Below are 72,089 nucleotides of genomic sequence, written 5' to 3' on the forward strand. Positions count from 1 at the left end.
ATCTCCCTTTGCCATCTGGCTTTAGATAAAGAAAGGGAAAGCGAGGACCGTTGAAAGGGGGTTCCAAGCCAGTTAAGAGAGCAGATAATGGTTATCCTTTGAAGTCTCCCGTGAAGCAGAACACATTTAGGCCTACGTGCGGCCAGCCTAATCTCTCGAATGTTTGACTATGCTATAACTGAATTTGCAGCGAGTTGAAAGTGGTGTGATTAATATCTCACCTCAATTTTTATGGTCATCTTAACTACAAATAAACACAGAGTCACACTGTTGATATTAACTTTGAGGTCTTTCTTGAATGGTTGTAAATGCGCAATTCCCAAGTGCCCTGAACTAAACTGGAACTGCAAATATTTATGATCAGAAATTGTCATTTTTAATTACTCAAAGCATAGGGTGGTGAAATGTATAATAATGTGCATGTAAGCCTAAAATACATGAGTTAATTACAAAAATCTTCTCTGTCTCTCTCTACATATATATCAATATCTATATCTGTAGATAAAATTAAACCAAACTGCTTTTTTTTCCCCAATTGATCGGACCAGACCAATAGTATTATAAAACATTCTGGCCAAGAAATAGTCAGTCACGGCATTTTTGTTAGTAACGCCAAATGTTCTTGCCCAAGGGAGGGAAGAATGCTTTCCAGACATAAATCTTTCTACAGTGTAGTGAAGCTGAAATTGTTCCTTTTGTGTCATGATTGTACTAAATGCAAGAAGGAGTCTGATTTCATCCATCTTGACAAAATAAAGGTGCTACTTCTACTTCTTTTATATTTTTTAAAGTAATATATTTCAGTTGGTCGAAGCTATCTCAATGGATGTGGAAAAGTCATACAGAGACACCATGATTTCTAATGGTCACACCTGCTATGGAAAAACATGTGGACCTTCAAGCTCTTAGAACAGGAGGAACAAGGGCTCCTTTGATATGTCACAGACATTTACTGCTTCTCTGTGGCTTCTAAAAGAGAGAAAGGGTAAGGATTAGGGTAGGTTTGTAAACTATATATTGTAGAAATCCATTTGGAGTCTCCTATCTAAACTTGTTATAACTAACGCAACATTTTTCGAGGGATCAGATTTTTGTAGCATTAAAACGTATACATCAAGAATTATTCTGACCACCTCTGACTTCTCAGTTCATTTCCAATGTCTCTGTTTTGGTGTAAGGAAAGACAGCAGATGGTGTTCACTTTTAGTGTGTGAAAATTTCTGCCACCAAACCAGTCAAAAAGCACCTTCTGTTGATTCCATCAAAAGGTCATTAACCAAATTTTATTCTTACCTGAGCCAGGATTTGCTTATCTTTGCTTATGATTCTGGCCAAACTGAAATGTGGATTGTGCTGCCCAGGCTCATTAGAGGTCGAAGGTAAATTCCAATTCTTGCCCACTGGCTGTTGATTGAATAATTCGGCGTGAATCACTGAGTTAAGACACTGGGGGACGGAGAGGAAAGAAGGGCATAGGTGGAAAAATAGAAGAGGAAATGATAATGAAACTTCCTTTCAACTTTGTCATCAACACCTGGTTCAAAAGAAATATTGTAGAAGTGATGTGAACACTCTTTTGTAGTAAAGGGTGGTGACAGGGTTTGTCAGGACTGCCCAGGGCCAGGTGAGACCAGATGCCTTGGGATGGCTTTCTGCCTTCTTCTCCCCTGACCAAGTCCTCTCATCTCTCAACTCAGCAGGACCTCAGACTAGTGTGCTCGTAGAGTATTTGGATCACTTTTAGTTTTTCAGTTCTCATCGCTTGCAAGCAGTTAAATATGAGAAGGCCTGTCAACCCTACAAAACTGTAAGCTCGTTGAGTAGGAAACACATTTTGTTCAATGTTGTGTTTCCTACAGTGCAAAGCATAGCACTCTGCACATGCTAAATGCCAAAAAAAAGGAGAAAAGAAAAAAAAAAAGAAATTTCCTCATTCAGTGAGAATGGGGAAAACAGAGATTCAAGTTGAGAAAAATGTTCCAAAAAATCTTAAGAATGAAAATAATAAATGAAAACATCTTTTTATCAAGATCTCCAAAGTTAGAACAAGGAGCAGGTACCAAAACTACAGCACCTCTGTCTGTGTTTCTTTTACCCCAGGTATGTATTTTCTTTGCAATATTAAACATTTCTTCCCTCTGCATGAATGGCTTTTTTTTTAGTTTTTTATTCTGATATAATTTTAAGCTTAATTAAAAGTTGTAAATATGGTCCAAAGAACTCCTGTATACCCTTTACCAATAATGTCATTTATTGCTTACATTTTGTTACATTGGCTTTATGATTTACCATCCTCCCCTTCTATCTCTCAGGGGGACCATCTGAGAGTGAGGTACAGACATGTCATGGTGACTCCTGAATATATCAGTGTATGTCTGCTAAGAACAGGGAAATTCTCTTACGTGTGTGCATCTCTGTAACAATGTGAGTATCAAAACTAGGAAATACAACACTGACATAATAATATTATTTGATCCACGGTCCAGATACAGATTGTATCAATTGACCTGATAATGTCCTTTATGGGACTACTTTTTTCTATCCTGGATTCGACTCGGAGTAAAGAATTCCATTTAGCTGTCATGTATCTTTAGTCTCCTTTTTCTGGAACTGTTCCTCAGTCTGTCTGTTTTTCATGACCTTGCCATTTTTGAAGAGTTCAGGATAGTTATTTGGTAAAATATCCTTCCAAGTCCGTTTATCTGACGTTTCCTCACGAATAGATTTAGGTTCTAAATATTTGGTAGTAATACTACAGAAGTGATGTTGTATCCTTCTCAGTGCATCATATAAGCAGGCATGTGGTGTCTGTTGTCCCATTATTGGTGAGGTTAAATTGAATTACTTGTTTATGGTTATGGCTGCCAGGTTTCTCCTCACATGTAGCTTTTTAGGAGTCTTAATTAGATAAAGTAAATTTTAAAGATAGAGCTGAGAGAATCAATAATTGTGAAGGACAGCTTGGAGGTAAGTAAGTCATTTCATCCTTTTAGATGCTCTAAAATTAACACTGGTTTTAAACCAGACCATAAGAAAACCATGTACCTGGACCAAAATAGGCTGGCTATGTTTAGAATTACTTTACCTGACTGCATTCAGTCTTGTGTCATTGGGCTCTGCTACATAATAAAGAATTTGTCTAGTCTTTGTCCTGGTTCCTGACACAGAGCTTCTAAAACCCTTGGAATTTCCCAAAACTTGGGAGTATCTTTGTTATTCACCACTCCCTTGGATCACACCCAAGTTTATGCTAATGAGATGGCTCAGGATGAGGGGCGGTCACCAGAGAGACAAACCATGTGATTAGAGGGCTGAAGCTTTGAGGCAACCTGAACTCCAGTGGGAGAAGGGAAGCTAGAGATTGAGCTATCAACCCTGCCTCTTTAATGAAACCTCAAAAAAAACTGTAGACACTGAGGCTCAGTGAATCTTACTAGTTGGTGAACACATCAATGTGCTGAGAGGGTGACACACCCAAATTCCATGGAAGCTCCACATTCAAGACCCTCTCAGATCCTGCCCTATGCGGTTCTTTGTTTGCCTGGTCCTGGTTTGTATCCTTTATGATAAAACTGTAATTGTAAGTACAGTGCTTTTCTGAGTTCTGTGAATTGTTCTAGTGAATTATCAAACCTGAAGGTGGTCGTGGAAACCCCTGGATTTGTACCTAGTTGGACGAAAGTGCAAGTGGCCTGGGGATAACATTTGTGGTCGGCATCTGAAGTGAGAGAAGTCTTGTGTACTGTCCCTTTAACTTGTGAGTCTGTGCCAACTCCAGGGAGTTAGTGCCAGAATTGAATTGCAATATAGCAGTTGGTGTCAGAATAGGCTCTTTAGAGGGATGTTACGTATAGTTTATGATATTTGAACTTGATGATGAAGTTTCAATTATGAATTTTCACATATATGTATATAAAGTGAATTATGTACATATATGAGAATATGGATTACAAATATAATCCATCAATGAGACTTTAAATGGAAAAAATAAAGTTGTTATATAATAGTTTCATTTCTCTTTAATTCTTAGCGCATATACTGATCCAAAGTTATGTTAAAAAATTCTGATCTTTCATGTTTACTCTTTAATGAATTATCACACATTTACTTATACAAAACTTACAGTTAGTCTTGTCATTTTATTTGAGGAAAATGATGAGTGATTGGTAGGAATTGTTCTAAGAAGTTTGATGTGAAAGTTTATTCAATCACGGCTTCCTTTGGCCAGACTATATCCATGCATGCAAGATAATAATCTCTGTCCTACCAAATGGGAAAGCTTCTCAGTGGAGGAATGAAGTAGGTCCTTCACATATTTTTTTTCTTTTAGGTCAACATGTGAATATTTTAAAAAGTTGTTCAAAGACTTCTGGGGATTGAAAGAATTCAAGAGGTCTGAAGTTCGTTGCCGTATCTTTGGTAAGAATTATACTCAAACCATCTCAGGAAGATGTCAGTTTACAGATAAAATAAAAAGTGTAGTGAAATCTGGAATTATCCACTATCCCTCTCTTTCTCAGCTTTTGTTGCTGACCAAGTAAACCAGAACCAGACTCCTTCTTCAGACTTCTCTCTGGAACACGAGGCAGTGAGGGCAGTCAAGGGCAGCCCTGGGAAAGGAGACTGAGTCTCCTTTGCGGCTAGCTTTGACCAGTCACTATTTAGGGAGGGAGTCTTCTCTTGAACACATCCTTTCTGCAGGGAGGTATTTGCCAAGACCATCTTGGGGGGCTCTGGAGCTAAGGCCGTGTGGACCAGTATCTGATGGTGTAATCTGAGTTTAGACTCTTCTCATGGGCATTTTGGGCCTTGCTTGCTGACCTGGATATTTTTGGTGGACTGGTGGAGTAATGAACTGAACATTCTTGACCTGCTATGTGTAAACACTTATTGGTGGTCTGGAATAGGGAGAGATTTTCTAGCTATTTTGGGGAGGGAAAGGAAGGAGAAAGTGTTGAATACCTACTCTGTGCCCAGAACAGTCACCTCTAATTTGTAACCCAAGCTTGTGAAGTGGGTTTCTTCAATGCCTTTGTTTGTTCATTTACTGCCCACACACCCAGTGGGTACCTGTGGTGCGCTGGGCACAGTGCAGAGTGCTGGAACTTGGTGGCCCTGCCTTCCCGGATCTCATAGTCTCGTGTGTTTCATCATTTACGTGACTTTAATCAAATTGTAGTTAATTTGGAGCTTTAGAATATTTTTGCAATAAAATTAATGTATAGGAAGATAAAGTATGTAGGATGGTAAGGTGGGAAGAAATGCAAATGATCTGCCTTCTCCACATTTCCACATGAAGGAAGAGAATGTGAAATAAAGAACAAAAAATAACTTCTCTGATTTTTTAACTGCCCATATTGGGTCTTGCAGTTGCCTCTGTTACCTGATAACACTTGGCATCTGAGACTTTCCCTTAATCATCCTCCAATGAACTTGATTTCAAGATCAGCCTGCCTGTTTCACAGGACTGATCTCCTTCCAGGCTTCAGATGGAAAATGTCAGCCCTCTTGTCAACAACTCTAACATTTAAATTCTTGGGATACCAGAGATGCTCTGAGAGAATAGACAGGACTTGACTGTGTGTACACATTACTCTCCCAAACGCCGTTGGGAAGAGGCAAGGAGAGGTCTCTTCCACCATTTTTTAATAGCAAAATAGGCCAATAAAAAGATAACACAAATCAGGAATCATTTCTTTGCTTAAGAGTTTAGTGGGCATGTATGAAACAGAAAGAAGTAAGATTTATAATATTTACAGAAAAATTCAATTGATTGCTTTTCAATCCAAAAGCTTGAGAAGGAAATTCCTGTAGTCACAGGCAGCAGGCATTCTGGTCTTTGGAGACGCTGGGCTTCTTTATTGAAAGAACACCCAATTTACTAATAAGACAGAGGCCATATTTGCCTAAGTGGGGGTGTTTTGGGATGTTCTAAATGTGACACTCTCCAGAAAGGCATCTCTGTAGCAGTCTGTCCTTCAGCCCAGCTGACATGGCAGCCAGAGTGGAAGCCTGACTTTCATGTTAAATGATCCTCCCGCATCATTATGTTTGAACGTGTGAACTTGTCGTCTGATTTCGCACGCCTGAGTGCTCCTGAGCTGACTCATAAGACATTTTCGAGGTTGTTTGCTATGTCCTGAAGAATCGTCCCCAGTCCGGCCAGCACGCAGGAATGAATGCTTTGATCTGATTAGCGGGATTTACTCTCATTTGCGGAGTGCTAAAATTAAGCTTGGCGACAGCCTGCCGGGGCAGAGGGATTTGTCCTGCTCACCCAGGGGCTGCCCAGAGACACACAGATAGGCAGGAAACCGGTGAAGCAGAATTTAAGAAAAGACGCCATTTCAGACCTGACATGAAAGATGTCCAGGATGAGCTTGTGAGGGGACTGAAGGGGAGGGGGGTGATCTTAGCGTGCAATATTATGAGAAGGCTGGGAGGGGACAGAGCTGTTTTCTCAGGAGACTGAGACCTGAAGAGACTGCTGAAAAGACACTGTATTTGTCACAGCAAGAAGAATCAGCATATTGGCATTTGGACGCTAGTGAAAGGGATGAAAATGAGATTCTGTGAAGACACAGCAGAGTCAATAAGCAGGAGCTTGGCTGTGGCAAGAAGGATGAAACAACCAAATTGAGACAATTTGCAGGAAAAGTGAAATTGCCACTAATTGCCTCAAAGTGAGTATGTGCCTCTGTGGGGAAAGTGGGGTGCTTAGCAGAAAGGGTGAGCTCAGTCTTCATCAGGTTAACTTCAAGCAGCTGGGGAAGCCTCCCGCTGAGAATGCCGAGGAGACAGTTGGATAGATTACTGCCCAGAGAGGGCAATGGCTTTCCGGTTGGTATGGCTATTGGATCCAGCACCTGGGCTCGCTTTCTCTTTTATAACTTAACATGGCTCAATGTGACCTTCCTACTCTGTACTGCTATTGCATGTGATCAAGACTGAGCCACGGGTGAGAAAGTTTATGAGAGGTTTGCACTTGGTGACACATTTCAGCCGAGCTCTATTAACTAAAAATAGAGGTAGGTCCATGGTTTACCTGAGGCCAGCTTGTGTGTGACTTCTGGATTTCTACTTATCATCAGGCTGTAACTTGATGAAGCTGCAGTAAATTGGATCTGTTATTATTTGTATGTCAGCCAGAGAACGTCCATCTCACTCAGGGCCACTGGTAAGTGTTGAATCATGATAATACCAATAATTGTTACATTTCCAAGGCAAATATATAGAGGAACTCCAAAAGCATTATATATGTGCCCACACAAAGCTCTAATGAGGTAGGAAGGGGGCAGGAATTATTTCCCTGTATTATCTAAAGAGTGAAGACACAGGTTAAGTGAATTGCCCAAGGTCAAACAAGAATGACAACTTGTCTCTTGCTCACCTATCTCAAAAACTGGATTTTCTCAGCCCTGATCTTATTTTCTATATGGATAGTGTGCATCGAAGACTGTGTTCAGAGACCACCTGATCAATCAGATCTCAAGGAGCTTCTAACAGGTGTCAAATGGAATAGAACCTCTTTCAGGGGCCAGAAAGATCATGTCTTAGAGGAAAATAAATCCTTGATAGGAAACATGCCCTGAGGCTGCTGGGGACCCGGGGAATGCAAGGCCTCTGGGTGATGCTTGAATCAGTTTTCACACACACACACATACACTGGCATGTGTGCATGTACACACGTGCACACACACACACATATTTTTCCAAGATGTTTAAAAGTTCATACAGAGCTGTAAGAGTTGGAGGTCACACGTAGGGCCCCGGGATCTCATTTTAGAAGCCAACTTAAAGATCATTTGAGAATCGATTAAAAAAACTTGCCATAGGACTGGGCGTGTCAGTATGGAGGAACGAGAAGAATATGAGGAAGCCCATCACCAGACAGACAGGTGAATGTGGAGTTTGAGAGAGAAGAGATGGCAAAGTGCCAGTACTTAAAAGAACAAAGGATGAAATCCTTTTAGGCCACGGAATCCTAGGGCAGTATTAATGGTTTATGGAAAGGCTACTATGCCAGCAATGGCTATTGTCAAAACTGGATTCAATTTAGCAGTAACACAGTAACTAAATGTCATGGTCTTTTTGAGCATAAACTTTACATATATTCAAAGACAAGATCATTATCCCAAAACCTCTTTAGAAAGTAGTACTTCCTGATTGAAAAGGAAGATAGTATTTTTATTATTTGAAGTTAGTTTTGAGATACTGTTTAGACCCCTCACTTCAAATAGCTTCCTTTCATCCTTCCCACCTCATGCTGTATCTACAGTTCCACATGAATAACGTGTATTGAGGCCGGGATTAAGTGACTATCTGCCTGACCCATCTCAGAAAGCCTGTCGTGGACATTCAGGGGCAATATTACTTCTTTAAGGCGACAGTAGCTCATTTTTATAGGAAAATAGATGCCTAGCGAAAAACCTCTCCCAAGACAGCTGGTGTTTTCAGTCCTCATTTCCGATCTCTGGGGAAGAAGGAGATCTCTTGTTGATTATGCCAGAGGTAACAGAAATCTTGCATATATCAAAATTCGCTTCCCAGAGAGAAACCTTAAAGCTATTCATTAGTTTTTGTCTATTTTGTGTCCCTTTTTGTTGTTTATTTGGGCTGTTTATGACAAATAGGGTTTCCATCATCTGTAAGCCCACCATTTAAGAGCCCTTTGCTGTAAATGCCTAACAAGTGGAAGAAAAGTGAAAAATTACATCCGCCAGGGGTTTTCAACACCTTTATTTGGCATACAATAACAAATATGCGCCATTTGCATTATCTTCTAGTTTTATACCTCTGTCGGGCCCCTGCTGGGATAGATGTTCTCCTGTGGAGCAGCAGGGCTGGAAGACCCCTGAGAGAGGACTTAGCCCCAATTGGCCGCATGTCGCTTGGGCCTCAAGGACCTCAAAAGGGTAAGGACACAGAGCCAGCTGCCTGGGTTTGAATCTCGGTTCCACCTTTCACTCAACGTGTAACCATGGACGGCTGACTTCGTGTTCCGGTAACTGAATGTCTTCGTCCGTAAAATGAGGATAATGTGAGTACTACCTCCTACAGTTGTTGGAGAGTTCACAGAGTCAACAAGTGCCCAGCACCAGAAGGTGTGGGGCCGAGTTTGCTGCTATCACTGTCATCGTTTAACTGTGTCTCACTTGACTGCCGAGTTATATTTATGGCATCTCTTCTGGTAATTTTCTCGAGCTCTGAAGTACCTTATTGGCCTATGGCTTCCTTTATTTTCCTTGGGAGTGTGTGTTGTGCAGAACATAAGTGTTGCTATTGTAATAAAAGATAACTTCAAAGCCTGCAAGTAGCCGCTTGTTTGTTTAATATGTAGCATTTGCTATTCCAATAAATAGTCGGTCAAAGATCCCCCATCAGGGCCACATTTTATTCTTCAATATTGTTGATGAGGATTTCACTTATAAACCATGGCTGAGTCGGAACTTGGATATTCGCATAAACACACTCAGCCCCGCTCACACGTGGAGCCAGAAGAGCGTCTGAGTAAACTTTCCGAGCAATTGGATCACAAGTCACCAAGAGAGTGTCTGTGTCCTCCTGTCCTGCACAGCCATTGCGTAGGCATTGCCGTGATCACGTCTCTTTCTTTCATGGCAAGGAACGGGTTGTATAGAGGATGGATTCTCAAAGCCTAACTCTTGAAAGCCAAATCCGTCAAGTCATAGCACTGGTGACCAGAGCTTCCTCAGAGGCAGCTCTGGGAAAGGGTGGGAGGTAGGAAAGTTTGCTCTCTCCTCTCAGGACCCCTGGCTCTGGGTCTCTCCCCCTCTCATTCTTGTCTGCTCAGCGGCCCCCACCCTGATGGCTCCTCAGGAAGTGCCCCAGGCTCTGCATCTGTTCTGATCTCATTTTCCATCAAAACTGACTTGCTTTCTTGCCTACAGAAAACCGACTTGCTTTCTTGCGTGCACCCCTCAGACTGTGCACTAGGCTAGGAATAATCTGATAAACTAAATCTAGTTGCCATGGACTACGCGTGCACACGCGCATGCATGTCTGTGTGTGTGTGTGTGTGTGTGTGTGTGTGTAGAAGTACAAGTGCAGGGGTTGTGAAGGATGTTAATGGTTGAGCCTTAGCTCCCAGATTTAATTTACGTTTTAGCAAACGTTGGTGGTGCCTTAATCCAAAAAAGAGAATCATGTGGAGAGGCATGCTGTCAGGATCACTAGGGGAAACTTGTTCAAGGAAGTCATTTCTACTGTCTCTCAAGTCCTGTGACATCACTGTGAGTGGTTCAAATATTACATTGGTTTTGAAAATAACATTAGAGATTCATACACCAAGTTCAAAGGTGCTGCTTGACCTAAGCTTCGTGACCACTGATTAAAAAATTGTAAATGTTTTATTGTTGGAAAAGACCTCAAAGATGGCTGTGAGACACATAGTGACAGAGTTTTGAAGCTAGACCAGGGTTTTAGTCTTGTTTTGTGCATTAACATCATTGAGGAATGTGACCTGTTCCCAGCAGCCACAGCGGCCATGCTGTTTTGTCTCCCTACCCACCAGGCGTCCAGCCTAGGAGAGGAGTCTGAAGAGGAAGAGGCTTCCTTCTAGCTCTGGTTAAGAATCACCTACCTACACCAACTGGTTTTGAGCCCTAGTTATACCACTCGCCAGCCAAGGGATTTGGATAGGTTATTTAACCTCCTTTAGTTTCCTAAATTTGTAAAACAGGGACAACAATACCTAGCTTGCAGTGTTGTTAAGATACAATGACACAACATAGGTAAATGGCCCGGTGCGTTGTAGGCTTTCCTACAATGTTAGTTTCACTTCTCACATAGTCAATTTCCTCATGGCAGAAACGAGGCTTTGGGAGATTAACCGATTTACTCCAGATCAACGCAAAGAGATTTCTATATATCAGTTAACAACATTTTACAAATTGTGGTTCATTGGCAAAGCTGATCCTCAACGAAGTCTGTTTACCGTCCATCCTCTTTCCAGAAAGACAGAGAGCTCGATTCGCTCTACTCTACGGAGAGACATGCTGGTCTCAGGTCTCAGTACACGTGAGCTTTCAGGCCATCAACTTCTAACAAATTATGTCCAACACAAGTACGGTAATTTTGTGACAATTGTTACTCTGCTGGAAGTTGAGATGAGGCAACCAAATATATAATTTTTGTGTTTCAATTTTTCTGCAGCACATCATTATCTTTAAATAGAAAATAATGTGCAAACAAAACGGTTAGGTACTCTTTTTTATTCCCACTCTTTTCCTGTGAGGTCTCTTCACACCTCTCAGTCTTCAAGCTGTCTGCAAAATGCTGCTTTCAAATATTAAGGGCCAAAGTTTCAATTGGCCCTCTTTGCCTGGCCTCCTGTTATTTACAGGTGCTGATTGTAAATGCAAAAATTCCAATTTACTAGTGTAATTACCCAATTTATATGCACAAAGGTGGGCTGCCACTCACAAAAATTAATGCAGCCCAAAATACCACAGGTGAGGCCAGTTCAAATGTGATTCCTGCTTAACACATTCAGACCTGGTCGAGAACTCCGCTGGCTGAATTATTTTTGTTATGCCACATCTCTTAATTTTACACCAGTGCCATGAATGGGTCCCATTCTGAGTGCCCACAGAGGAATTCAGACTTGATTTTGCAGGGGCCAGAGAGTTTAGGTGAGTTCTTCAAGAGGGAGATAAGATGGCTTTGGAATTTTTGCAAAATGAATCTGCTAGGGCTATGCAGGATAACTGATGGAGCCTGAGGTCTGGAGACATGTGAGGAGGCCATTGTCATTGAAGCCTTGAGTGTGGGAGCTGAGAACGATGGCCTGGGGATCTGGAAGGGAAACACATCTAGGGGTTGGTGGGTGGATAAAGAAGGTTGGTAGTGGCTTAACACTCATGCTGACTGAGATGACAGCAAGAGGCTCAAATTGCACACGAAAATAATACAGGTGGACTCTGACTGCAGGGAGCAGTGATTTAAGAATTCCTGCTAGGGGAGAAACAGTAAGTTTGGTGAGAATATGCTGTTTGATGGCAGGGACCACATCTCATCCATTCTTGTGGTCCCTGTAGTATTTTATACAGTGTTTTGACCTGAGTGCGTGGATGCTCAATAAAATTTTGGTGAATAATTTACTGAGTGACCTGGGAACATTTGAACAACATAATCATAAGGCAAAGCAGATCCAGGAGGACTGGTTCAGGACTTCGCTGAAGGTTTACCCAACTGACAGTGTTAACTATAGAAGATCACCAGTTAATAGAAGATGTGTAAGAACAGCGTGTTCCAAGGAGTGTTTTTCTCTGATAGACTTCTCTTTCTCTGGCTTTCTTGATCTGCTTGTCTGTATGTGTCTGGGTTGCCGGCTTTCTCTCACTCTACTCTTAGGCTAACAGCAAGAGAAAGCAGAATGCAGTGTCCCTAAAACTGGATTGGTAAGGCTGTGTTAGGAGGCAGGAGGGAAACCATCTTACCTGGTAGCCACATGAACTAAAAACTGTAAAGTCACACTCATAAAGTTCCATTAAAGCAGAACCATCATCTCCTCTCAACACCGTTCTGCACCTGGACTGTGCTCACTGGTGCCCAGTGACGACAGGGGAAAGCTGGCAGCTCATCAAATGACACCAAGAGGATGCCATAAGCCCTGAAGTTATGCCACACTCATATCTGCCCTGAGTTTAAATCTATTAAAAGCTGCTTGATACTAGAGTAAGTAAGTTCTATCTTTGGGCCTGGCAAGCTTTTTCAAGCTCTTAAGAGTACTTGCCATTTAGGTAGGCAAGAATCCAAAGACTGAGGCTTGAAATAACCACACTACTGGATTCGCTTTTTGAGTAGCTTACAAAGAGGAGATTTCCCTTTTTCTTTTCTCTCCTTTCTCTCATCTCTCCCCCTTTTCCTTTCGATTCTCCACTGTGTGGGCCTAGTGCCGCTCATTTATTCAACAATCTGTATAAATTTCACATCAAATGATTAATGATTTGCCTGACAGATTTAAGGAGACAATTGCACTAAAACCCTTCTGATATCAGTAGCATATTTAAAAGTCTGATTTAACAGTGATATGCTTGGCTTTTTGATTCATTTCGATTTGCTTTATCTTTTTTCATCAATTTGGGAGATTTTTTAGCTACAGTCTTTCTAATTCTTTCCTGACTCAGTATACATGGGCATCCTGGGCTCCTTTAGGAGGGAAGCATGGTAATGAGAGAGGGTAACGTACGGAAGGCCAGAATGTGCCCTTTCTGCTCTGGCAAGACAAAGATGCTAGCATGACCAGCAGTGCTAAAAGCACGCTCCCGGACCAGCTTGTTTATCTTCATGGGTCACGTTTGGGGAATTCTCTCTATCCCACTTTCCTGATAGGGAAAGTGAATTCCCAACCAGATGCCAATACTTTGAGGGTTATGGGAAAAATAAACACTTCAGTGTCTGCAAATAATCCTTTCTTGCTACAATAAAAATATATCTATTACTAAAATAAAAATTGTTGTGCAAATACTTCTTTAAAGAGAGGCAATAAAAACGACAAGATGCTTTATACGAAGGCCTCCAGCCCATTGTAAATGTCCTGAGTCACTACGAATGCTGAATTAACCCCACAGGAAACTGCTGTGGGACAGGAGCTCATCAGCCGTGGGCTCTGGGAAGCAGGGTTTGAGTGGAGGGGTTTCCAGCTCTTGTACAAAAGGCAAGCAGCAACATCCTCTCAGTGCGTTTGCCTCGCTCCACACTCCTTTGCTTCTGAAGGGTCTGAGTAAAGAAGAGAATGGAATGAAATGATTAGCGGGCCCTGGTGTCACCTGGTGTGTAAATAAAATTCAGGGTAGTCAGTAACTCTGTCATCTTTTTAGGCTGTAATGACAAGAAAGCTTAGTTTTGATCTATACCTGGGAAAAGATTAGATGTCAAATAGCCACTCTTCACTTTCTTTCCCTTTATCATTTCCTTTACCACACATGCTTCCCTTCTCATCCACTTCCCTTGAGCACCAAAGCCCCTTCTAGGTACAGAAGATTCTCAGAGGCCCCGAGACTGGTTGGGACTGAGACATTCTGGCCCATGGGGTGGGGCGGAAAGGTGGCCAGGGTGGGGGTCCAGAGCAGAGCGACAAAGACCAGGACCCTAAGTCGAGGCAGAACGTGATAATTGTCATAAATTATGTACTAAGACAAAGCTATGGGTGTTCAGAAGAGAACAAGGCCACATCCTGTGGCATTTAAAAAAAAATGGTAACAGAAAATTAGGTAGTGGCTCAAAGTGCTCAAAAATCTAAGATTAGTTAGCAGTGGTAGACATTGGGCAAAAGAGAAAAAAAACTCACAACACTCTTCTTGGGCACGATCCTGTTGTCTTCATCTTGCATTCTTGTTTTGGGCATTGCTGTTCTTTAGGACTTTCCTTCAGAAAGTAATGGATGTGCAAGCTTTTTATTTTATTAATAGACATAGTTTTCTTGTAGCAAGAAAGAATTATTTGCAGACACAAAAATATTTATTTTTCTCATAACTTTCAAAGTAGCAGTCTGGGGTTTGGAATTCACTTTCTCTATCAGGAAAGTGGAATGGAGAAAAGTTCTCTTTTTCCTTCTATTATTGCAAAACTTAACCTCAATTAGTGTCATCATGATCTTAGCCATTTCGGGCACTTATTTATGTGTCAGGCACTGCCTTTGGCACCGAGTCCTACTCAATCTTCCCATTTTACAGATGAGGAAACAAAGGCTCAAATAGTTTAATTTGTCCAAGGTCCCAAGGGATTCAAACCAGGGCTCTCTGGCATGGAAGCCCAAGCAAGTCTGTCTTCACCACCCTCTGGGGTCCCACCGGGGCTGCCCCCACCAGGCAGCCTTTGCCCATCCTTCTCTCCTGACCCCCCTGCACTCTTCCCTCTCTGCTTCTCTCAAAACTGTTCCTACTCATTGGTTGATTCTTGAACTTAACTGTCCCTCCTCCATTGTACTTAAAGTGGGTTTGTTTCAAGGTTTTGTTTGTTATTGTTTTTTCTGAAAGCAGAGTTTACATAGAGTTTGGGTTTTGGAAAGAGATGGCAAAGGCTCTAGAAGCCTGAAGTAAGCAAGGCCAGAGGTACCAATGACAGGGAAGGAGGCACAGAACTTGGACCCTGAAGGGAAAACTTGTCGTCCTTCCCAACTCTATTGAGGGTAGCTTTGTTCCTGACCAAGGGATGTTTTCTCCTAGGCCCAGTGTTGAAATTAACACTGATACTTGAGGAGCAAAAACAAGAAGAAGGGAAAAAAAAAAAAAGAAACTAGAGAAGATTTGGGTAATATATTTGGAAACTTTGCTTTTTCCTTCAGAAATTACAAGAACATTTTTTTCACCATTTACTATCTGTGTAGGCCTAAAATTTACATATTAATTAATCAATTAATTAATGTACGTGAGAGAGGCAGTTTTAAAATATGCATTAATTTATCAAATTGAACAGCAACAATAATTGTAAATGTAATCATTGGTCCACGGTTACTTTTCCAAAAATCTGCAGATGAATTTCCCGCAATTTTGTGTAACACTAAAGCAACTCCTCATGCTTTAAGATCTTCCTTTTGCTGGCCGTGCAGGTATTTTTATGAGGAATATGAATAAGTGGAAGTAAGTAAAACATTTGAAAACTGACTCATTGAGATTGCTATCTTTTGTATCTGAACTTGGGGGGACCAGATTATTTTTAATTGCTGGCTTTCTAGGGAGAGGGATATGTGAAACTCTAAATGTTTCAAAGGTAGTACTAAGGGATTAATAAACGGAAATTTTAAACTCCGTAGATCTAGAAGTATCTTTAGATAAAGTCATAAAAGGTTTAGTCTAGTTCAAGATAATTAGGGTTTGCACTTTTTAAAATACAATTAGGAGTTGAGTAAATGTCTTCAAGAGATGCTGAGTGATAAAAGCAAATCTTCACATGTAAGATTAAAAATTTTTTAAATGCATACTTATTTATAACTGTAATATATATGTTCATTGTGGAAATGGAAAGTATAGAAGAATATAAAGAACATTTTAACAGAATTATTCATAATCCTACCACCTTTAAATATTTTGGGGGGCTGGCAGAGAAATACACATCCATATACACAAAGTAACTACATTGGCATCATATTAAATATACAATTATATGCCCACCTCTTTCCACTTATTTTGTATCTTGAGCATTTACCATAACATTAACTGTATATCAGAAATGTGATTTTTGAAGATTGAACAGATTAATACTTTATGGATATCCAAAAATTAATAATACCAATACTCCATTGTATGCCACTTAGAGTTTCCAATTTTTAGTTAGTATACATAACTCTTAATGAATAACGTTATTATATTTATTTATCTTTATGTTTGTGTATGTGTTTCTGTATAGATAGGTAAAAAGATCACTTCCTTGGAATAATGTCTGGAAGAAGAATTACTAGGTCAAAGATTACGAGCATTTTTACAATCCAAATTTGGATCCTAGGTCAGTTTTTCAAAGTCATCTGTGCCAAGAGTTGCTGATTTGTAGCCACTTTCCTTTGGCAAGGGTGGATCATCATAATGGGCAATTCCAATTTATGATGGGTATGGTCCCAATTGGCAGGTACAAGCCTCTGTGAGTTTGGCAGCAGTGGGCTCCATCCAGGGCTTATTTTACCTCCACCTGCCCGGAGTTCATTATGGACCCTGGAGGAAGGCCCATCCGTCCACAATGAGCTCCTAGCAGGCAGAGGAAATAATGGTGGCCATTGAGATGCTGGCTGGATATGTCCCTTTATGCAGACGGCTGTGTCTCGTTGAGTTTGCCAGCTGCCCCTGGAGATCCAAGTGAACTGCTCACCCCTCAGATGTCCTTCTTGTCTGGAGGGGGGCGAAGGATAACGAATGCCTACTAAATGAAGCAATTAATCTTTAGAAAAGTAGGAAGAGCGTCTGGAGAAGATGCTGTATTCTATTTTTGGCAAAACATGAACATCTATAGATAAATTGCTCTGTCTATAGCATATCCAGATTTTACCACCTGTGAATTTAATTGAGTCGGTACCTAAGTACCAATTTAGGTAATATGCTCATTTATAAAGTTGGTGCCTGTGATTTATCCTTACAACAAGGGGTAGTTGGTTTTCTTTTGATTTTCAAAGTTTAAAAAATGGATATCTTACTTCAGGCTAGTTTAAAATTTAAAGGAGGGCAGTGACCAAAGGTCATTGGTCATTTTATGCAAACATCTGTTTTTCTCTGGGTCACGAATAAATGTAGCCTCTCTGTTTTCAATTATTACATTATTCTCGGGGCTGGAGGGAGCCCCTGCCCGAGCAGCTGCTGGTTCTCTGGGCTGCCCTCAAACAGTGGCTCTGAAATGGCGTCCAAGGTGGAATCAGGCAACATGGATGAGGCAAAGGATGTGTTTGGGGGTGAAGCAGTTGCCAACGTCAGTGGTAAGAAAAATTCAGGAATTTAATAATGATGACTGCACTCAAAACTTGCATGGGAGGCCTCCACATCGTCCAAACAGCACTGTTTCACCTTAGCGAGATCGACTCCACCATGTCTTTCTTTGTGGTTTTTGTTGGAAGGTAACGGATTCTGGCTGTGCACTCCGTGAAGGGACAGCCAGTGTCTCCTTTATTTCTCTCTGGCCTCAGAGCCCAGCAGGTAGCCAAGCCCACTCTGGGGTCGGGAGTCCATGGGAAAAGGCCTTACGATAACAAATCCTTCCCACGGCACTCAGATTTGTACTAGAAAAGGACCTGGGAAGAGTTGCCTTTGCCAACTAATTTTGAAGCAGGCCACTGATCCCACAGCCAATTTTATCCTTTCTAGTGATTATGTGTATTAAAATCAAAGTGAGAACGTATTTTCTGAAAATATGCCCGTTCCAGGTAATGTTTCTCTAAAACATCATGTAGAATCCTCTTACCCTTTGTCATTGAACCAAGGAGTTGCGTGGATCATGAGAGATCTTCTTTTCTGTTCTCCTTTCAGTAAGTGAATGACCAAATCACTCAGGACAGGTGAGGCTGTCTACTTGGTTCTTACGGAGCCCCATGATTATATCAAGTATTGGCAAGCATGGGAGGGAATGGGTTCTCTAAAATGTGGCAGCTGTAAACTGGTACTTGCAGCATTGTCTGTGATAGAAAAAATTGAAAACAGCTTAAATATGTACAACGAGGGAATAGTTGAATAAACTATTTAGATCCATATTATGTAATATTTTGCAAAAAGTACCTCAGCATATACTGACATGGAAAGATAAATAAGAAGTATATGTTTAGAATGAAAAATAAGTACAGAATAATATGCATATTAGGATAGTATCTATCATATACGAATAGAATGTTACCCACCAGGTATATATAAACTGGTGGTGTGTGTGTGTGTTTAGGAAAAAGATCTGGAAAAATACAGAGCAAACTGACTAGCGTGTTGTGCATTTCTAACACGGAAATTAGGTGTAGTGGGGGAAGGCATGATCTAGAGGGACTTTAGCTTTCTTTGTAAGGCTTAAAGTTTGAATAACTAGTATTTATTTATTACTTTTATATTTTATTCATTTATTTATTACTTTTAATTTACTTTTTTTGTTGTTGCTGCTGAGGAAGATTTGCCCTGAGCTAAATCCGCTGCTGATCTTCCTCTTTTTGTATGCAAGCTGCCACCACAGCATGGCCAGATGAGTGGTGTAGGTCTGTGCCTGGGAACCGAACCCAGGCCACCCAAGCAGAGCAAGCTGAACTTAGCTATTAGGCCACCGGGGCTGGCCCACTTTTAATTTCTTTTGCTATTACTTTATTACATCATTATAGTATTTATTTATTTATTTATTACTTATATGTTTTAAAAGATGCAGGAAAAGCTCTCCAGGGCAAAGCAGACAGCAAGCGCTCCATATAAGCTGTCACAGACATTGTTAAATGGGTGAGCGCTTCTCCTGCAGTGCGCCATTTCAGTGTTTGTTGGATCCCTCATCACAGACCCTCTTCCCTTCGTCAAGCTGAAATCTTTCCCATTTTAGCTTCAGCTTATGCTGATTTTTTCCGGCTTTGCCCTCCTGTTGGGCATTTTGAAAGTTCAAAGAACATGCTCAGCATTTCCCGCCTTTTGCCAGCCCTCTGACAGGCCTGCTTCTCATTCGGACGGCTTCCCTTTCTCCCCTGGCGGGAGAAAGTCCTCAGCTTCTGCAGCTCGATGCTACTGGATCACGGTTGTGCTCACTGGTGAAAATGTGCATTGACTCTTGCTCAGTCTTAATGCGAGCCCTCATGGGCAGAGTCTGTCCACATCTTATCAAAAGAACACAGGAGTCATCCCTGTTGGCTGAGAGGAAAAGTTAGGATTTATTTTTCTTTTTGAAAGTTATTGACTCAGGGAGAAATTGTCCATACTGAACATGAGCTGTCAAACTATTCTGTGGACAATTAGTTCTCTGCAGCTCATTGCATATCAATACATATGCGCAAATGTAGACATTTAACAGCTCAAACCAAACATACTTATCTACCCACAGTGGGGAAAAATGTTCACAGTAGATTATGTTAACTGTCGATCCAAGTTCTTTTTAACACTTGAAAACAGCTGTCTTACTTTTCTCACAAGTCAGCAGCCTACAGAATTCTATTACCTGAGTCAAATTTAACACAACTTAAAAAAAAAAGTGATGAGCTTTATGATGCGAGACAAATAGAAGATTCCATCTCTGGTTGGTGGCAAGAGGGCAGGAGGAAGCAAGATGAATCTACAGGAAACTATTCATAGAGAAGGTAAGGTGCCCCAGTTCTTAATCTCACTCTTTGGCCCTGTTGGGCTCCTCACATCTAATAAGGATGTTAGTGTCACCCCTGTCCCCGACAATTGAACCCCAGCATGATGTTAAAATGATAGTCAGCAGTGACAAGTTCTAGAAGCTTTCGCTTCTTGGGTAATTTCCTAACATTTAAAAAATATCTTTCTTAGGTGGTTTCCATCCACACAAATTGATGAAAAGCCTATGCTGCATAGAATGCGGTACCAGAGAATAAGAAAGGAGGCAGGAGTTCCTGTGAGTAAACCATCCACTCGTCTGGCCCTTCTGCCTTGGACCTCCTAGATCTGCTTCCTGCCCATTGGCCTCCCTCCCAGCTGCAGCTCCTTCAGTCTCCAGTGATGCTCCACCTCTGAGTGTCCTGCCTGGATACTGTTTCCTCTGTCCTGCTGTGGGAGTCAATGCCGCCTCTGGACTGGGACGGCCACTGTAACTGCTCTCTCGGGTCCAGATGGAGGGATCCCAGGTGGGATCGATGGCACACTTCCTGTGCCTTCCTCCACCCCAGGGTAGCCTTGAGAAGACACAAACGCACCTCTTCCCAAATCAGGGTCCTCTGATTTGGGAAGAACTCTGAAGGACCCCTCTGCCAGTGAGTTTTTCAGGGCCCTAGAGTTACTAATAGGTCAAATTAGTCGGAAATATTCCCTTTATTTTGTCTTTGTCTTTTGAGGTACTGTATTATACGCATGCAGACAGCTGTAGCTTCCAGGTGTCCTAGTGGTCCTGTGAAACTATACATCTGAGAGGAGAGCTGAGGACATCCAAACTTCACGCTTAGGAAGTGAGATGAGTGGGCTGTTAGGCCCAAACGTTGACATTGGCTCTATGTGGAATGTCCCGTCAGCAGAGCCAGCAAACAGGAATGGAGCTGTGGCTGGAACAGCCCCTCCTGCCCGACCCCGACCCCATGCTGGGTGACTGCTTCGGGCACACCTCCTCTGTCTGGACGGCCGCAGTGGCCTCCTGCTAGGTGTCCCAGCTTCTCCTCCCATACTCTCTCTCCCAGTCTGTCCCTAGTTCTCTTGTGCAGCCTGTTAAATAACATTAAAATTATACCTAATATTAGTTTATAGAGATCCTTTACTACAATCTGCCACCTATTGTGGGATGAATTGTGTCCTCCAAAAAGGTTCAAGCCTATTTCTGATACCTGTGAATGTGACCTTATTTGGTAATAGGGTCTCTGCAGATGTAATTAGTTGAGATGAGATCATATTGGAGAGTAGGGCAGGCGCCTAATTCCACATGACTGGTGGCCTTGTAAGAAGAGAAGATGAGATACAGAGATACTCAGAGAGAGGAAAGCTGTGTGACTACAGAGACAGTGATTGGTGTGATACTGCTACAAGCCAAGGGACACCAGAGATTGCCAGGAGCCACCAGAAGCTAGGAGACAAGCACGGAGCCTCCAGAAGGGACCAACACTGCTGACACCTTGATTTTGGACTTCTGACTTCCAGAATTGTGAGACAATAAATTTCTATTGTTTTAAGCCACACAGTTTGCAGTAATTTGTTATAGGAACTAATGCACCACCCAAGCCCCACCTCCACCTCCCTCCCCATCCTGAACCCACCCTGGTAGATGCTCCACCATTGTTTGCACACACCAGCATCTTCTCAGTTTCCTGGGTCTCACCAGGAGTTTTGTATCTTCAGGGTCTAGCATTGGAGACCACAGAGAATGTAAGATCAGAAAAAAAGGCAGTCAGATTCTCTTCAGACTATAATGACCTCTGACTAATGAGTTATCTGCTTCTTGGGTTCAGAAACTTACCTGGTCAGATGAAAGATTTATAGTATAAATTGAAGCTAATAATAAAATAGACAAGTGCAGATTGTCTAACATGACATCCATGTAGTCTTTCCCCATAGAATTTAAATGCTTGTGGTCAATCTTGAATGTAGGAGAAATCAGGGGGTGTGAGTGTAATAACATTGGGTGTCCCAGAAGAGGGGTGTCATCAGAGGAAGCCCATCTTTGGTCAAGTTACCTAAGAGTGGAGTCAGCAACAGCCAGGCGACAGGAAACACTCACATTAGGTAACTGCTCACCTTTCTACTGTTGTGTCCTCTGACCAAGTCCATGGTCAAGCATTAGGGCTTCAACTTTGCAGGTCAGATTTTCCCAGCTGTAATGGAACTACAGGAAATTGGAATATATTTCCATTTCTTCTTTTAGTTTCTTTCTTTTTCTCTCTTTAAGTGCCCATAGGCAGTAACTTTCCCTGACTTCAGTTCACGATAATGCTGTCAAGTCCTTAAATCTTTCCCTCCTCATATTTGTGGTGCTAGTGGCAATTAGGTGGCATCCGTAGACGTACATAGAAAGAAAGAACTAATCTACAGTTGAATGAATGAATGAGTAAGTAAGTGAGTGAGTGAATGGAAGTCCTTAAAACTCTAAATTAATATGCTGAAGCTCCTCAACCTGATATCTTTCCCAGAACAAAGAGCAGGAAGGGAAGATGCTCCCCCCGCAGGGCAGATGGTGGTCCTGAGGGAGTCAGCGTGCTCTCCGCCATCTGAGGACAGCGACTCTCCCTCACTCAGTAAGGACAGCTGGTGCTTCTTCCACTGTTTGCTTAGGAATAAATTCTTTTCATAAATCAGGAAGGGTTTTGTCTTCATTAAGTTATGGACTTTTTTACATTTCCATATTTGTAGATTTTTTTTAACTCTAGGCTATATCCATGGGATTTGTGGAACTAATTGGAAACAAAATTTCTGATATTCAATCCAGTCTGCCTTTTCCCACATGCTTGCTTTTTCAGAGGGATTAGAACCTTCTCCAGCTTGTAGACAGTACAAATTGCAACTTCACTCAAAATCAGGCCTAAACATTGGGTTCCAATTTGATGTGATAGCCCTGGACAAAACTAGGTACATGGCCTTTGCATCCATCCCCCTTCATGACTGTCTCAATATCTATTTCTGAGCTATGGGGAAATAATTTCCTATGGGTACACACACACACACACACACACACACACACACACACACACAGAGGCATTGATGCTCATTTTCTATGGGGAAAATGTTAAGTAGCTGGAGAGCAGGTATATTTTATCATTTAATTCACTTCATTGAATTACCATTCCACACGCACCATTGGCTTGATGCAGAAGCCACCTGAACACAGAGGAGCGAACCCTGTTTCAGCACAAGGCAGTAGGCAAGGCTACATAACTGAACAGCCCAAAGTATTTAGTGTTGCATTTGCTGTTGATTTTGCAAACAAACAACTGTGTATTGATGTAAAACAATCTAAAAATTCAATTCAGGCATACTGACTTTTTCACACTTAGGCATCAGAGAGTAGCTGACAAATGAAAGATTCAACCAATAATGGATATGTGCCAGCCCATGGTTATAATGCACATTTGAAGGCTTCTCATCTCAAGTGTCTTTCACAGTTTTTAGCATGAAGAGAGTGAGCTAGTTGGTGCTTTGAATGTTTTCAGGGGAGTGGATGAATGCAAATGCTTGTGTTTCGGTATAATTTTTTCTCCTCCAACCCCTTTGCTCTATCAGGATGCACACAGAGGGATCTCTCTATGTGAAATCCTTCCCCACAACCTCTGTACTTTAACAGACACCTGGCAGAGACAGTTGAGCTACGTTCCCTAACTCAGTGCAGCCCATATCTCAGGGTAAATCACAAATGATGGAAAATTTGAGCAGCCACTCAAATTTGGTGCAGGCCTGCCAAATAAAGCTGCTACTTTTTGATAGATGAATTATCCCAAAGAGTCCCAATCTTTTGGGAACTGCCACACTTTATTATCAGGATTGTGCTGTCCTCAACTCTCCCTGTTTTCTAAAAGCTTATATTTTAGACTCATGAGTTAGAATGCCAAGAGAATTAAAATTATTATCTCTTGAGGTAGTTTATAAAAATGTGTGAGTTTTCTGTGCTACAATCATTGGAATCCTTCCATCCTGGGACAACACCAAGGTGGCTAAGTGCTAACCGTTCATCTTTCTGTAGAGCAGGAAGAGCTGCCATTCCAGGGTATTGGTATAAAACTGGGTATTATTGAACACAGGTGCTTCTTTGTACATACACCAAACAGTAGGGTCCCCAAATAACAGGCGACTGTTATTTAATGCACTGAGCTAAACAGAGTAATTATAGGTTCTGAGGAGACAGGCCGCTGTGGATTGAAGTCGCCCCGGTTTGGGCTTTCTTTTCACGGAAGTGTTGAATTATATCTTTAATGGCCTAGAATTCACAAGAAACTGAAAAAGCAACACATTGATATTCTTTCTGGGGATGTATTGGTTGATTGTATTTGTTCTGTGAAGTAATGTAAGGAAATGTGGAAAAGGCTATAAATACTTCAGAAGAGTTGCTTCTCTCCCTCTGAAACTGGCAGATTTCTAACCTCAGAGTGAACCCAGATACGTAACAGTTTAAGTTGTTTTTGGGGGAGGGGCATTGCACCCTTTTTTCAGTTTTCAGGGTCTGAAAGATGGTTTCTTATATGGGCATTTTAAAAAATATTGATTGTAATCATCTTGGGTAGATTCAGTAAGTCTAAGTTATAAAATAAAACAAGAAGGTTTGTACTGTTGGCATTTTCTTAATGGGAAATAGTTTAAAAGCCTTGTCTTTTACCCAGATCTGAACTTTTTTTATAAGTTTAGAATTAGAAGAATATCATATTCTTCCTAAACATGCTTCCTATTTCTTGAGCCATATGGAATGCATGATTAAACGAACTGAGAAAACATATCACAGTGCCTACAAAATTATTTTTATTGTATTTGATGCATTAAAAAAGAAAGAGGATATTTTAAAAATGAGGTTGGTAATGACATCCTTCTTGAGTCTACTGTTAGTGTGTGTTTATCAAATGCCAACCAACCAAGCAAATCTATGAATCAATCCTTTTAGTGGAGAAAAAAGTGGGTCCTACCAATTGCTTGGCCTTATATAGCTAAAGTGATTGGTTAAATGAGGTAATTTTTTGCTGGCCAATAGGTCGACACAATGTTGTGTAGCTGTAGTCCAAATTAGTTTTGGGGGCGAGGTAGACAAAAGATTGAAAAGACTGACTAGCTCTTTTGTTTTTTTTTTAATTTTTAGTATTATTTTACTTGCTTTTCTCTCTATTGAGGACAATGTGATTCTCCCAAGCTCAGAAAGAATGAGTTACCTCCCAGTACTCTCCCAAAGTCTCATGCACTAGATGAGAACAGAGAAAAAAGTGAAATAATTGTACTTTATCGATTCATGAATTCTATTTTTACTTGCACTACGATCATCTAAATGCTTACTAAACTTTCTCATTTGCGATTTAGTGTTGGTTTATATAAACCTGAAATCAAGGAAATATGAAAATACTATTCTGTTCAATTCTTAAAGTTGTGACACGGGGCCTCAGTTTGGCCCCATAAGTGACTGTGTCCCATGAGCTCCTGATGTGACTCTGCTAGGCATCTAGTTGCATGACAGGCAGGAACCCTCCTGGGAATTCTCAGCCTAAGTACAGTATGTATTGAGGCATATGGAAGAACAAGGGTACCATAATATCTATCACTCTAATTTTATTCACCCAAACCCCAAGGGCTCCAACAGCAGACTTAGGAAGAGGAAGCTACAACAAAGAGTTGAGTGACAAAGGAAATAGCTGTTTCCCAGGAGCCCTGTAACACACGCTAGGAGTCACAGCCTTGTAGCCTGCATGATAGAACGGCATGGGTGTGGATGAAGGGCATTCTCTCCCTTTACGCTTATTGTTGGGACATGAAGCAGCCTGAGCAAAGGGGCCTTTGCTGTGCCTTTGCTACAGCACTGTAGCACCACGTTGCAGGTGCCTTCAGTTAGATGCATCTTTGTTGACCATTACAGTCTTTGGTACCATTTCAGAAGTATGGTGGTGGCAGTGGTGCCTTGAGGCACTGGTGGAAGGATCAGTCCTACTGGCATCACTATAGTGCTGGCAACTTTTGCATCTATAGCAACTGATGACATCTTAGCAAAAAGCCAGATTAAAGGACAATGGCGGGTGCCACATGGTACCCGAGAGGCACCTAGGAAATAATCTCCAGAGTTCCCTAGGGCAGAACGCAAAGATTTGAGGGGACAAGCCGTTCTGCAGTTGTGGGTGGTCAGAAGAGAGCAGAGACAGAGAAATACCATTTTGTCACAATTAGAGTGACACTATTGTTCCTAGGCTGGTATGGTGTCACCAAACATGGGCTGTGTTTCAAAGGCTTACACTAAGTTGCTGTGAGGGGCTATGAATTTCTTGTATCCCAACTTGTTGGGATACTTGTTTATGAAAATTCGAAGAGAAATTCGGGGAGTGCAGAGGTGCTGTGAATACTGTGTTATCTTGTCAACCAGGGTGTCAATTAAACTGGGCTTGAAGATGCATGTTTGTAGTTCCCCATCATGTATGGTCTCTTGGAATTTCAGGCAGCAAGACTCTACATACAGTGTAAGCAGCGTTTCTGTCATAATGTGAGAATGGGAATCATATGCTCTGTCTTCCTGAGGGGGAGAAAAATATTCTCTAATGTTTTCCAGAAATGACACTGTTTTTCATTATCCTGTGCAATTCACGTCTGCCATTCAGCTCAATGCGTTGGATTCACATCACAGTGGTTGTTTCCACAGTCTGCAGTGGGTACCGAAGTTCTCTTCTGCAATGAGTTTGGAAAGGACATATCCATTTCTCTTGAGAAAAGAAAACAAGACTGAATTTTTCTTCCCTGTTCCACCTCACCCTCTGCCACCTCATTTACTCTATGACAAGTGGGTTAGCTCGGTCTTGAAAACATATCCCCAGAAATACAAAATTGACATTGAAATAATGGACATAGCTGAGGTGTCATAAGCATTTTCTTCACCATAATTTACTGTTTAGAAATGAACTTGGTTCTTGAAGTGATTTTGCAAAATATAATCTCACAGTACATTTCAGGACAGAAGGAGGCCATATGGTCTGTCCAAACCCATACACCTGTCTGTCTAATGTTTGTATCATGGAATTTTTTTCTTCCTTGTCTGGCTCTTCTTTGAATATACTCACAGTTTCATGTTTCATTGTTGCCTTTGGTGGGCCATTTCACACCTTAATTACTCTCTGGATAAAGAAGTTGGATACTTTTTTCTTTTCTTCCAAAAGGCTGAGGGGAAAAGGCTGACTATGACTAACTTGAATCTTATAATAGCAGGTGGGCAGTTAATTGGGAAATGAAAGCAACCTAACACTAATTTACGGGAGTGTTCAGACTTCATGAGTAATTGCCATGTAAAAGGTAACTTGGCGGCAGGCTCAGTGAAGCTGAAACAACAGACAACGTCTAAATATGGCTTTGGCATTTGTGACATATGTTCTTTGCTTAGAGGTGTAGCAAAAGAAAAGGATTGTTCCTGGATGTAAACTTTGAATCAGAAGACATAAACCATTTTTCAAAGGAGAGGAAAAGCAAACGAAGCTGCATGTTTTCAGTGGAGTCAGATGTTGTCTCCAAGTTGAAGTGACTTTTCTCATCGTGGAGGCTGGCGTGCTGCTATTGCAGTGTCGGTGAGTGCGGGTACACTTGCCTGAGGCTAACTTTCTCTCTCCCTAAACCAAGGGAAGTCCTGTGTGTTGCAATCTTAAGGAAAGAGTCTGCTTTTTATGCTCTCAATAGCCTATGCAAGACCTATGAGAGGGCCTTGCACATGACAGGCTCTCCATAAACAGAAGGTTGTTTGACAGAAACATGGAAGGTGTGGCCTTCAAGGACATCCTGAAGGGTGACCAGACTGAAACTTTTGAGCAGCCTTTTGTTCTAACGTAGCATCAGCTCCAACCATGAAAAGTTAAGAGTAAGTTCACTTTTGAACTCCTTCTCCTATAGCTTTCTACTCTCCTTACTGTCTACCTTTCCACTCCAGTTTTAATCCTGGATATTTAAGTGGTCTCATCCGAAAACAAAACTGCATAATTAACTCAGGTTCCTGAGTAAAACCAGGAACATGAGACTTTTTTACTGGATTCTTTGCTAAAGGCTGACTTTTGCGCAAGAGAGCCTACAAAATTAGCCTGAGAATCTGGGATTGTGGCCCAGGGAAGAGAATCCTCTAGATGGGAGATCTACTTGAATGCAATTTGGACTGGAATCTCCACAGCTTTCGGGTCCATATTGTCAGATGGCCCAGAGGCGTATTTTATATCCATAGACATCTCCCTGAGGGTGAAGAGATAGTCCATAACCGACTGTGCCTCATAAACAACTGTTGTGTTTGGCTGGCGATAGAGCCTCCAAGTCTGCCATATAGTGCCAGAGGCTCGTGACCGAGTCAGAGCCGAGAGAGGACACAGCAGCCTCAAGAAGCAGTTCTCTTTTCTGGGGAGGGAAGTGGTCACTAAGACGCAAAGAATGCGTGTGGAGTGAGGTGACTGACTTTAATGGGAGTGTTTAAGTCATGTGGGAAAGCATTTGGAAGAATCACAATTTTAATGCTGGCTCCTGAAGTCCCTAAGAAAAAATTCAGAAAAGATCTCTTTACCATTTGTGACTTGTGAAATAAACACATCTCCAGGGGGGTGCGTGGGTGTGTGTACATATTAATATTCTAGGGGTGTGGGCAATATTGACACCGATGATTTTTTAAGTATTTGTAATTCCTCCCCGACTGACTCATCTGAAATTGGTGTGCTGCAAATCCTTCAAGGCTGCCAGACTCCTTTTGAAAGGAAATGTTTCTTCCTGTTACCTTTCAAAAGTCAGCTCTCCTGGGTGTAGGCAAGTGCTGTATTTCAATGTGTTGATGTCACTAAAGGAGAGGAAGAGGAAGTTTCCCTCTCTGAGTGGGGGATAGAGGAGGCCAGGAGAGCAACTGCAGCCACATTAGAGAGGAAATGTGCCTGATGACTTAGCTGGGGTGTTTGTATCCTCACCATTTACCAACAATTTACTAAATGCCTTTGCTAAGCTGCATCCTTTTCTGCTCCCATTGTTCTACGGAACTGAAACAAGCCAGCGGAGCATTGTCATCTATGTCAATAACGGTCAGAAAATCGCTGTTTCTCCTTCTGCAGCAGACTGCCCGCAAAACATAAAGGAGTGTAGTGATGCACCCAAGCAAATTACCCTCCCAAACTCATTTAAATAACGTTTTCCCCTCATATATGCAAAATTCAGATGAATATTTACAACATCCAGGAATAGGTACCACAAGAAAAGAAAAAAAACGACACATGACCAACCCACCCCAGCCCTGCAAGTGTAATCATTCTCAAAATGCTCCCCAAACAAATTGTTCTGGCTGCTGTTGCCCAGCAACAGTCCCACTGTAGGATTCTGCCTGGGCACATGTGAAGTGGAGGCGTCTTTTCTGCTCAGAGTGTGCACAATCATAGTAACAGCAGAGATGGAAAGCAAGATGTGAGGAGGTTAAAAGTCACGGTCACAAGTGCAGGTTGCTGTGACCTTAAAATCAATTTCAAGCACTATTTGTGACATTTTTCTGTGTTCCATCACTTGATGTTAGTCTTGCAATGAACCACCTAATCAGACTTTGGGGACCATGGGACTTTGGGGTTTCGGTAATGTCAGGTCAATTTCTACCCACCAGTGTACTGTCACCTATGAGGCAGACCATTATCTAGGCTTTTGAGAAAGTCAGAACTGTGAAGTTCTGTGTGGAGAGAGAGGAAGAAGTTGCTGGGGCTCTCGTGCCATTCAGCAGGCCCTGACAGAGCTCACCCCCCGGCTTCAGCTGGACCGAGTGCAACCAGCTCATGCAATGGCTCCTCCCTCAGAGAAAGCTTGCTTGGTGAGATGGGTGTTTCTCCTAACACATTCTTCTTAAGGTACAGGAATAACTTTTATTCATCTTTCTAACAGACATGTATGTAAAGAAGAAAAAAGGAAAAGGGAGGAATCACATAAAATATTGTATCTCTCTATGGCACTGATCATCGGTCTTAACAGAGTTATGCAAGTAATACGGGTGGGCTATAGTGTACTCAGGCCACACCAAGGCTTGACCTAAGGTTTGGGGTGCTTCCAAATATCACAAGACCTTTTGTTATATTTCTAGATATTTTTCAGATGGTATGGTAGACCTAAGCAATAGATGACATAATTTATAATTGAGATTTTACTTATTTGTTTGTTATTAATTTCTGATATAATTGAAGAGTTTTATTCAACCAAACTCACAATTATATGGGGGAGCAATTGTTTCGTAATTGCTTACTCTATGAGTGATCTGAGCAAAATATTGACAATACACCTGAAAATTACCACATAAAATTTCCCAAAATACCTCTTTGATGATGAAGCCTCTCCTACTCAAAACTCTTTAATGAGTCCCATTCCTCATATTTAAACCCCCTATTTAACATCTTTTCAGAATAGCCCTGAGTTATCTTTCTAAGCCTCATCTCCCACTACTCCCTTTGGTGAAAGCTGGGCTCAATCAAACCAAAGGTGCAGCCCGATAGAGCAGAAACAGCAGGACAAGGGGTCTGGGCATCTGAGTTCTAGTCTCAGCTCTCTCCTACGAGCTATGTGACTGCTGGCAGGTGCCTTAACTTCCTTTGGTCTTTGTTTCTCTATAAGGGCACCGAAGAAGTGAGGCCACGTGATTTCTAGGATCCCACCCTGGCTTCTCCATAGTGTTTTACACTGTTGACTATACAGTAGTTTCCCCTTTTCCACGGAGGATATGTTCCAAGACCCCCAGTGGATGCCTGAAACAGTGGATAGTATCAAACCCTATATATACTATGTTTTTTCCTATACATGCACACCTATGATAAAGTTTAATTCATAAATTAGGTCCAGTAAGAGATTAACAATAATAACAATAATAAATAAAGGTTACTGTAGATCTCAGCAACCTCAGCATATGATTTTTTTCCTTTCCTTATTAAGTCAAGAACTTTCACCTTTTCACTTATGGGAAGCCCTGTACGGCTTCTCTGTGGCATATCTGAATTGCCAGCATCACTACTCCTGTGCTTTGGGGCCATGATTAAGTAAAATAAGGGTGACTTGAATACAGGCACTGCGATACCAGTATAGTCAATCTAATAACCCAGACGGCTACTAAGTGACTGACCGGCGGGTAGTGTATACAGCGTGGATATCCTGGTCAAAGGGATGGTTCACATCCCAGGTGCGACAGAGCAGGACTGCACAAGATTTTGTCATACTACTCAGAATGGTATGCAATTTAAAACCTATGAGTTGTTTATTTCTGGAATTTTCCATTATATTTTTGGACTGTGGTTGACCTTGGGTAACTGTCTGTTTCTCGTGTAATGCTTTCTCTATTCAACTCTTCAATATTGATGGTACCTGTACGCAGCAATGCCCTCCTTCGGTTGCCTGAATGAGCTCAACCCTGACCCGTCGTCTCTTCTCCAACCCCACTGTCTACAACCTGGGACAGACGTGACTGCTCTCAGAGTCTCACAGCTAGTTTCCCCACCTTGAGGAAGGCTGCCCACCTCTACATCCTTCCGTCCTGCTGCCAGTGCCATCTCTGTAAGATGAGATGTGATCAAGACCCTTTCTTTTCCAAAATCTTTCTATGTTTCACCATAGCCTACCAGATAGAGTCCGATGTCCTTAGTGTGATATACAGATCCCTTTGTGATTGGAAGTGTCTTATTTCTCCCAATCCACCCCTTGCTCCAGGAAGATGGAATTACCTTTGCAGTGTGGTTCCCTCTGCCTACCATAACCTTATTTACTCTTCCCCTCCTCTGTGCTCCCCTAATGCCCTAGCTGTGCCTCTGTCATATTGTCATTTTCTACATTATTTTGTAATTTTCTGTGCATGTGTGCTTCCCACCATTAGACTGGGAGCTACTTGAGACTTAGGACTGTGCTCATTTTCATATGCTTAGCTCGATACTGGCTGGCAGCTGGCATTTATGTAAATATTCATTGAGTCAGCAGATGAATCCATATGGTTTATCACTCTCCACTAAATAGGCCTTGCTCTTTTCTTGAATGTTCTTTCAATTTTTCCCTGACTTGGCACATAATATTCAAACTTGAAGGCCTAGTTCTTTCCTTCTCTAAGCCTTTTCCGATTGTCCTAACCTAAAGAATCAAGTCCATTTTCAGAAAGGACTTATATGTTATTTATTTCATAATTAATGCTCCCCATAGTCTTAGCTCTCGTTCCCCGGGTAAGTTATTAGAAGCGCTTATTTTGTATTCCTCACAATGATTTGCCAAACATTGGTCTTCAGAAATTATTTTTTCTGTATGGACTATTATTAACAATCCTGTTTTATTAAGGCCAGATTTGTCTTTTCTATTTAGTGCTATTTTTATCCCAGAGAGAGGTGAGAGATTTTTAGCCCATTACTCCTTTATCTTAGTGATAAGAAACGGAGCTGGTACGGTTTCTTTTTTTCACAAAAAGTCTGCTTCTCTTATTTATTTTTTAATATTTAAAGAAATAAAGCAAGATGTCATAATGATATTATAGGAAATGTTGTCATGACATGCATTTATATTAAAGAAATTCTCATCTTGTCTGTTCTTCCACAGTACATCCATTTTAATTAATATTACAAGGGGAACTCAGATAAATTTGGTTCTTAAAGCAACGGTATTACAACACAGGCTCCAAATACCTCGGAATGGTTTTGGAAAGCTGGTGGGGAGGAAGATGTGTTATTAAGATGAACTGGTTGCTTAAGAGTTATTATTCATGATTTTGCTTCATGTGCCTAATATTTTCTTCAGAGGCTTAGGCAAAATTATTGCTACATTTTTGTAGCCAATGGAGAAGCCCATTGTGAAACTTGAGACTAGGAATAAATGAAACTTATATAAATATACAATAAATGAAACTTGTTAAAAAATAAGATTTGGGTTGAGGTAAATATCCTTCAGTATACTGGAAATTTCATGGAACTTATCTAACTAGCTCTCAGGAGATTCTCAGAGCTTCCTGCCACGTTGCAAATAGCAGGAGAATAGACTTTCTGGGGATATTTCTGCACTCTACTTCTGACTCTGACAAAGAGAAAAAGTAAAAATTTGTGCAAATGAAAAGTTGTTAATCAAATTCCTTTGGGTGAGAATAGAGCCTGGACTGTAGTTTAGAGTATACAGTTTATTTATCACTTAAATTTATAGAACAAAATCTTAGTCTTCAGTGAAAATTGTACTCATAGAAACCCAGTGAAAGGAAAATAGTGGCTCATCATTTTAAGAATGATCATTAACCATTTTTTTAAATGCTTTTAACATGGTGAATAATATTCTATATCAGCCTTGACTTTTACTTAATAAGATCCAACTGGTCAAATATATTCAGCCATTACTCTCAAAATTACCTTCTGGACTCCAACTCCTTGGGTTAAGAAAGTTTACTGGAAGAGTTCAAGGGCATATTGGAGACTTCATTGAATAGAAGATGTGGTAGTTACAGATATAGCAAAAGAAACACATTATTTTCTACTTTCTTGGGCTTGTGATATGTACTAACTTGGTTAACAAAAATTGGGCTTTGGAACAAATTTTTCTTAGTGAAATATATGCAACTTTGCTTCCACTAGGTTTAATAAGTAAAATTAATAAAAGCCTCATACTCTTCTCTCAGGTGACAGCACTGAAGAGCTGATTCTAAAAGCCGAAGCAGCAGATAGTGATCTGAAGAAACTAGCTTCCAGATAGGCTGCGATGTCACAGTTACTGTTCCCATGTGCACCGCTCCCTTTCCTGACATCATGATGGGCTAGGCCCATCCATCACCCAGAGCAAACAAAATGCTTGGTCTGCATCTTTTAAAAGAAAACTAGAAATCAAGTCATTTCCCCCAGTTTTGATGATGTGTGGCTCCAGGCGACCTCTCCTGCCTAGGGAGCTGTTGGGTTTGACCATGACTGCCCCATCCAGTCCCTGGGCAGTTCCAGCCACCAGGAGGATCTGGAGATTCAGGGCCGTGGCTTGGAAGGCCTTGTCAGAGCACCAGGCAGTCCCATGTTACGGACAGCATTCAGGTGCTCAGTGACAGCCACCAGGGCCACTTATCCCTCAAAGTCTACCAAATTTAAAGTTCTACTCAACTTTCCTGTTAAATTTCCTTTCCTGTAGCAAAACCGCTAACGTTTTGATATGCCAAGTCACAGCACAAAGTTGGGGTGGTCTCCACCTATAGAAATGAAGTGTTACTTCATACAGCCCCAGACCAAAAGAAAAAAAAAAAACAAACGAATATCCTCAAATTTAACCCAAATATCTGGCCAGCCTCCTCCATCACTGTGACCGTCTCTCGAATATTGGCATGGAGCGCATGCATCTCCTGCAGGGGAGCCCCACTCCCGACTGTCTACCTCCCAGTTGTCTCTATGCTATCTTGTGTGTGTCACTTGGCACCTCCTTCACCTTGAGTTGCTTTTCTTCCTCTAGTGTAGTTTACAAATGTTCTGTCCTATGGCCAACTTTGCATATTTGTTTTCTTTCCAGTTTCAACTCACTTAGTTCTGGCTACACCAGTTCTTAGAGCCATCCATCTGCACTTCCAAATCATTTAAGTTTCTTTTGGTTGCAAGTAATAGGAACCATCTCTGAGTAGCTTAAGCAAGAGGGGGCATTCACTGGAAGGATAATGGGATATATCACAGAGTTCCAGGAAGAACTGAACAAATAAAATTCAGAAGGAAAGAAAGAAGGGCAGCTCTAGTGATTTCAGTGACAAGACAGCATAACTTCCTTTCTGGAGTATCACCACCAGTATCACTCAGCTGCAAGGACTCCCACCCATGAGAGACGTGATTGAAAATTCTGATTTTCCTCAGAGAAGAATCTGGTTGACCTGGTTTGGCTTCGGTTGCACAGTTGTCTAATCCGGTACGAGGTGCTTACAGCCAAGAGGACAGGGCGTACCGTAGAGACACGCCTGCTTTCTCTGGAGAAAGTTCTGGGCATCAGAAAGAGGAATCATTGTGAGCTGAGAAGATTCCCTAAGCATAATTAGTTCTTCCTACAGCTAGATCTCAGTCATACTTTTTTGATATCTACTTTTTTTAGTATATATATTTTTTTAATATTTTTTTTCCTGGGCTAGAATATTAAGCTCTTCCATGGTGAAATAGGGCTGCGTGTCCTTGATCTCATCCTACTTAACTAGTGAGCCTCCAGTAGAGGCCTGACTAGCCAAGCCAGGTAACACCATGCCAACTCTCAAATGGGAGGTTTCACTTGGCTATATTCCTTCCCTAAACCTAATACATAATAAACATCCACTGTACACCGAGATACATGCTAGAGATAAATTAGACATGACCACTGTTCTTAAGACACATAATCTAGTAGATTTTCTATATGATTAATATTTAGGGCAGATTTTAATAAATACTTTAAACAAATCATCATCAGACCCATTTTGAGAGTTCTCAGAAACTGCACATTTTCTACTAGGGTTATCATGTGGATTTCACTTCAGGCAAGCATTCAGGTACTCACCATGAAGTACAGATTCTGATCGACTGTCTTTCCCAGCTTCCAATCTTAGAATAGTGTTTTTGGTTATCATGCACCAAACCTGCCATTTGGAGCTAAAAGCAATATACCAAAAAAGATAAGGATTTTTTCCTCCAACTATCCAGGATAACATTGGAAGAACGTGTATAGTTCTCCACTTTGTAATCCACAACTCTGAGTTGTGCTTAGAGGTGTCATCTTAGAGTTGTTGTGCTGCTCTGGCACTAAGTATATAAATGCTTTTTCGTGACTCAGAGATCTTACTGAGTTCATATGAAAACTGTTAGAGTAGAAAGACTCTAGAGTAAGCTAGAATTAGGTTTAAATCCTGGTTTTATAGCTTACTAGCTTTACAACTTTGGGCAAGTTACTTTCTGAGCCTTGGTCTCTTCTTCTGCAACATGGGGTAATAATACCTACTTCACACAGTTGTTGTGGGAAATCAGTGAGATAATGTATGTTAAAGGGCCTGAAATAGCAGAAAACTCAGTGTACATTTGCTTGCTTCTCATGAGGTAAAACCATGAGCCTTCTTCCCTGGGCCTGCTTCTTGCCATCCTGGCTCTGTCCTGTTTCCCAGTCTACAATGACAAGCAGTCCTAGGATGGTGGGTACGTGACCTCCTATTACTCCCAAGGCAGCCCGGCTTGATGCTCTCAGTGATTCCTGAGGGTGTATGGCTGAAGGTAGTAAACACTGGGTCTCCTGACATAAGGCTAAATCTATAGAATAATGTCCCATGGCTGCTGGCACAGCTTTGTATATTCTACAGAGGCTTACTATATATTTTGTTTCAATGTGCAGATAAAGATGCTTAATGTAAGGAACTGCCACAGGTTAATCAATCAATGGCTCTTCTAGTGGTTTTTATTTCTTTAAACAAGTGGATGAATGAACAGATTTGGCCTTGGGATGCCATTCAGCTCAAAGCTGGTGGCAATCACAAATAGCTTTAATAAATGAAAGAGGTATTTTGGCATAGCCCATTGAGGCAAATGAAGACTAATGCCCTTGCCAGCATCACAGAGTATATTAGATACTCTACTTTAATTGCTTCATATGAATGGAAGGGATAAAGGAAATGGAATTTTAATTTGTACATCTATGCTGTACTATTGAAGGAGAAGGTCTTTGTGACCTTACGGATTTGAGAAAAAACTTTATAGGGCATAGCTGAAATTGGCATAAAAGTGATGTCCCATGGCTGACATTGCTGCTCTTTGATGCTTGCTGTCAAATTGTAGAAAAGCAAATCCTGAGTGATATCCTGTGTGTGCATTTGTCAACAAATAAGGCTGAGTCTAGCCGGAACCGTGTGGTGTCCAGAAATAGCAGAAACATGACCAGTTTGTGTTCTATCTCCCATTGTGAGTTCTAGGGCTTGTGGCGGCTTTAACTGTTTTTACGTCTATTGCTTGATAATCAGACACAGACTACATTTTCTGTAGACATACTGACATATTCTATGTCAGGCCTTGGGGGCTTCCAGGATGAATTAAGAAGAAAGTCCTAGAATGGTACTGGCATTTCCTTTTCAGAAAAGCCAAGAGAAGGCATAAGTAGCATGGCTGGGGTAACTTCTTCACTTCAGCTCTGTTAGCATCTTCCACAGCACTTGTTTGTTGCCACGCCCTCAAATGCATTCTTTGATGATAGAACTTCCTCTTCATTTCGACTCTGGGTGCCTGTAACTTATTCTAAAGATGTTCTCGGTTCACTGGGCCTTCTGAGTCACAGCTAGGGTGCAGTTACATCTCTGCCTCTGCTCATGCAATTCTCAGACCATCTTGGTTACCCAAGGGTAAGCAGCTTGATATGTGTATTGAGCAATCTAATCTTCTCTGTTTTCATCCCTATTTCCCCAAAATGAGTTAATTCCTCACAGTATATAAATAGATATTTGATATATATCTGACGTATCATATGCCTGAAAAATCTGATACATACACACAGCATATGAGAAGCCACATGGTACAATGAAAAAAAGCATTAGAGAAAAAGAAAAAAAAAGCCAAAAGATGTAGTTTGCTTCTATGTGATCTTGAGTAAATAAATAATGTATCTTCTTTGAACCTCTCATTTCTCATCATTGAAATCCATAAACAAGATATTATAAAAGTCAAATGAGATGATCTATAAAAGGTATTTGAAAACTATTACGACCTGTATAAATGGGAAGCACTATTTTAGTATCTGCTTTGACCTGAGCACATTGATGGTCACTATGAAAGATGAAGAAATGAAAGACACAGTATATACCTACCTTACTGGATTTATAACCTGCACAGAAAGATCACACTTATACACACAGAAGATAATTAGTCATCCAAGTCATTATAAGCTGATGCATATAATGTAGGCAGATGGCATACATCATGATAATAATTCAAAACAATAGAAGTCTTGTAAACATTAAATTACTGCACAGGCATAAGATGTTATTATTAAGGATAAACATGATGATCATCTTTACCACTTCCCCATCATACAGATTATTTTAGGGATTATCTCTGTCCTTCTTTACGTCCTAGCTTAGGTTCAAGATAAACCTACATATATATCCCTCATTTGTTTAGTGCCCTTATATGTCTTGTTTACCACTGTATCCCAAAGCCTAAAACAAAGGATGAATCAGTCAATGAATCCATGAGAAAATTCATCTGGGTCCATACATGTATTTTGTAATTCTGGACAAAAAAATAAAAACAGTGGAAGAAGGACTGCATGCACACACACTCGCGCACATACACACACAAACACACTAGCTTGATCATATACAGACATATCAGAATTGAAGAGGGCAAGTATGGAGGGCCAGCAAGCAGATTTTGAAAAAGCTATCCAGATACTTCTGTTAATCTGTCACATCCAGTGAGAACATATTTAAGGACTCTACTTCTCTAACATGGTGTTCCAATGATATGAGGCCCTTTCGTAGACAATCTCCTGCTTTCTGATTTTTCTTAATTCCTTTCTGCTGCCTAGAACCTCATGCTATTAACACACTTGCTTAAGGTAGGTGTGTGAATTTAGGTCTGATTGGATAGTCAATTCTTTTAACCTGGCTATTTTCTGAAAGCAACTGGTGGTATGTCAAGCAGACTCTTAACCCACTGATGTTTACCTCTTGCTGGTAATGATCAGTTCAAATGGAGTTGTTTTCCGTGAAGATAAACTGCTCTGATCAGTTTCAATGTAGTAGTTAACACCTCAGGCCAGAGCATATGGTTGTCGCTGTGCAGCTGTGCCGATAGAATAATTTGGACCTTCTGAATGTTTGTCCCGTTTTTGTGCTGACCTCTCATTATCTGTAAAGGATAATCAAGTTTTTCTTTCCTTCTCAGTTTCTAAGGAACAAAAGCTGCTCTCCCTTCCTTATTGCAAACAGTTCGAGAAAAAGCAAAAGGTGGAGAATGAGTGCCTTGCACTGTCTAATGTCTACCCCAGGGCTTAGGCTGCATCTGTTCCCCCTCCCCTGACTGTTCTCAAACATTTCTGCAAAAAGGCATTTTTTTAAAAAACAAAATATTGCACATAGAACCCAAACAAATCACAATCTCAAGGATAAGGCATTGCAAAATGGCTTACATCCCAAAATGAGAGCAGATATGGTTGGAAATTAAAACAATATTTTTCTATTTTAAATGCAAATACTAGCAGATGTCACAAGAAACATATGGACCTGGCCACAGACAAATAGAGAGCACCCTTTGTGCGTGGAGTTAGAGCAGAGGGAATGTCCACCTCAGACTGTGGGGGCCTACGGTGAGCTGGCGTGGGTCAGGATTCCCCAGGAGTTTGCTGAGTCCAGAACCTTCCCCCAGCGAAACAATATGAACAATCTTGACTCGGTAGTGTAAATATTTCCTGTCAGGCAGTTTCGGGACACCATCCACACTTATATTTATTCCACAATAGATCGATCCCAGATATCGGTTCACACGTGCTCGCCGTTGAATTCGTGCATTGTTATACACTCCCACTTTGAATCTCAGAGTAAAACAACATAGACAGGAAGGAAAAGTGGGATACAGACATATTTTCCACAAGGCATTTGCCACTCCAGAGGTCTCCCAACCCCGTGCTTGCTTGTTAATTTATTGTTATTTCTTGTCTGTCAAACAAGAAAGATATTTTTTGACAGCTCACATATTTTTCTAAGGCAATATTTTTATACATTTCTCTGATTTCCAAAAATATGACCAATGTTATTCTGGTAGAGGTATTTTTTTCTCTGAAAATGGCATTAACATAGTAAATGTGCTCTTGCCCATGTGCCACATGGAATAATGCTATTACAAGATATAGAGAAGGCAATCACAAGTCATCTGTCCTTATTAAGTGGTATTTATCCTTCCCAAATAGTTCACTGGGGGCTGTGACGGGAATAAAACACTTTCTATATACAAAAGTATTGTTTCTAAGGATGAAAAAGCCCTGAAACCTTGACTGACATTCAACTTTGAGGTACTGTGAATATGTGGAAAAATAGGATTTTACACACTGACAACACCAATCAGAGTTCTGAAAGGTAGGCTTGTAATAAAAGAGTTCCATTTGGAACAGCCCAGACTGTGGACTAAAATGGTCTCCATGTGCAGAGTATATTTGTGAATGAAGTGCCTTTCAATGAGGAGAAATCAATTTTAACAGCTCATTTATTGATGAAACCAAGTCTAGTCTCAGCAGTTAGAGTGCTTTCTTGGAAGAAGGACTAGAGGATTCATCTGTCTCACCTTAACAGATGCAAGAAAAGCTTCTCATAAAAATTGTTCGTGGCTCCTCTGCTACTGGAGCTCGGATGAACTAATATTTGATAGTTAGCAAACAGGGGATTTGGGAAACTTAGAATGCCTACTAACGTTTCCCATGCCTGTTGGATTCTGTGGAGTTAAGATTATTCAAACATGCCTAAGAATGAACCCTGTAATGGCCAAATCATGGATTCATTTAACATCTTTACTCCACTAAGCTTCCTTAACTCTACCTTTTGCTTTGGTTACACTGGTTTACTTACCATCCCAAAATTTTCCCACCTCCAAGTCTGAACTTACACACAGCCAGTGTGACTGGCAGCCCCTGGAGATATGCGATGCACGACTGCAGTGTTTTTATTGAGATCATCCCGCCTGTCCCGGTGCTGGGTACCTTCTCTCCATCCTTCTCATCCTGCTCATCCTCCTGATTTCAGCCCTTTTGTGAAGCTGCTCCTAAGGGAATCTAGCAAGAACTCCTCTCTTGTGTCTTGATGACCTCAGTCACTACTTTGGCACAGACCATGTTCTGTTAGTTGTTTACCTGTGTCTGTTGAGAGTCTTGAATTGATTGGAAGCATCAAGGCACAGTCAGAACACTCTTTTCTCTTCCCAATAACACACAAGCTTTCTCCACCTTAGTTACTGGCACCAAGCCAAAAATCTAGACATCTTTCTCGATCTTTCTCTATTACCTGCCTGTATCCAAAGAATAAATACACTCAGCTCTATGACCAAAATACATTTCTAGTCTTACCTCTTTCCACCATCTCATTGGCCAGGTCCCTAGACCAAGCCACCGTCCTCTCTTACTAGACAGCTGCCATATACCCCCAACAGGTTTTCTGCTTTTACTCATTTCCCTTAATACTCCACCTTTCACATAGTAAATAACCTCTCCCTCCACTCCTGTTTAAGACACCCCAATAGCTTTCCATCACAATTAGAATAAAATCAAAAAGTTGCATAGTCTATATTTGACATTTTTTAGCTGCCTGGAATCTGAATCCCCTTCCTACTTGGGCGAGAGCCCACTGCTGTACGAGTCCTAGTGAGAGGTGGGACTGTGCCTCCTCCAGTGAGTTTCAGCCCTGCTAGTGGCCTAGCTGCTTTCTCAGTTAGATGACTTAACCCACATTTAACTATGAGGTTGAGATGGAATATACTTTGGTAAAATAAAATTAAGGAATTCAAATTCTTCAGAGTTAAAAATACTGGAGTAAATTTATTCTTGTAACTTGTCCTATTTTTTCCCCTTGAGAGGGCCTAGACGACATTATTCATGAAGGCCTTGAGAAACACATTGGTGAAAAAGTACCATCATTCTTGAAAAACTACTAGTGCCTGTTTTCTGTGAGCCCTATGGTTAAAATACCTCATTTCAATGTGGCCAGAAGGATCCTAACGCGGCAGAGATTAAGCAAAAGTGAGTAACAGCCAGAGAAAAAATGGGAAAGGCGGCCATGACAGGCTGCAGGTCCTCCCTGGTGAGAGGAATGGTTTGACCAACAGGGATGTGGAATAGTAGTTAACTGATGATGGACCCTAAGAGTGAAAGACATAGGCATTCCTTCAAGGTCCTACTTTATATTAAAGACCCCATTTATATCAAGCAGAAAATGAAACTCTAAGGCTTATGAAGAAAAGCCTGAACTGAGCCACACTGAGAGAGTAAAAACCCCTCATCCTATTCCCAGAGCTATGCTAGTGCCAGAGCCCTTTAAGTGAAGGGAAAGGACAGAATCGTTGAGGAATAAAATCACAAGTGGGGACAATGAAACATCTTCCTAGCTTTCCTCAGAGAAGTGCGGGGGTATTTATCAGGGTAACTGTGTACTGAAGCAAAGGAAATATCCAACCATTCCTGGGGTCATTAGGCCTTGCATTGAGCTAACATTAATTTTTGCAGCCCAAAATAACAGTGCAGTCTGCCAAGCAAAGTGAGGAATTGTAGAGAGTCAGTAATTCAGTCAACAAATATTTATTGAACACCTAGTATGTGATAAGCACTGTTCTAAATGGAGGAAACACAATGATGAGCAAGATAGAGGCCTCAAGAAGCTTATATTGCAGTAGAGGAAAGGGGTAATAAATCAATAAGTTAATTTCGGGAACTGATAGATGCTCTGAAAAAGAAGGGAAAGAGGGAAGATACTACAGAGTGATTTGAGGGCAGTTGCTGAGGAGTAATATTTGAATTGTATCCTGAATTAAGAGGAAGACACAGTGATGGAAGAGAGTTCCAAACAAGAAAACAGATGATCAAGGATCCTGAGATGGAACAAGTTGTCACAGTTTCCAGAGAGAGAAATAAAGCTAGTGTAGATTGCAGTATATTGAAGATGGGGAGAATGGAAAGAGTTGATATGAGAGGATTAGGTCGGAGCCAGAAGAAACTTGTAGGCTATGATGACTTTGGACTTTATTGCATAATCTATATTTTAAAGCCATTGAAGAATCTGAAGTGGAAAGCCATTTGAGAATTTTAGGCATGGGAGTGACATGCTTTGATTTATATTTAGAAAAATTACCCTCAATTCTGGGAGGTGGAGTGTGGACTGTAGGCAAACAAGGATGGAAATAGTGAAAACTACATAGGAGTGTGTTACATTAGTCAAAGAAGAGATGACAGTGTACAGACAAGTGTTGTAGCAATATTGATTGTGTAATATGATCAGATTTGGGGTACATTTTGTAGGTAGAACTTATGGATGGATTAAATGTGGACATGGGAGTGAAACAAAGAATAATATCAACAATTTTTTGTCTGAGAAACTAGGTAGATGGTGGGAACCTTGCTTAAGAAAAATCAAGTTTACCTAGTGGGGAGCAGATGTTAACTAGTCTGTTTTACTGATTTAAGATGCTTATCAACATGCAAATGGAGATATATAATAGGGGAATATATGAGCTCAGGGGAGAAGTTCAAGCATCCATGTTTATGTGTGAATGTATGTACATATACGTATACACACATATACATGTGTGTGTGTATTACGTAGAGTCATGGATTGGGTGAGATCATCCAAGGAGAAGGTTTACGTTGAAAAGAGGGGAGAGATGAGCATCAAACAGAGCCCTGGAACACTCTGCTCCCCGACAATTAGAGAGCTGAAAGAGAGGAGGAAGCCATCAGAGGGGGATAAAAATCAATAGGTCAGGTGATATATTGACTTTTGACCCAAGTCTGCTTCACTATGACCCAGTAGGACCCTAAACCTATCCTGTGTGTCTTCCCCAGTCCAAACACATAGAGTTAAAATAGGTAACACCAGGGGCTGGCCCTGTGGTGCAGTCGTTAAGTTCACATGCTCCGCTTCGGCGGCCCAGGGTTAGCAGGTTCGGATCCTGGGTGCAGACCTACACACTGCTTGTCAAACCATGCTGTGGTGGCATTGCATATAAAATAGAGGAAGATGGGCCAGCCCCGTGGCTTAGTGGTTAACTGCGCGCACTCCGCTACTGGCGGCCCGGCTTCCGATCCCGGGCGGGCACCGACGCACCACTTGTACGGCCATGCTGAGGCTGCGTCCCACATACAGCAACTAGAAGGATGTGCAACTATGATGTACAACTATCTACTGGGGCTTTGGGGCGGGGGGGAAAGGAGGAGGATTGGCAATAGATGTTAGCTCAGAGCCGGTCTTCCTCAGCAAAAAGAGGAGGATTAGCGCAGATGTTAGCTCAGGGCTGATCTTCCTCAGCAAGAAGAGAAGGATTGGCGACAGATGTTAGCTCAGGGCTAATCTTCCTTACCAAAAAAAAAAAAAAAAGGTAACATCAATCCCTGACAGAATCCATGCACATTGGCACCCTGGATATTACACTGGAGGACCAAGTAAATGTCCCTGGATATCCCCCTCTTCACCTAAACAGCATCACAGAAGCAATCCCACCTCATTAGAGACTTGAAAATACACAGGTATAGTGATTTTTATTACATCCTAATTTCATGTTCCACTGCAACTTGTTGATGGTACTGGGAGAATAATAGTATATTATTGTTACATTAATGGAATAGTGACTCGAATTTCAGTTGCTGTTTCACGTACATTTTCTGTACAGAAGCAAATGATCACATCTCTGGCCCCTAATATGGTATTAAGTTAAAGAATATTTTTTCTCAGTCTCATTAAGCAGAGAACACCAGAGTTCATTTGCTCTCATCTGGTAGAGATTATAATACATCTTCACAAGTTTGCCTCAGAGATGTTACTTTGACTCTGGGCCACGTAGGGTCCAGAAACATTGATCTTCTCTCCATCCCACACAGTATCATGCTGGCCCATTAAATTTCCAGTGTTCTTCTGCTGGGACCTGGAGAACTGAAAGCAGCAGATCTAGATGCATCAATAAGACACACGCAAACCAGAGGATCTAAGATAAATCTCTTGAAAATATAAGGCACGACCATCTTGGTGACAGGATGGGGACTGCCAACTTTCAGGTGCTCCTGACACACAGTGAACTGTGCACCTTACACTTCACATCACTAAGAGGGGGCCTCTTTGGATTTCGGAGGTAGCATATACAATATTTGCGTGTACCACTCTAATCCATTTACAAGGTGAATTGAAAGACTTGAGTGGAGACTAGAGCAAGAGATTGATCTCTGGTCAATGCAAGATAAGGGCAAGCAGTCCTCATGGCCCAGTAGAATTCTGGCACTTTAAGTGTCTTGGAAAATAGGAATACCACATAAAGCACTGGCAACACCTAAGGAGAAATCACTGGAATTCTGGAGCAAAACCATGTCTTCTTTAGAAAATATTATTCTTCTTCTGAAAAAAAGCTCTTTTATAATGCTTTGGCTTTAGTATAAATTGAATGCCTGACCACAAACCCATGTTGCCCATGATCGAGTAAGGATTCTCTATCTGATCCCCATTGCCATAAAATCAAGCATACCCAGTATGTCTTCATCACATGAAAATAGAGTCAATGAGACAGGGACCAAGCAGATTGTGAAAGCACAAGTCAATTTCATAAGCATATGGCTCACATCCCCAGTGTGACTACTCCTACCTCACTGCCATGCTCTTAACCTGCCCTATAACCTCATAGGAGGTCCCTAGGAAAAGATGGCTACAGAGGAATAATTTTTAATTCCTGATGGCTCTGCTAAGTGTGAGTGTGCTGGCCCCACTGGAAATGGACTGCGGTGTTATTACAGCTGCATTTATCACAGGTGGTCCTGAGGGGAGTGGAAAAAAGACATCTTTCCAGTGCAAATAACTGAATAGGATATCTCATAACCACACTGTCAGAAAGGAGAGAGAACCCGAGATGAGAATCTGCACCAACTTAGGCTCAGTGGCTGGTTAATTGTGTGGCTCCATAGTTGGATACTTGAAAGAAAACATATTGGAAGACGAGTGACAATAACGTTTGGAGGGCAGCATGTGGATGGATCTATTGGAATGGGTCCAGACTGAAATATTCGTTTCTCATCCAAATGCTAACCAAAAGGATTCCACGACAGAAATACATCTCAATGGGTAGGTTGTCAAGATGAGTATCCTTGTGGGTATTAGTTAACCTCATTGCCCAGCCATTCAGGCTCCTCCATGGGCTCGTGACCAAAGTGACTATGATGGCAGGATGGAGGCAGAGCATAGCTTCAACAACTTGGACATTTTGTCAGTAAAGATTATCTGGATACTGCCATCCCTAAGAGCCTAATTAGCATCGATGAGGTCAGACGGCAATCTTGAAACCCTGATATAGTAGTATATCCCCTGGGTGGGGGTGCAGGCAGACGGTAGTAATCTGGTGGCAGGCTTTCCATCTTGGAGAGGAAAGTGTCATGATAGTCTAATGTACAACATTGCTTCTGATCCAGGAACTCACTTACAGACCAAAATACCATCTGATGTTCCTCGGAGTTCCTACTTCTATCAGGTACCCCTATTACCTGCAAGCGCCTGGCTATATAGAATGACACACTATCTATCAGCTCAAATGTCATCTCTTTAGAGAGGCTGTTCCTGACCACCCTAGTAACTATCTTATTACTCTGTTTTACCTTTGTCCGACCATGTATTTTTATCAAACTTTCATTATAATTTATTACTTAAATCAATTTCTCCATTATAATGTAAACTAGATGAAATTGAGCCAATCCACTCATTCATCACCATATCTGTAGCACCTAGAACAGCCCTAGGAACAAAACAAATGTTTAATAAATATTTGTTTAATGAATAAAAGATTAATTAGAATGGATAGTTAGGACTCAATACATATTTGATTAACCACTGGAAATTTAAGGCCCAAATCACTTAACACACTAGTAAGAACACAATTTCCCTTTTTGATAGATGGATTTGATTTCCGGTCGGGAAACTTACAATCCTAGCAATTTTATTATCTGGGAACAAATTTAAGAATTAATCAAATCTGCATTCATTCTCTCAGAGCCCATTACCTGCAGAACACTATGCTAGATAGTAGGGAATATATTGATGAATGTAACATGACTCTGTACTCAAGGAATTTATAATTGAGAAGACAAAACACATAGCAAATAATAAATGACAGACAGAAATAAGACACTTGAGGAATTGTGCATGCATGCAAAGAGGAAGTAGCCGTTTATTCAGCTGAAGTGGAGAACTCAGAAAGGTTTGTGGAAGAGGCAATATATGAGCTAGGACTTGAAATCTGAGCAGGATTTCAACAGGCAAATCTGGAGAAGAAGATGGAGGCAGAGGCAAGACATTGAATAGTGTGCTTGGAGAAAGGGGGATCCAGAAAGCGTAGAGAGATTGGTTGGAGACTTTGGCCAGATCATTCAAGACTTTGGATGTTGCACTCAGGTGGTTGACTTCATTGTGTAGGCAACGGGAAGAGAGCAGCACAGATTTGTGCTCTCCATCACGGATCACCATCTGATCATTGTTTTAGACTGCATAGCTAGGGACAGATTAGTGGGGGAAGAGATTGGAGATAAGAAACTGATTAGGAGATTAATCTGATATCCAGGGGAGAAATGAAGCCAGTGAACCTGAAATAGGCCCGTGCCAGTGGGGGTGAGATGAAGGGGATCGACACATAGATCTTAAGAGAGGGTTTTGTAACAGGATTTGACCATATATTACATGTTGACGAATTGAGAGAAAGCAGAGTCTAAAATAACTTTTGTAGTTCCAGTCTGGGTGATTTGGAGGATAGAGGAGGTGACAAGTGATGGGAATATAGGAGAAAATCAGAGATCTAGTGGAAGACAAACTCTATTTGTTTACATGGAGTTTGAAGATCAATAGCGTATCCATCTACATATGCCAAGCAGGCATGTGTAAATTGGGGATGAAAGCTCAGGATGGAAGTCCAGTCTGGTGATGCAGTTTTTTGTTTTTGTTTTTTGGTGAGGAAGATTGGCCCTGAGCTAACATCTGTTGCCAATCCTCTCCTTTTTGCTTGAGGAAGATTGTCACTGAGCTAACTTCTGTGCCCATCTTCCTCTACTTTATGTATGGGACGCCGCTGTAGCACGGCTTGATGAGCAGTGCGGAGGTCTGAGCCTGGGATCAACCTGCAAACCTTGGGCCGCCGAAGCGGAGTGTGCGGACTTACCCCCACACTGCTGGGCAGGCTCCCTGGTGACACAGTTTTGAAGTGATATTTAAATATTGTAATGAACTTAAAGAGAGGAGAATGTCAACACCGCCAATAAATAGGAAAGGAGAAAGGAGATAAAGACAATGAACGGCTTTGCCCTAACCAAAATGGCTAAGTAGAAATACGTGGCATTGATGCTCCCAGCCCTGCTTTTCTCTCTTTTCTCATGGTTCTTCCTTCTTCCTCTCATCACCTTCCATCATAGCTGTCTTACCTTTCATATGCGGAGAAAAGAAGCAACACAGCCGCTGGAGCTTACCACTTTGATTACGGCAGTTTCCTACTCAAAAACCGTTAACGATCCGTGATTGTCTCTGACCCTCTGTGTCCTAGACACGCAGTATCCCGACTCTTTATGTCACATTCAGAGATTTCCTCGACATGGCGGCCATCTCACCTCACATCTTGTGACATCAACTCTCTCCCGTTCACATCCCCTATGCTCCACACTGCCTTTCTTGCTTCCTATCGCCTTTGCTCCCGTCTGCGCCTCCCTTCCTTTCCTCATCCAACCAGGGGGAGGCTATACACACTTCAAGGTTTTGAGGCCTTCCCAGCTTTTCCCACTCAAAATTCCCTCACTTGATTGACTCTTACAGAATCTCATCTGTCCTGCTATGCTAGCATTTGCCTCAGTGTTCTTTGCTGTTCATCTGCCTTTGTCCCTGAGTAGACTGTAGCTTTAGAGGACTGAAACTTATTCCTCTTTGTGCTTTTGCTGGCTCTCTCGAGACTCTGAGCGCAGCAGTGATTAGATGGATGTTTTTGAAATGAGAGAAAAATAATTGCAGCCTGGCACATTCTGGCTATGTGCGTTCCGTCTCTTTGTCCGACTGATCTGATATGCTGATAGGAAACATCACTGGACTCCCATAAACAGGTGTAAAGGTCTCTGGTATTGCTTCATTCTCTTGGCTGATTACGTTCAGAAAAAAGGAAAAGAAGAAAGAAAGAAACCCACAAAATGTATTAGGTCTGGGACTGGAGGGAACTTCATTATTTTTAATGTCTCAGTAAAAGACCTTTTTTTCTCTCTACATTTACCAGACTAATCCCAATAATGTCTTTTAAACAATTAATTCTAGTTTCAAAAGCATTCTACTCTGCAGTTTGTCCAGAATTAAGTGACCATTAGAAGGCATTAGCTTAGAAATGAGTGCCCTAATTACTTCTGAAAGTTGGCCATAAAAGAAGAAAAAAAGTCCAAATTTCGGAGACATCAGCATCCTTCCAGTCCTGGCTGCCTTTTGTATACCTTTCCGACCTCCTGCCGCACAAGATGGTGGTCAGGGGACAGCACATGGGTGTTTGGAGACCTGCCGGTGTCATCTCGTATTAGGCAGAAGTGACCTAATCTTGCCCCGATTCTGGAAAACAAAGCGCATGAAAAGACATTAAAACGTGGACAGTTTCCTCGAGACCAGCTTCAGAGAATGCCATGGAACATGAAGGTGCAGACAGGCTACAAATGACTCAAGTCTGATTGTGAAGCCGTGGAGGTCGTTACTGCTTACAGAGAGTGTTGTAGGCACAATAGTTCTCTGTGGCAAGTGTGTTTGTTTCAGAAGCAGCATCGTGTGCGTGTGCGGAGTTCAGACTACACGGCTCTTTGTGGAGGCCTGGTGGGTATCCTGTTCCCGAGTCTAGGTGGAGTAGGGCTCCTACATTTCTAACACATTCTCTTCTCAAGTTGGGGGTAATTTTTGCTATTAACTCTGCTCAGGGGAGGAGCTGTGCTGGGCTGGACTCGTATGGCTGATGGAATGGATTTCTCTCAATGGAATAGCTCCACGCATCCTATATGTAACCTGTTTGCACATGTGAGTTGGAAGTGTTGGCAGGGCTCACAGCCTTAATGTCTACTTTATGGGCAATTACTTCCAGCTTCCATGTCCGCCCGTGGAAATGCAGGTGTTCTCGAAAAGGGTTCTTGCACTGTGGGGGTGGAAGCTTATCGTATTTACTGCTGCCCCTTCCCCTCTGCTGGAGTGTAAGATCTTGGTTGTTGTAACCCTTAGGGGAATATTAGAGGATTATAAATGCTTTAGGGGGCCAGGCAGGGCTGGGGCTCATTTAGACTGCTTAGTGAAGATTTTGAGGTTTAGGAGCAGAAAGAAGCAACTCAGTCATTTTTTCCCTTAGCTTTTGCTCAAAACTAGAGCAGCTACCATTTCTCAGGTTAACACAGCTTTTCCATGACTCCTTGCTGATAAGGGGGCCATTGACTTGCATGAACTTACTGGCCAGTCTGGTCTGAGATTTTTCCCCTCCCTGGATGGACAGTAGGAAGTTGAGACAGGAAGGCAGGCTAGCTGAGTGGAGCTCCACAGTCCCACACTCCTGCCCGGGTACTCTGGCCGTGCACCTTCCTTGCTGTGGGACCTTAGACACCTTCCTTGTCTATAGAACCCATCTCACAGGCTCAGTGGGAAGATTAGATGCGATAACATGTCTGCAGTGTTTGGCGCATTGCTGAACACATAGTTAACAAACGTTGGCCATGAACAGCAGTAACAACAATAAAAGGAGTTCTGCTGTCTGGGTATCCGATGCCTCACGAAGGAGAAAGACGTCCAAAGGAGGAAACACAGAAACAGCACCACTGTCTCCATGTTGTTGGGAGTCTGGACTTTAATCAAGTGAAAGCGTATTAACTTCAGAGCAGCACTGTGGCCGGACGCTCACACGGTACCTGCTGGCCTAATGATGGCTTTGATGTGGTTTGCCCAGGTTGCACAGGTACCTACCTTTAATCATGGGAAGCCGATGAAGGATAGTAACTCACAAGGCTCCCTTTCATCTCAAAATATTCTTACAATATGATTTTAGCGTGAATACCTAGGCATATTATTTTTGCCTTTATGCCAAATTAGAAGCAGGTGAAAGGATGCTATTTTGTGGCCTTTGCCATGAGAAGATGAGTTGCCCAGAGAAAAGAAATATGTATTTTTCTTCAAAATTCATGTATTTTTCTGAACTCCAGTGGTTTATGAATGAGCTCAGGGCTAGGAAATTTATAAGTTTTGGAAACTGTAGATATTGTACCATGGAAACTGGTTTCTGCTCCTTCAAGAAAGGTTGTCAAATGCAAGAATGTTATGAATTCATCAGACATTAATCATTTAGCCCCACCAGGGAATTTTCTGTTCCTTGCCTTATCCATCATTGAAAAAAACTCACAAGACCTGCATTATTCCGTTTATTTTATGGTTATAAATAATCAAATACAATTTGAAACTCTGTGGTTTGTAATGCATTCAGATTGACTTAGAACATGATGGAAAAGAACAAGTCTGGTGTGTACTTGAGGTTTGCTAAGGACTGGAATTCCCCAGGTAGTTCTCTCTCATTATGTAGGGCGCAGTTATGTTGCAGAGACCTCTCCAGAAGCCCTGGGGAAGGTCTCCTGTCATTAGGCATGTCCCAGTGAGCACCAGTGATGGGAGTGTGTGATGCACTGCAGATCTGCAGGCTGGGAGGAGAATGATCAAGCTTTCAAAAATGGAAATCTTTTGAGTCATCTTGGCTAGAGAATTTTTTTAAATCTCCAAATCCTTCAATGCAGAAAAGAAATAGAGGATGAGAATTCAAAACTGAAGATTGTTGCTGTGAATTGGTGACAACAATATGGTCAAGCTCTGGTTTTCACAGTTCTGTTCACACTTCTTTCAGGGCTTGGGGAAAATGTGTTCTTGAAATAAATCTGAACTCATTCAGAGATTGTGTGAGATCTTAATGGAGATTCTTTCCTTTTGAAATGGTGAGCCTCATTCCGAGTCCAGCCTCCCTGTCTGCCTGCCTAAGATCCTCTAGCAAACTGGAGGTGGCTGCTTATTCTCTTCGGCTTTTCCCAAGACCAACTTCCAAACATCCTCCCACCTGCCCTGTTGGCTGGAGTACCAGATTCTAATGAAGTCATTGCACATTCAGGCTGTCTCAAAGGTGACAGAGCCATGCCTAGGGAGATTGCTGAGCCTATGACACAGTTGTATTCCTGAGGCCCCATCCCTGGCACCTAGGCTGCTCTGCTCCTGGCACTCAGCCCCTACTATGAGCTTATGGGCTTTGTTCTGATGGTGTTCACACGAAAAGGAGAGTGACCCAAGGAAATCCTTGCCCTCCTTAAAGCGTTAGTAAAGTTTAAGGGTGTGCCTACACGATGAACTCCATCAGGGGTGTAGGTGCAGCAGCTGAATCTTTGTTATCCCAAGTGCTAACTACCTTGGTCAGATTAGAAAGGCCAAGATTATAACAGGTGTTCTGACACTGCTGACTTTGTTCAAGGGGGGAAGCGAGCCCTTGGCCCCTGGATCTTTTATTTGGCTACAGCCCTTGCTGATTCTCTTAGGACATTGTGCTTTGATGAGGCCCTGTGGGGTGTCCTGTCCTAGGAGATGTGGGGCCAGTAGAGTCCACTTCAAACCTATGTCTAGCAATATCTGCAGGATTAATCTTACCTACACTGGGGAGATAATCCCTAGTCACCTTCAGAAATTACCCCTCTCTGCTTTTTCTCATCCCCTTCCCCAGTCTGTGCTCTGAGATCTGGCTTCCTGAGCATTTAACCCAAATGCCTCATGCCTCACCAGCTTGTGGAGAGAAATAAGTAACAGAAATATTAATATTTAAATATTCTTGCTCTTGCCGCTGTAAAGCCAATCTCTGTTCCACCTCCCTCTCCTGCTACTTATCCCGTGCAATTTGGAGTGTTCACATATGCAACCAAACAGTTACCACTCGACACCCGACCTGTTCAGCTCCTCTTTATCTACGTCCTCTGGTTGTGAACTGACTTGAAGAAGCCTCGTGCTGAGAGGCTGCCTGTGCCAGGAGTGCTGATGTTCAAAGATGCCCACATTTCTGATCTATGAAGTACCAGGAGTGATGGGCTCTAAGCCCTCCTTAGCTCATGCCTTTAACTCTTCCCCACATAGCACTCAAAGGCAACCAGATATAATTTACCCTGGAGCAGATATCATCCTACCTTCTTCTCAGATAGTCCTGGATAAATCAAATACAACAAGAACATTAACAAAAAACCTCCTCTTTCTGTCTAAAAGCACGGCATCCTTCTGAATATTAATTTATGTTACTAGAAACTGAAATGGTCACCGCTCCCCTGATTCTAGAAACAGCCAAAGTAGAATGCTACCAGATTGGCTAGGACACCCTGTTACCACCAACTGCCCAGTGTACAGGGCAGAGATGCCTGACTGCTTAAAAAGACTCAGCAAGCCTGCTCCTCTCTCTAGGGGTTTGTTATAAATTGAATTAGGTCCCTCTAAAATTTATATGTTGAAGCCCTAACCTCTAATGTGTCTGTATTTGGAGATAGGGCCTTTAAGGAGATAATTAAGGTTAAATGAGGTCATAAGAGTGGGGCTCTAATCTGATAGGAAGGGTGTCCTCAAAGAAAAGGAAGGGACACCAGAGGTCTCTCGCTCTCTCTTTACTTCTACACAGAAGAAAGCCATGTGAGGACGCCTTGAGAAGGCAGCTGTCTACAAGCCGGGAAGAGAGGCCACACCAGACAGCAATGCTGCTGGCACCTTGATCTTGGACTTCCATCCTCCGGAACTGTGAGAAAGTGAGCTTCTGTTGTTTAAGCCCCGAGTCTGTGGTGTGTTGTTACGGCCACACGAGCTGACTAAGGCAGGTCCAATCCTTAGTCGTCAGTAAGTGGTGGTGGAAGGCAGAAGGCTCAGGGCTCGGGCCCTTGGCACGGGCCTGTGGGTTTTCTTATACCAGCGTTGCAGTAACAGGAGTGAAGGACTAACGAACCCCTGCCCTGTGCAGTGACTGTCCCTTCCCAGTGGCTTTAACGCACATTTCATTTGGTGCTCATAATACCTCTGTGACCCCTTGCAGGGGTCAGGGCCTTTTACTGCCATTTTACAGCTGATGAAACTGAGGTATCACAGAGGCTATGTAATTGATGTATTTTGTCTGAAATCACCCCAAGAGTTTGCACTCGAGGACTATTGCAATACTAATACAGTATTCTTTTCACTATGCAAGAGTATCTCTAAGTGGATTAAGCCAAAGGACCTATGTTGGGCTGCCAAAAACTTAAGTTCTTTTTGTGTTTTTCAGCATCTATATGATGGCAATGTGCCCCAATTCAACTCACATAATAGCTAGCGAGAAGCTATGAAAGAGCTCAGTGGGGTCATTTTATGATACGGAGGACAAGATAACTGCCGGAAACAGCAGCAATGACGCCAACAGAGGAAGCCCGTGGCAACCAAATGGAGGACAAAACCGAGAATGAGGAAGGCTGAGCCCCTGTGGTGAGCTCTGTGACATCCTCCCACGCACCCACCGGGCTGCTTTAGATTGCTCTCGAGGCTGTCTGCATGGTGTGTCCCTAGTACAATGACTTTGATTTCATTCTGTGATTCTCCTAAAAGGGAACTGGCCTGATGGTCTACTCAAAAGGGCATGTTCTTTTCACCATCCCCGAGTGCCTTCCACTGGGCTCGGCACACGACCACCTGTGCTCTCTTCTTAGACTCACTCCATCCTTTGCATAACTAGGATGCTCTCCTCCCCACACCCCTGACAGCAGGGGACACCTCTGGGTGCACCTCATCTTCAAAACAGCTTTGACAGAAGTGGCCAGAGTCGCAAAGGATAGTGCTCCAAATTCTGGCCTCTTCTACGTCTTGAGGAGGAAACCTCCTGGGTATGCTTTATTTCACCTCAATAATTATTTCGGGGCTTGTTTCCATCCTAATGCAGTGGATGAAATCAGAGACCCAGGGGCCCAACGGCTCTGCCACTTACTGGCTAGTGAGACCTTGAGCACATTACTTAAACTCCCTACTCCTGAATATCCTTCGTCTGCAAAATGAGAATAAAAGTAGCACTTCTTCTTAAGGTTGCTGTAATCATGACATGGACTAATATGTAAAGTGCTTAGAACAGGGCCTGGTAGATGGTCAGTGCTATGTAAGGGTTAGCTGTTATTATTATCCCCATCAGTATTGTTTATCCGGTAGTTACCACTGAGTGCAGTCTTGCTTGAGGTACATAGAACATTTTCTTCTACAAAAAATTCTCCTAGATACACTAGTCAATGCCATGCGCTGGGAGGATTTTCAAGCTTATGCTGTTGCTCTTGGTCCTTCCAGTTTTATTTCATTACTTTCCTTCTTAGCTACTCCTCAATTTATATAATTTAAAAAAAAAATTACTCCCTTTATATTATTTCCTCCTGTATTATTTTCAAAATACAAAGTTGACAGATTTATTCCAGTGACAACCCCATTATCTCTAGCTCTCTTTGGAACTCCTATTCTACTTCATATCCATCACACACACATCATCACCCAACTACGCTGACGTTCTCTGGGCCACGGTTTATATCTTATACCTTTTCTGAGTTCTGCACAATGCTTTGCAAGCAGTAAATACTCAGAAATCAAATGGGGGTTGATTTGTTCCCATCCCACTTGCCTACTCCATTCCCATGTCAAAATGTTTATTTCTCACAACTGCAAAGTCAATTCTACTGATATTTAATATACACTGATGGTATTAAAACCCAACCACAGAGAGAAATGTGCATCAAGTTACTTTATTTTTTGAGGCTGATTGCCACTGTAGCCAAGCTCTTCTCTCCTTCCAATTTGGCTACCAGCATTCCCACCCCTCAACTAGAAGGCAGGCCTCTTGAGAGCCAGAATCTTGTGGGGCTTGTGTGCTGATGTGTCTCTGGTGCTTAGAATAGTGGGGTGGGAGACATTGTTAGTTGCCTCTCTATCAGCCACTGCCCTTACTTCCTTGCCACCACAACCCTGAATTTATCTGGTATTGTGTCACCATGTGCTTCAGAAAAGGCTAGGCCCCTACCCTGGCCCAGAGGTGTTTTTTATTTTAATAAGGTATATAATTAAGGTATTTTAATCATTCTAAGTCAATCCTAGGTTTTTCCTATTCTTTTGTTTTGCAGGGAGAGATTTGCCCTGAGCTAACATCTGTTGCCAATCTTCCTCTTTTTTTTCTCCCCAAAGCCCCAGTACATGGTTGTATATCCTAGTTGTAAGTCCTTCTAGTTCTTCTACATGAGCCACGGCCACAGCATGGCAACTGACCAACGGGTGGTGTGATTCCACACCCGGCAAGCGACCCAGGCCACCGAAGCAGTGAGCACCAAACTTTAACCACTAGACCATCAGGGCTCACTCAGTTTTTCCTAGTTTTGTTGCTAATGATTAGTTTAAAAATGAGCATGGTCTATGCTTTGCAACAGTTGTCCTTGCCCCAAAAAAACAGCAATGTGATGCCTGGATTTTTGGCAGCCATCTTGGCATCATGAGGGGAGACAGCTCAAGGCACTAACACCATGATGATGGCAGAGTGGGAAGGAGAGAGACTCTGGGACCTCGTCAACATTGTTGACATACTACTGATGAACCAACCTCGGAACCACCTGATTTGCAGACTTCTTATGTGAGATAATACGTTCCACAGTTGTTTAAGCCACTTTTAATTGGATCTTCATATTCTATAACTGAAAGCATCCTGACCCAGGAGGCATGCCATAAATATTTGTTAACTTACTGACTGATGAAACCTGCCTTGCTTCATGTCATATTGGTGAACTAAAGCTCTAAATATTGACTAGGAGGGGCAGCAAATTCTGGCAGGAAAAAACTACATTATTTAAGCAATTGGGAAAATTCAATGTTTTGTAGGTTATTTTAGGTCTTGACTTTGGTGGTGAGGTTAATGAGTGAGAAGATTCTGGATCTTGGAAAATCACATTGAGAGAAAATTTCCAATAACTTTCTATCACCATTTTTTAGTTGAACTACATATTTAAATTGGCCAGTGCTCAAAATCCTGCACTTACCAGGGTAGCCCTGGAGGGCGAGCTTTTGCTCTGGCCGGTGCTGTGGCAGGATGTGGAGCTGTGCATCTGAGCTGCTGAAGTGCCAGTCTCTCAGGGAGGGCTGCTGAGACCCCCAATCACCTCCAGGGCTGCCACACGTGGAACTATGTGGCAGCTGCCATTCACGGGGACGGTATTCCATCACTTGCCTTGGGGACCATTTGCAGCCCAGATCAGCAGCCCATTTTTATTCTCTCTCCACATTATCAGGAACACTTACCTGCCTGTGTAACCTATATGAGTTTGGAGAACCACAGCACTGTCCCATGAAGGAAAGCTGGATCTGGCATAAGGCAGAGCATGTGCTTCAATCTGTTCTGGTCTAGTCAACAGAGGGTCAGTTTTGGTGACTGGTCAGTTTGAAGCTTTGCTTCCTCGCATGGAATATTGTGGTAACCTTACATCTACTCGACTCTCTAGTTTTGCCTCATTCCAGCTCATACGTTACTTTGGTACACAGCTGACTGTGGTGCTTCTCTGCTTACAACCCTTTAATGGCTCCCCATCATCTACGGATACATGTAAGCTCCTTAGTCTGTCACGTGAGACCTGGCTCCATCTGGACTCTGCCTTCCTCTCCAGTGTCTTCTTTCCCTCTCATCCCATATAGAGAAAAACCTGCCTAAATCAAACTACCTGAGCTTCTAGAACACAACACATTCTTAATACCTCCACAGTGCCTTTCCTGATTCTCTCTTCTTCTGAATGCATTCTCCACCTTGCCCTCCCTGCACACTTCACCTCTTTTTTGGAGATACATCTCTGATGTACTCTGGGAGGCCTTCCCTGATCCCCTCATGCAGAATTAGCATCCACCATTTCTGTGCTCATCTTCCTTCTAATCACCATATTACACTAATCACCCTGTTGGGTGATGCTTTCGTTGCCTCTCACCCATACTACACTCTGAGCATCTTGTGTCAAGTCTTGGTCCTGCCCATCTTTGTATCATTTGTGTCTGGCTTGGGGCTTAGCACACACTAAGTGCACACCAGTCACTTTTTGGTTTGAAATGAAGGAAGTCACGTTGAAGAAAGAGTAGGAATGAACCACCTGCAGCAATTTCTGATGCAGCCAGGTTTGCTGTGGGCTTCTTCTCTTTGTCAGGATCCTGAGAACACAGAAAATTAACTTTTTGCAGGTTAGCACCTAGGAGTAAACACTGAACAGAGAAAGAGAATTTGGGAGAGTGAGGCAGCAGGTATACAGGAGCACTACTGACTGACCCCAAATAATCCAAGGCTCTGTCACTCTCATTCTTTGTCCTACCATTCAAACCATCAAAGTATTTTCTCAAACTAATAGTTACTCATTTAAGCTTAAATAGGTTAATTATTTTCATTTCATCCTCTTCTTACTTCGGAATGTAGAGACAGACCTATGACACAATGAAATTGCAAAATTGCCTAAGAACTCTAAGTCCTTGACTGATATTGAGACCAGGACATTTGTTATTCTTTGCTTAGGGTTTCCTCCATCCCCATTTGGGAAATTACCATCTGCTTCTGATATCTCTCCCCAACTTCCTTTGTGAACTAAAGGGCAATGTTTTAACTCAATAATTTCAGGAATATCTACCACCCCTGTTGATAAATAAATCTTTTTTTGCTTTCCTTTGGGAACTCCCCATCTCCTTTGGTCACCTATCATTCAATACATGCTCCTGTTCTTTCAGGAACTTTCTCAAGAATGTCATGTGAGTTTTTCTTGGACAGAGAGATGCACTTGGAGTCTGAAGAGGTGATCTCCCAAGGATCTTGTAGATCAAATCCTTTCCCAGGGTTGTTTCCAATGGATAAACAGGCTTTTCCTCACTCCTCAGTCACCGTTGTAAGAGGAAAACTGGCCACCCCTTTGTGGGGAAGGGAAAACACTCAGTTGCTGAGAAACTTGAATGAGACTCATTTGTTTGTATTCCTCTCTTCACGGCAACCAATCATGTTCACTTCTGCAGTTTTTGTAAGCTGGATAAGCTGAGGTAGCTTACAATAACTTTGTTTTCGGAATCTCCAGGTTTTTAGAAAAAGTATACATTCCCTTTTGCTTGGTTACCATGCCTGAACTCAGAAAGTATAATTAGAAAGATGACATTTTATAGAGAAACATTTGCATTAGTGCCTAATAAAAGAATGCCACAGCTGATAGAAGAATAGAGAGGTGACAGGTAATTAATGGTTTTGCGTCAGCTGCATGGGATGGCTGTCTGTCTCCGAGAGGACTGTGCACATTTACAGCTTGGCTGGTGTGGACTCAGTTAAAAATTTCTGTGGAATGCCCAGGAACCCTATGTCCTTCAGCAGTTTGACATCTTTAGGAAAGCTACACCCACATACTTCAGTTCCTTTAATGTTTTACAAAAGAGTTTTACCAGTTTCTTTGGTGAATTGGTTTCCAGATAGTAGAAAAAAAGAAAGAATGAAAGAAAGAAATGGGAATGATGAACAGCTGTCATGTGCTTTAGCTCCCAAGCGTGAAATTGGGGCTCAGGCCAGGGGAGTGAGTTTTCTTTGGGTCCAGGCCAGCAAAACGAAACCCCAAGAACTGAGTCTTTGGATATGTCATTATATAACAAGCCAAAGGAAATGGATGACATGATGCTGACTAAATGAGATGAATTTTGGTCTATAATTTATGTGAACATCAACTAACAGTTAAAATTCTGATTAATATCAGTATCAAATTGTCTGATCATGTGGGCAATGTGAACAGAGACACGATGCACACAGATCCTGGGCAGTAATAAGGAGTTTGGTCTAGATACCCTGGCAATGATCATTAATTTTGCTCTGTTTTGATTTAGTGTTTGTGTTAATGTATTCTAGTATGTCTGAGAATATGAAAGTAACACCTGGTGTGCTCTGTGCAAATGCTTCTCTGCTTCAGGAGGAAAGCCAAAGGGGACACACAGCTGAACCTGAAGCATCATTATAAATAGGCTCCAGGGAGTAAACTCCTCAGATTTCTGAGAATAAAACAAAGTCAGAGAAAATATACAAATATATGAGCCTTTCTCGTATGCGAGACACACCTTTAAGGAAATATTATGCTCAGAAGTTTGTTTTGGGGCAGTTTGTAAACCAAGCCAGGTTTTCCCTGCATCACTTTGTTTGCATGCAAATGCCCTTAAAACACACACACACACACACACACACACACACACACAATTTGCAAGCAGAGGTAGTGAGGCCCATTTAAAAAATGCTCATGTTCAGAGGTTTAATTTTGCTGATATCTCAAGACGGTCAAAAGGTGGATAGTCCTTTAGAATTATTCCTGCCAGAGCTGGGCACAGCATACAGTGTGCTAGATAAGTGCCCTCGTGAAGGCGAAGCTGTTGACTTCATATCCCTGCAGCAACTACTTCAGCTCCCAGTGCCGCAGATCAGCATTCCCTTCCCTTTGTGTAATTGAGAGCTGGCAACTCACACACTCAGCTTATTACATAGAGAGTCTCTAAGAAGAACAGGCAAGGCAAGAAGCAGTTCTTTCCTCGGAAGACCTAAATACACAGCATCCTCATGGTGAAAAAAGCTGCTTGAATACTTTAAATTTATGATATTTCCTTGATCTGCATAAAATCTAATAAAGGGAGATAAATTGACTTTTTTGGATTTCTTAAACAAAAATATCCAAAATCCATTTCATCCTTTTATTCCATTTTTACTTTCTTTTTAAATCTCAGCAGCTCAGTTTCATTCAAGTCTAGCTTGCCCCTGCCACCCCTGTTAGACTTCATCGACAATGGGAAGACAAGAAATCACACTATACCATTCTCATTGCTATGTTCATCTTACAAACCTATTGGCAATGCTGGTGGACATTTCTACGACGGAATATAAGGAAGAGAGAATCACCATTTTTCCCCCCCGATGTCTAGAAGGGCAAAATGGTTCCTGTTTGCCACATTCCCAGGGCTAGGAGGTCCTACTAGCAACCTCCGCCTTCACCTGGAAATGAAAGGTGATAATACACAATCCATGAATTCAATATACATTGAAAATTCATTCCTAGCTTAACAAGAGTGCTGAGTATTCAGCTGGAGTTCTCAGGTGCAGTAGGAAAATGCAGTGGTCTGTTGAGCTCACATTCTGGCTGATTAATACACTGCTAAATGCTCTTTGGAGCTCTGCCAGGAGAAATATAAACAGCAAAAGAACTTACTCTATAAGTGTCTGTCTTTTTGCCAAATCGTACAAGGAAAATGTGTTTAAAGAAAAAAAATGATAGGAGAATGTGTTTTTATTACATGTATGCTCATCAGATCCCAGCTCTGTAAAACCCATTAAAAACAACATGAAGTATTTAAAATCAGCAGCAATCACCTTGGTTGGTTACTGATTTACAAGATTAAAAACATTCTGAACTGAAGATGAAGGTGCATTAATAAACACAGGTTCCTAAAAGAATCCTTGGTGATTACTTGCCGGTCTGTTCGGTGAGGGGGCTCAACATCTCGGGGAAATATGTCAGCACGTAAGTGAGGAGGAGGCATTGATACTCAACAATGTCCCTGGGAAGTTGAGAGGCTTGTTTAATAGTCGTTGTGCAGAGCCCTAAAACTATCTCTATTTGTTTTCAAGTCTCTGGCATGCATTGGTCCAGTGGCAGGACAAGTTTTCAGGCTAAATGTGCATCATGAGGGCCTTCCTGGTGCCAGGGAAAACATTCCCGTTATTCCACGCCTGTTTGGTTTTGTAGCTTATAGCTCCTGGAACACAGGAAAGTCCTAGCACCAACATGGCGTGGAATCACCGTCATCATCACCCCTAGTACTTACTCTGTGCCAGCCTCCATTCTGGGGGTGTACAGACATGAATGCCTTTAATCTTCCCAACAACCTCATCAGTAGATACTGTCATTATCCCCATTACATAGGGGCAGAAACTGAGGCTTACAGAGGTTCTTCAAGAGGAAGGAGTTCTCACAGCCAGTCCATGGTGGAGATGGGACACAAACCCAGCTGGTCAGCTTCTAACACCAGAACCAGCCTCCTGAGGGCCAGGGGTGGGTACCTAATGCTGGTTTAACATATCTGACCGTACGAGGTCTGATCCTTTAGGGAGCTCAGCTTGAAATGGTCTCCTTTTGTTTGTCCTCTTCCAAGATGTATAATTTTAGATGAAAAAAAACTCAAACCAATAGAACCTTTGTTGATCTGTGTCGTAAGTGAAATAATAGGATGGCTGCATAATAAACATACATAAAAATGGAACAAGGAAAATGGAAGATGGTAGGTTGTGGTCAGTTTTAAGGAATAGATGCTTGAGTATATACATGTTTGTGTGTATGAAGCTCCCCGGGGCCTCAGGGTCAACAGATGTCTAAATGTTCCATTTGGGGATGTGACTGGAGGGTAGACAAAGGTGAGGGAACCGTGAAGTCAGGAGTGCAGCTGATGAAGTTCAGGCTTGAATCCATTTTTAAGCCCCACACGCCTGCAGGAGAAGGCCCCTTCTCTTCAGTGAGTCCCTCATGGCCACAGCAATTCTCCACTGTGGTGCATTGTGGTGGGGAAAGTCTGCTTGATAAAACTTCCATAGGCTCACTGCCTATGCTCAACACCTCTTTCCACTGAAGAACCTCTGGAGTTTTAAGGGTTACAAACCATGTTAACTCTTTATAACGCTTTGAGGCCACTGCACTTTAGGGGGCCTGCCCTGACCCAAGAGGAGAAGATCACGGGCTTTGCAGTGAGAATGGGCTGAAGAGGGCAAGCTCAGGGCAGCCTCAGGACTACTGTTCCACCGTCTGACTTACGCTCCAGTTCCGCCTGAAGATCTGCAAACCACACTTATAAGAAAGCATTAGACTTTCCTTTGTGCTTTCGTTTTATTTTAGTGTGGCTTTCTAAGTAGCAAATTTCCAAGTCTAGCTGAGAGAAGGACAAATTGCCAGGCAAAGAAAAACTGCTTTATAAGGCGAGGCCCTCTGTCTCTGAGGCAGCGAGGCCTCCTAGCAGCCCCATGCTAAGCACTCCACAAACCCTCCTTGTCGCTGTGCTCCAATGGCTCAGGTGGTCCCTCCAGATGCCACCTCCTGTCCCCATTACAATACCTTTCACTCATGCTTTGGGTCTGCTTTGTGTCCTGTGGCTTCACACCTGGACCTACCTTTAACAGCCACTTCAGACTGATGTCTCTTCTGGACGGTTCAGCTGGCTTTCAGTCACAGCTTTGTCCTGGAGGCTGTCTCTGGATCAGTCTCGATGCCCCCTTCCCAAGCCATTCTACCCACCGAGCCCAGGCCTTGAGATACCAGCCCAGCAACTGCTGCTCTGGGAGGGAAGTTGGAAAAATGCACATCAAGGTCAGGTTTCATTTTTTTTTACATGAACCAAGGTTCCAGCATTTATCAACAGGAACAGGAAGAAGCTGCTGGAAATCATCCTGGAATCTTTGATAAAAGCCAAGGGTATTGTTACAAAGCTATGTTTTGGCTTTTAGTGGCCTCTGCCCTTCACTTAACTAGCTCACTGGACAGCCCCTGTTGTTGGGTGATTTCTTGATTTTCTCCCTCTTCTGGTACCAGTTACACATCTCATTCAGTGAGACAGTTGATCTTTCCTCCCTGCACACAGCAGCAATAGCAGAGAACAACCAAATCATCCACAATGCTCCTCCCCAAACATCAAACCAATACTAATGCTCAACCCAAAGGTAAGAACTTTTCTATGATTGAGGAGTCGATAAAAATATTCCGTTACGTAAACTGACTACATTTTAAATTTTGGTCTCAAGTTCAGCCAAACATGTATAAAAGTATACTGGAGCATGGAGATCCCTCTGGTATAGCTGCTGTAAGGTCAGACCCAGGTGTTCTAGTGGGGGATGATTTGGGAGGCACAGTGAGGGAGCAAATTAACAGGAGGTAAGCTGCTTCTAGTATTAGTGGCTGATGTCAGTGACATATTTACACATGGTGACAACTCAGACATTTTTAACACAGGTCTAAGGAAGTGGTCATGTGATCATGAAAGTCTGCTTCAGGGAATTCTGAACTCCGTGTATAACCCACTTCAGAGACTCATGTTAACAGAGGGTTACAGGGATGGGGCTAAAATCCAGGCCAAGGACGGTCGGGCCTTGCCTCCTTTAATCCTCACACCAACCCAGAGGTGGGCAATATTAGTCAGCTCCATTTACGCAGGAGGAAACTGGGATCAGCTGGGTGAAATGACTTGCTTCTGGTGACATGGCTGATGTGTAGCAGGGCCAGTAGACTAACCATTTTCTCTTGCTTCAAAGCCTATGCTCTCCCTCTTAGGTTGGAAATCTACTCAGACTCCTATTCTAGCTTTACATGTTAGAGAATTGGGAATTCTGTCCTCAGTTTAGAGATAAAAGAAGACATTATCACAAGGACTCCTTGACTGTGTGCCTTGGCTGGGACACACTGAGCCTAGCACTGGTCCCTTTAGGAAGTAGAGTGGACGGTTGTTTCAGTTTATGTTTCTAGGTTTTTGGCTGCTCAGCAGCCAACCACCCTGCCTATTCAGGGGTCGTCCTCCGTTGTGTGCATGTGGGGTGGGATATGGTGCCCTGCCTCCCATTACAGAAAGCAAAAATAGGGTGGGAGAATATCCCTCTCTCTATCCCTGAAGGCCAAGCTTTAAGCATGTGTGTGACCTCGGTCTGGTCGATTAGAATTTCCTGCCTGGGATCTTGAAATAAAGCTAGTGTCACATGACAAAGGGTGGGTAGAATTGTCATGGCAATGAGAGGGTGTCCAGTGGCAGTGGCAGATTCCTACACAGACTGTTTCTGCTGAGAGGCGCTTCTCGTGCTTCCTGTCTCGTGGACTTCTGGAGCTGCCCGAGTTCCTGTCCTCCAAGTGGCTCCTTCAGCTGCTCTCTGCTCCAGGAGCTTCTACCATCCTTCCAGTCAATTCCTATCCTAGACTCTTTTCTTAAGAACCACTTTTTCGATAATAACAACAATAAACAAACACATAGGGACAGAGATTGGATTGGTGGTTACCAGAGGGGAAGGGGGGAGGGGGGAGGGTGAAAGGGATAATTCGGTACATGTGTGTGGTGATGGGTTGTAATTAGTATTTTGGTGGTGAACATGATGTAGTCCATGCAGAAATAGAAGTACAATGATGTACACCTGAAATTTTTGCAATGTTATAAACCAATGTTACTGCAATAAAAAAAAAAAAATAAAAAAAAAAAAAAAAAAAAAAAAAGAACCACTTTTTCTATTACTGAACCAAGAGCCAGCCATCTTCTCAGTTCTGGGGGCAATGCTATGTCTTTCAGGTCACCAAAGAGAAAAGACAGTCTAGAAGGAAATCTCACTCCTTGACTCCTGAGGTTTGGGCCCCCAGGTGGCAGAGTCTGGGTTTAGCTGAAGTCCTGGGTTTTGAAGTACAATATTCTTTTGTAGATGCAATCTGGCCTTTTAAGCTTGATTTTGTTCAAAGAGGAGAAATATATCAGAATGGAAACTTTTTGCTTCTGATATTCTCGAGTAACAAAATGAAACTTCAAATTTATAAAAATCACTCCATATAGAATTTGAATAAAAAGCCAAAGTACATAGGGCAAGGCTTTGGTGAATCGAATCCTCTCTATTTGGCCTGAATTTCAATATTATAGCATTGCCTTAATTTCCTTTTTACCCTCAGACAGCAAGTTTAAGAAAAACTCACATCAGGAAAAATGTGATTTGATAGGTTATTTTTCTATCGAATATCCAGTTCTCTCCTCATACTTTGAAAGAGCCTGTCACAATTCCCAAAATGTTAATGCTAAACAAGCCATGAAAAGAAGCAAATGCCTTGGGCTACAGCAAGCAAGCTAGACTAATGAGAACCAAGTATAAGGCTAAAAAGGAAACACACACACATATATATGGATATGAACACATATGTGCACAGATATATGCATATATAATAGATATGTGTTAAAAAACCTTTTTATTTCCATGCTTTGTTGATGAGTTTTAGTGGAACTCTATGTTAGAAACAAGCTGATACAACTTCTGCATTAAGCAAATACAGTGTCTTAAATGTTTAAAAACACCTGATGGAACTCTTGCTCCTTAAATTTTAAGGAGTAGCTGACTTCTCCGGGAAGTCACTGGACTGGAAATGAAGAAGCTGAGTCCCTGACCGGGTTCTGTGAAACATCTTAGCTCAATGGCTTGACAGAACTGGGCTTGTTTCCTCACATGGCAAATGAAGGGTGGGGGTCTATAATGAACTTTACAGCTCTAAAAATTATGAGTCTATAATTTATGGAAGTACACTGAATGTGAATTCTCCTGCTGCTGCTGTCATTCATGCACTTGACTGGTCCTTCCTTGGGTGGGAGGGGACATGCACACTAATGAGCCTCTCGTCGTATCTGTGCCACTCACTCCCCATGCAGCTGCTATGTGGGGCACGTAGGAGGGCATGGGCTACGGGTGGGGATTCTGGGTAGTGGATGATGCCATCAAGAACTGAGCCAGGGAACCCAGAGTCCATGCCTCCCATGCCATAGAAATATTTCTGCCATGAGGTCATTCACTCACTACATTCCATAGATCTACGTGGAAAGTCACAAACACTGAAAACCAAAACAAAGTGTATCATTCAGGACACCAACAGGAACAGATGGCTCACTCAAATTAGGAAATTTCAAAGAAGGTTTATTTACAAAGGGAGTCTTTATGAAAATGTGGAGAAGCACAAGGAATATTGCAGTGACCTGGGGTTAATAACAGCAGAGTAGCTACCATGACTAAGGCTGAGGAGACAAGGGGAGGGAGTGGTGTCGGAATTCTTAAGACGCTTATAGAGGAGACCTTCTGGAGAGAGGCAGTGACATTTGCTTGAACAACACAAATAGGCCAAGGCAATATCTCAGAAAGGGAACCAAGGGGAACAAGTAACCTGAGCATACTCTTCTCCCTCCCTCTTGTCTTCTGCCAAGGCTTTTCCCTGGCTAAACTGAACTGGAAGCTAAGAGTAGGGGAGTCCATTGATGGAATTCATATACATCAGCCTTCTGAGGCAGGAAGGAGAGTGGAGAAGGACGGAGAGCGGAGCTGGAGGATCAAAGAGAAGACATCCAGCACACAAAGAAAATCACAAACACAACCTAGGGGCAAAACAGTTTCAAACTCTTTCGTGAGGTCACTATAACCTTAAATCACTAGTCACAGAAAAACAGTAACGTACTTGCTTAGCCTGTTGTTAAATAGATTTGGGAAGCAGTCTCTGAGAAGAGGAGGATAGATTACCCTCTGAGCATCAAACGATGACATCAACATCTAATGCATGAGAGTGGAGATGAGTGAAAGGGCACCAAATGACTTCCTGGTCAGCAGGACCAGAAAAATACCAGTGGACATTTGTGTATCTATGGAAACCGTAGGCTGGTCAGTGGTCAGTGGGGGCTCTAGAAACAGAAAAGGGAGGGGATCTTGGAGGCAAGATTTTGGTGATGCTTATTTCAGCATCGAATAGGAGAGAGAGTGCTCAGGCCCAAGGAAGGTACCAACTGGATCCTCTGCTTAGCATCCTGTTGCAGAGACCGACACACCCGGGGTCACCTCCAGCTCCCATGAGACCCCTTTGTCTGGAGCACACAATCTTCCAGCAGCGCTCATTCTGATCTGGCTTTATTTGTGGTGTGGCTACAAAGCGAGAATGTTCTGAGGTAACCTCTTTTGTCTGAGATTGTGGTTACGTTTCTTGTGACAAATGAGCAGATTGGCGTTCTGCTTGTATTCTTCAGTCCCGTGAGCTTAGGTCGGTCCACCCTTGTGTGATGGGTCTGCTCTCACGTGCTGACCACTCAGATTTTGAATCTGCAAAGCTGAGGGCCCGAGTGTGGACATGACATTCTTGAGGCTCTTAGAGAGCCGCGCTGCCATTTCCCTGGGGATATTAGGAGCCTTCCCTTTTACCTTTGGGAACTCCCATCTATTTCCTGTCTAATGTTGCTGTCGTAAACGCTTTCTCATTTGATATTCTCAACAACCCTCTGAGAATGGTGATTATCTTCTCATTTTTCAGTGGATACAAACAGAAGGTCAGAGAAGAGGAGTGAATAGACTAAGGTTATGTAACTAGTGGGTTGCAGAGGAGGGTCCCGAAGTCAGGCCTTCTGACTAAAAATTTAATGTCACTAGTAGCAATAGTTTAAATGTATTAAGAAATGAGTATGTACTAGGCATTTTTCTAAGCGTTTTATAAGCGTTAACTCACCTCTTTCTCAAACAACTCCATGAATGAGATTATTACTATTCTCGTTTAGCAGGTAAGGAAAATGTAGCCAGAGAATTAAGTAGCTTGTCCAGGGTCATGCCGTTTTCAACTTCAGGCAGCCTGAGGCCAAAGGTCGTGGTCTTAACCACTTCTGCACCGTGCCTTAGGGTCCAGGCTGAAAGGGTGGGAGGCAGAGGGGTGGAAAGCGAGTAGTGGGGACAAGTCCATTCAGGCCAAGGAAACTTTCAGGGACTTAATGAGCTCAGATGTTAATTGCAGATCTTAAGTGATAGTTTACTTTTTAACTCTCTGAATTAAATGCTACTGATCTTGTTTTCCAGATTTTCTGAGAATGTAAGTTCAGCCTTGTTACCCATTTGAATGAATACTACCAGAGGTTCAAAAGGTTAAGTTACTAAAAACAAAACCTTGGTGTTTTGCTTTGTTTGGTTTGGGGATCCCGAATGTCTATTTCTAGTATTTGTGGACCAGGATGAGCTAATATAACAGGAATGTGATGTCAGAGTAATTTGATACCAAAGACATCAGGAAGTCCTGCAAATCATTGAAAAAAGATAGTTGTTGCAACATCTCTACTTGACTCTTCTCCCCCAGTCCAATTAAAGTGTTGGTTTGTGAGAGGTTTTTGTCAATGCAGAAACTAGCAATGCGTTGTAAGTTTTGCCTAGGCCGTGGCTGTGCCAGATGGTAAGCCTCTAGCTTATGTTGAGGTCACCGACTGTATTTTACTGCCCCTTCTTCTTGATACAGCTCCACAGAAAGGCACTGTTTTTTATCATTTCAGTCCTGAGGACTTATCTATACATGAGTGATCCTATAAGATATTGCATAGTAGAATATGTCTTGGATGGCATCCTCATGTGCCATCTAACACGTTGGCCACTAGCCGCATATGACTATTTACATTTAAACTAGTTAAAATTAAATACAATAAGAACTCAGTTCATCAGTTGCAGTAGGCACATTTGAAGTGCTCCAGAGTCTCCTGTGGCTGGCGTGAACTGGTGACTGCTGCATGGGACAGGGCAGATACAGGACACCTCCTTCATCACAGAAAGCTCTATCAGAGAGCCGTGCGTAGAGCCCCACCTGAGCTAGGGAAAAGAGACAAAGCGTTAAATGGGGGTTGAGCAGGGGCTTCCTGGACTCATGACTCAAAAGGCAAGTTGTCTGTAAATGTCAGGAAGCCAGCTAGCTCTGGCAGACTCTGAATGCTGTACTTTGGAAGCCAGAATATTTATATCGCGTGTACTCTCTGTGTTTCTATCCCCTTATTCCTTGTAATATTACTAATGCATGTTAGGAAGTTTGAGCCTTTACTAGCCACACAAACATGCACCTAGGAAAGGGGCTTTGGGCCACAGCTAAATCTGAGCATTTAGTAGTGAGAGTAGCAGTAGTGGTAATACTCAAAAAAGAGACCCCCACAGGGAGGTGGAACTTGGGGGAAGGGATGAGGACCCTTGGTCTGCCTGCCTTTCCACTGTCCTGGAAACCCCCTTCAAGAGTGGAACCAGGAGATTCTGGATTTCCTTCTTTATTGAAATGTGTGTTCTCTTTGTAAGAAGCCACATCACCAGCGTCTCTGAGGTTCTCTGCCTCTAATAAGTCAAAATGGGCTCAGGGTAATTCCTATAAAGCAATGGTTCGCTCAACTTTGTACATTGGAATCATCTGGAATATTTTGAAGCCCCTGATGCTCAGACTGCACCCCAGACTAATTGAATACAAATCTCTGGTGTGGATGCCGTGCGTCGGTGTTGTTTTAGACTCCCCAGGTGATTCTAATGTACAGTGAAGGTTGAGAATTTGTGCTTGCTATAGAGAATCCTTTCATCCACAGAACAGAGTGACTTAAAGATGGATTCTACAGCCGTTTCTCCTTCCCTCAGTTTGACAATCATATGAAGGCCTTTACGTTATATTAAGATGCTCTGTCTCGACAGCAGTGCAGTAAGGAGGAGGAACTCAGAATCAGGGGCCAGGACGTCAGAGTCTAGTTAAAGCTCTTCACGAAAGAGCTATGATCCTACACAAGCTGCTTTAGCCCTCGCGCTGTCATCTCCTCACCTGTAGCCTGGAGGTGTCAGACTGAAGCAGTCTAACTTGCCCCGCGTTATGTGCCAAAGGCTGTACCAAGTGTCCTGTTCCATGGCGGGGTGTGGGGACGACGACCTTTGATGAGGTAGCTGTGGACCCACTGAGCATTTGGAGATAAGGACACCTTTTCTCCTTTGATGCTCCATAGCGTCCAAAGAAATGCCTCCCTGTGCATAGCAGGCACTTACTTCTGCTGGTGAATGACTGTGCACTTTAGATTATTCTTCCCCAGAGTATTGATGAGTCAGTTTCACAGACAGAATGAGCAGTCTTGTTATAGTCAGGGCAGTTAGGTGCCATGCTTCTCTGGGACAGCCAGCCAGCTGCCTCTCTGCCACCTCTGTCCCATACGGCTACAAGAATCTGAGCAACAAAGGTTGGGAAATGACTCAGGACACTGCACATCGGTTGAACTTAGCCATGATGCACGTTGGGGCATCCAGGATGCTGCCTTCCCTCTTTGGACTGGCTTAAGAACTAGGCAGAGAGGAGCCTACCAGTTAAAGGCAGCAGAACCACAGCTGCTTCAGGAATGACCCAGGAGACTGAGATCCCTTCCTTTATCTCCTGTGTGGCCTTGGGAACAAAAAAATTTCTTTGTATATCAGTTTTCTTATCTTTGAAAGAAGCTGCTTGGGCCATGTGATTCTAAGATACTTTCCAAATCTAAAACTGTATGAAAAAACGTTTTCTTTGGAAAGCTATCCTTATTATTACTCAATGCACTGTTCTTTTCAAGGTGCTCGACAATAGATTTTGTGATTATTTCCTCTGTCTCTTCCCCCTAACTTCCTCTGTAGAGAAGTTAAACTTAGAAGTCCAGGGTTTTTCAGGGTCATTCCTTTTTCCATTTAGAAAAGGAAACTAAGTTGTTCCAGTCCTGCTTCGGTCAAATCGTTTACCATTCAAAAAGTCTTTAAAATGATAGCTGATAATCCTGAAATTACTCTGCACATGTTCTTACGTATTTGTAGTTCAAGTTGTCAGGGCCTGGAATGGATTTTCGCTGTTTCTCTTATTTCGCCTCGTTTTCTTTTCTTCTATTACAGCATTTTCTTGCGTATAGACTAAAATAGAATTTGTTGACTTTTTGGCGTCATCTGCCAGCAATTTTCTCCATCCCTTAGCGGAGGGTGTCTCAAAGTGTGGCCCCCTGTCCAGCAGCATCAGCTGTCTGGGAACTTGTTAGAAATGCAGATTATCAGGCAGTCCCAGGCCACACAATAATCAGCCTGTGTTTTAATAAGCCTTAAGGGGATTCTGACGCATGCTAAATTTGAGAATTTAAAAACTACTGTTCTGATAAAAGACAGCATCCTCTCTTACCCTTCTCATTCCTAATATATTTCCCTATTTCTTTATATAATACATTAAAAGACTATGAGATTGTTTCTCTCTAAATCTTCTGAAAATGGAATTCTATTTTCTGCATTGACTTTTCTTATTCTGGACCTGAAAGACCTACTAATTTCTCTTCTTCTTTATTGAATGGCCTAGTTTTCTCTTTCTCTGGCTTTCACACAGAATGAGTTTATCGCCTGACATGAATTAAATGAAATGCACCCGAATAGGTGGCTGATGAATATTTTTACAAAACTCTGGAGTGGTGCTACTCCAAGTGTGGTCCCTGTTCAGCAGCGGCAGCAGCAGCAGCAGGGGGATCTTGCTGGTTTTGCAAAATCTCTGTCTCCACCCCGGCTCCACTGAAGCACAATCTGCGTTGCAACAAGATCTCCAGGTAATTGATCTACAAATTAAAGTTTGAGATGCACTGCTCTAAAAGAATATCTCAGACCTTAAATAGAATGGTTGTTTTAGAAATTGCAGTAAAGTTACCTGAAAATTTTAGCCAAGCAGTCAAATTTTATCTCCAAGGTAATATACCATTATATTTGTTAATGTGAGCTTTATGATAATGACAAGGAAGGAAGAGTATTCTTTATCCGAAATAAACAGATTACACACATCGTAATGAATAAAAATGGTTTTCATTCTTCTATATAGGATTGTATTAACTTAAAGATGGAATCACAGAGAAAAACATGTAGGTACACGTAAAGGATAGATAATTAGAAAGAATTTGCCAGAGTTATAATATAGACCACTCAGCTAAGGAAATGGCATAGATAATGTCATTGTAAAGAGATTACAAAGTAGTTCTAGAGGCAGATATGGTTCCACGGAAGTACAATGTAGTAATAATATTAGTCACTGCAGTGTATTTTCTGAGTAGATACTAAACGT

At 42.2% G+C, this 72,089-nt stretch overlaps 1 long non-coding RNA gene across 1 annotated transcript; it reads left to right on the forward strand.

Moving 5' to 3' along the window:
• Positions 1-3,377: 3,377 nt before the first annotated feature.
• Positions 3,378-9,305, forward strand: LOC147912940 (uncharacterized). The gene is made up of 5 exons (XR_015549377.1): positions 3,378-3,550; positions 4,331-4,419; positions 6,514-6,683; positions 7,092-7,177; positions 8,787-9,305. It is a non-coding gene; the product is annotated as an uncharacterized LOC147912940 (long non-coding RNA).
• The last annotated feature ends 62,784 nt before the right edge of the window (positions 9,306-72,089 follow it).

Source organism: Ceratotherium simum, chromosome 32, assembly GCF_057802395.1.
Source record: "Ceratotherium simum simum isolate JZ-2026a chromosome 32, ASM5780239v1, whole genome shotgun sequence".
Taxonomy (NCBI): domain Eukaryota; kingdom Metazoa; phylum Chordata; class Mammalia; order Perissodactyla; family Rhinocerotidae; genus Ceratotherium; species Ceratotherium simum.